Raw genomic sequence first — 72,089 nt, forward strand, 5'->3', positions numbered from 1 at the left:
ACTCCTGGGTCACAAATCTGTATTTGAACCATTGTTCTGCCCAATATCTTTGAATCCATTGGATTCGGGTCTTGCGCTGACTGTAATCCTCTTCAGGATCTGTCTTGTACATTTCTGAGAGTTCATCTGGCAGATCTCTGGAGGTCTCACCACGACACTTTCTACCACCCTTCCTTGCTGCTTTCTATGAAGCCATAAACTTTAACTTGAAAGGCTTCAAGACGTTCAAAGGCTTCAAAGGTTTTCGTTTGCTGGACCAACAGGAACTGGCTTCGGGAGAATTTATGTGATGCTGTAAGAATTCTGCAAATGAATGCAGACTATGAGAACCAAAGGATTCTCCCACGGACATGTACCTGTGACAGCATTAAGGTGCGAGGGAAGGGGAAGAGGTCATATGCATTCTCAGAAGATTTTGAAGATAAATCTATTTAGAAGACATTGACCTCATCGTGCGAAGACATTCACTCATAGATAAGAAGTTGGTTCCAGATTTGTACGAATCCACAGATCAGTACAAGTGAGGAATCTAACTACTTTGTGAAGCACAAGTGAATATACTAGGCATGTTATGAGATGCAGTATGAGAGAGATCTAGCTTGTGTGAACAGAAACTGCTTGTGGTAGAAAGTGACAAATCAATAGGATCAATGGTGCTGTAAAAGGGAGTTTTATTTACCACACTGAGAACTGCTAGACGGAGTGGGAGATGAGGCCGAGCAGTTCACTCTTCTGTGCCCTAACTTGGCGACGGAGGACACCTACGGCGACGGCGGAGAGGACGATGTCCGCGGTCGGCGTGAAGACGGCGTCGGAGAGGTTGCGACAGCGAAGCGCTTCGTCGCCGGTGTCGTCGAGAGCTAGCGATGGCGCTAGGGTTCGTGCGAGGGTGGAAGAAGAGATAATGACCGCTGTGAGTGTGTATTTATAGGCACAGGGGCGGCACTGTGCTATTACACAGGTGCCCCTGGCGATTTGCATCTGAGGAACACGTGGCCATTATGCGGAATTTTGGGGTTTGTTCCACGTCCCACGCATGCCTGGATTGTCGGGTGGTCGTTCCTACTTCTCCGGATTTCATGTGGAGGAATGAGCATTGAAAACAGACTTAATGGTTGTCTCTGTATCTTCTGCTGACAAGGACGCAGAGAAGACATTCGACAGTTTCAATAGAATGCATATGACTTGGGGAGATAGAGTTTGAGATAGAAAGCATAGAGAGGTTAGGGTCTGATCACATTCACTTAGTTCAAAAGATTCAACACGAAGACATAGCTATAAGTGAATGCTGTAGAGGACAGAACACTAGTATATATATATATCTATAATCAACGTAGTGAAGATAATCATGAATATATGTTGAGATCAAAGCCAAACCAAATGTGAAGACATTGCAAAGTAACGCCATGAGTGAAACACTTCAAAATAGAACGTTTGCTGGTGGCGTTACCCACCGTATAGGAAGTATTAGACCCAGACACGGCGCACAATTATCATGGCGCTCCGTAGTCAAATTCCACATTAATGTATTCACACTTAGAATGTATGTCTTCATTGATTGAAGATATACTTTACTTCGTGTGTTGCACATCTAAGTCATCAATATGCATAAGGGTTAGGATGTGTGCCTGATCACAAGACATTTGAGGATTCCAGGATATTTAGCTCACACCATAACTTGCAAAACCTCATCTCATCCAAGGGCTTGGTGAAGATATCTGTCAATTGCTCTTCAGTGTTGACGTGTATGATATCAATGTCTTCCTTCACAACATGATCTCTGAGAAAGTGATGACGAATTTCAATGTGCTTTGTCTTCGAGTGCTGAACTGGGTTGTTGGCAATCTTGATGGCGCTTTCGTTGTCGCAGTAAAGTGGCACTTGCTTCAGATGAATGCCATAGTCCTTGAGTGTTTGCTTCATCCACAGAAGCTGAGCGCAGCAAGATCCAGCAGCAATGTATTCAGATTCAGCAGTGGAGAGAGATACACAGTTCTGCTTCTTTGAAGACCAACATACAAGTGATCGTCCCAGAAAGTGACATGTGCCTAATGTAGACTTGCGATCAACTTTGTCACCAGCATAATCAGCATCCGAGAATCCAACCAGATCAAACTCTGAGCCCTTTGGATACCATAATCCTAGAGTTGGGGTGTGAGCGAAATATCGAAGAATTCGCTTCACATCTAAGTGATGCGACTCCTTTGGTGCCGCTTGAAATCGAGCACACATGCAAACACTAAGCATAATATCTGGCCTAGATGCACATAGATAAAGTAAAGAACCAATCATGGAGCGATATACCTTTTGATCGAACTCTTTACCATTGTCGTCAGGACCCAGATGATGTTTGGCTGGCATTGGTGTTGTGAAGCCTTTGCAGTCTTGCATACCGAACTTCTTCAGACAATCTTTGAGATACTTCTCTTGAGATATGAAGATTCCATTGCGTTGTTGTCGTATTTGAAGACCGAGGAAGAACTTCAGCTCCCCCATCATGGACATATGATATTGCTCTTGCATCATATATCCAAACTCTTCACTGTACTTCTGATTGGTGCAGCCGAAGATAATGTCATCCACATATATTTGGCACACAAACAGTTCACCATCATATGTCTTCATGAAAACAGTGGGATCTAGGGAACCAGGTATGAAGCCTTTGCTCTTCAGGAAGTATTTGAGTGTGTCATACCAGGCCCGAGGGGCTTGTTTGAGGCCATACAGTGCCTTGTTGAGCTTGTATACCATGTCAGGATGTTTTGGATTTTCAAAGCCAGGCGGTTGTGCAACATACACTTCTTCTTCAATCTTGCCATTGAGAAAGGCACTCTTCACATCCATTTGATATAGAAGTATGTTATGATGATTTGCATAGGCCAGCAGTATGCATATGACTTCAAGTCTAGCCACAGGAGCAAATGTTTCATCAAAGTCAATGCCTTCCACTTGAGTATATCCTTGAGCAACGAGACGAGCTTTGTTTTTGACAACTTGACCATGCTCATCTTGCTTGTTGTGGTATATCCATTTGGTGCCTATTATATCGTGCTTCCGTGGATCAGGACGCTTAACCAGTTCCCGTACATTATTCAGCTCAAACTGTTGAAGCTCTTCTTGCATAGCTTGAATCCATTCAGGTTCCATGAAGGCTTCTTCAACTTTCTTGGGTTCTGCTATTGAGACGAATGCGAAGTGCCCATAGAAATTTGCTAGTTGAGTTGCCCTTGAACGAGTGAGTGGACCAGGTGCATTGATGCTATCAATTATTCTTTCAATCTGCACTTCATTGGCAACGCGAGGATGTACAGGGCGAAGACTTTGCTCTTGCTGTTCATTGTCGTTGTTGGAAGGAATGTCTTCAGGCTGAGCATTGTCTTCATGCTGATCAGGTGCTGAAATGATAAGTTCTTCTTCAGGATGAGCTTCAGAAGGTATAATTTCTCCAGTTCCCATTAGCTTGATTGATTCACTGGATGGAACTTCATCTAGCACATTTGGCAGCTGCTCTCTTTGTGAACCGTTGGTCTCATCGAACCGCACATCCACTATTTCAACCACTTTGTAATGAAAGAGATTGAAGACTTTGTAGGAGTGCGAATCCTTTCCATATCCAAGCATAAAACCCTCATGTGCTTTTGGTGCAAATTTTGAGGTGTGATGTGGGTCCTTGATCCAGCACCTTGCGCCAAATATTCTGAAGTAACTGACATTTGGCTTCTTGCCAGTAAGGAGCTCATAAGATGTCTTGTTCAGTAGCTTGTGAAGATAAACACGATTGATTGTATGGCATGCAGTATCAATGGCTTCGGGCCAGAATTTTCTTGGGGTCTTGTATTCATCTAGCATCGTTCTGGCCATCTCAATTAGTGTTCCGTTCTTGTGTTCGACGACGCCATTCTGCTGTGGTGTGTATGGGGTTGAGAATTCATGTGTGATGCCCAAGGTATCAAGATATGTATCAAGGCCAGTGTTCTTGAATTCAGTGCCATTGTCACTTCTGATGTGCTTTATCTTGGCGCCAAAATTGTTCATAGCTCGATTGGCGAAGCGTCTGAAGACATCCTGCACTTCAGTCTTGTAAAGGATTATGTGCACCCAAGTATATCTAGAATAATCATCAACAATAACGAAGCCATAGAGGCAAGCAGTAGTAGTTAGAGTTGAGTAATGAGTGGGACCGAAAAGATCCATGTGAAGCAGTTCGAAGGGTCGAGTAGTGGTCATGATTGTCTTCGAGGGATGTTTGGCCCTCGTCATCTTCCCTGCTTCACAGGCACCGCATAAGTGGTCTTTCTTGAACTTGACGCCCTCGATGCCTATGACATGCTTCTTCTTCGCAAGGGTGTGAAGGTTCCTCATGCCAGCATGTCCAAGCCTCTGATGCCAGAGCCAGCATTCTGAAGCCTTTGCTAGAAGACATACTGCAAGCTATGGCCCTGCTGAGAAATCTACCACGTACAAATCATCTTTTAGATACCCTTCAAACACTAGAGACTTGTCAGATTCCATTAGTACAAGGCAACGATATTTTCCAAACATTACGATCATGTTCAAATCTCAAAGCATTGAGACAGACATTAAGTTGAAGCCAGGGGATTCAACAAGCATGACTTTATCCATGTGTTGACCCCTTGAGATTGCAACTCTACCTAGACCCAATACCTTACTTTTACTAGTGTCAGCAAATGTGATGTGGCTCTTGTCGGATGGACGTAAGGTTGAGTCCATAAGAAGACTTCTTTTGCCAGTCATGTGATTTGTACACCCACTGTCAATAATCCATTCTGAAGACGCTGGTGTCGTACCCTACAATGCAGTTAGGGGGATAGGCTTCACCAAGAGCATTGTGAAGCAAAAACATTTGACGAACCAGTGGGTTATGAAAGCTTAGATCCAGGTTAGAACTAATAGGGAGAGTAGCAAGCGATTCAGATACGAAGTACATAGTAAGACCATTTGGGAATTTGATCTTGCGCCCTACAAGATGTTTAAGGTCCCCAGCAATAGCGTCAGACGATTTTGGTTTTCTGTTGGAGACCTTTCCCTGCAAAAGAGAGTTAAGCTTTCTTAGCCACCCACATCTTCATGGGTGGCTTAGAAGCAATAAGTCTAAGTGCAGCATCTGAGAATTTTGGCTTTGAAGCCCTAGCAAACAGTCTTGCAGGCGGACAATAGTACTCATAAGAATAAGCAGAATAGTTCTTGGTCTTATGAACATGGCGGTTTGATGAACCGCTCTCATATTCATATGCCTGAGTATGGTTTCCCTGCAAAACATTTGCGTTAGTGCGACTCAGGTGAGTCCTCTGTTTGTATGAAGCCTTTGGACCGTATGAAGCCTTTGGTCTGAGGTTTGTCTTCTTCATGTGAGGTGTCATGAAGACATTCACAGGAAGATTTTCCAGACACCTTTTCGGAACCCAGATCTTCTTCATAGGCGGTCCATTCCTGCAGTTAGTACCAATGTACCTGGCAAACACTTCACCATTCTGATTCTTAAACATTATATAGTTTGCATCAAAGGATTCATCAATGATAATGGGGTTAGCACAAGTGAAGCCAGTTAGATTGGATGGATTTGCTGAAGGTTCCTTTGCAGCAACCCACATGGTTTTGGGGTACTGCTCAGGTTTCCAGTAAGAGCCATCTGCATTCATTTTCCTTACGAACCCTACACCCTCTTTCCTAGGGTTTCGGTTCAGAATCTGCTTTTTTAGGACATCACATAGCGTCTGATGCCATTTAAGACTTTTGTACATCCCTGTTTCAAGCAATGTCTTCAACCTAGCATTCTCATCAGCAATAGCGGTGGTATCCTCATCAGAGGGGTTAGTTACCACATCAATAGTTGAAGATATTGCAACAGCAGTAGCTGTAGAACATTCAGCAACAGAAATAGCATTATCACGCTCAATGCATTTAAGACATGGTGGTTCAAATCCTTCCTGGGCGGGACTGATCTGTTTGGCACGAAGTGACTCGTTTTCCGTTTGAAGATCTTCATGAACCGCTCTCAATTTCTCAAGATCTTGCTTCCTTTGAAGATAATCATAGGAAAGCTTTTCATGAGTTGTTGAGAGAGTTTCATGACGACTTTCAAGTTCCTGATACTTAACGTGAAGATTTTTTATGTCTTCAATTAAGGATTCAGATCGAGTCATTTCAGCACCTAACAGATCATCGCTTCTGTCTAACAGTTTTTGAATATGTTCCATAGCTTTCTGTTGTTCAGTTGCAATTTTAGCAAGTGTTTTGTAGCTAGGTTTTGAACCACAATCAGAGTCATCGTCACTAGATGTTTGATAGTGAGTAGTGCGTGTGTTTACCTTGGCACCGCGTGCCATGAAACAGTAGGTAGAAGCGGAGTAGTCCTTGTCATTTGCATCGGTGTCGGTGATGAAGTCATTGTCTTCAGTGTTGAAGATGGACTTGGCAACGTATGCTGTAGCCAGACTTGCGACGCCTGAGTCGGATTCCTCCTCAGACTCCACCTCCGCCTCCTCAGAAGCAGACTCCTCCTCTGAATCCATTTCCTTGCCAACAGACGCACGTGCCTTGCCAGATGAGCTCTTCTTGTGTGATGAAGACTTTGAGGAAGACTTGGAAGAAGACTTTTAGTATTTCTTCTTCTTCTTCTTGTCGTCAGAGTCATATTCCTTGCTCTTATTCTTCTTTTTGTTCTCATTGTCCCACTGTGGACACTCAGAGATGAAGTGGCCAAGTTTCTTGCACTTGTGACATGTTTTCTTCTTGTAGTCATGAGCAGGAGCTTCATCATTCCTTGAACTTGATCGGGAAGACTTTCTGAAGCCTTTCTTCTTGGTGAATTTTTGGAACTTCTTGACAAGCATAGCAAGTTCCCTTCCAATGTCTTCAGGATCATCAGAACTGCTGTCAGATTCTTCTTCAGATGAGGAGACAGCTTTTGCCTTCAAGGCACGAGTTCACCCATAGTTTGGACCGTAGATATCTCTTTTCTCCGAAAGCTGAAACTCATGTGTGTTGAGCCTCTCAAGTATGTCAGACGGATCGAGTGTCTTGAAATCAGGACGTTTTTGAATCATCAGGGCCAGGATGTCAAACGAACTATCAAGTGATCTCAGCAGCGTCTTGACGACTTCGTGTTTGGTAATCTCAGTGGCGCCGAGGGCTTGAAGCTCATTTGTGATGTCAGTGAGTCGGTCAAATGTGTGCTGGACATTCTCATTGTCATTTCGCTTGAAGCGGTTGAAGAGGTTGCGAAGGACACTGATTCTCTAATCTCTCTGGGTTGATATGCCTTCATTGACCTTGGAGAGCCAGTCCCAGACCAGCTTGGATGTCTTCAAAGCACTCACACGGTCATACTGTCCTTTGGTCAGATGACCACAGATGATATTCTTGGCAGTAGAGTCCAGTTGAACGAATTTCTTGACATCAGCAGCAGTGACACCTTCTCCAGCCTTGGGAACGCCGTTCTCGATGACATACCATAGGTCGACGTCAATGGCTTCAAGATGCATGCGCATCTTATTCTTCCAGTAGGGATATTCAGTTCCATCGAAGACGGGGCACGCAACGGAGACTTTAATTATCCCTGCAGTCGACATAGCTAAAACTCCAGGTGGTTAAACCGAATCACACAGAACAGGGAGCACCTTGCTCTGATACCAATTGAAAGTGCGTTATATCGACTAGAGGGGGGTGAATAGGCGATTTTTATGAAAGTCTTCAGAACATGGGAGTTTTGAAGACAAACGATAAAATTAAACCTATTACCATGCAGCGGAAGGTAGACTACACTAGGCAAACCATAGTCAAGTATTCAATAAAGTGAAAGCACAAAGACTAATAGCAGTTAAGTAGTAAGGATCAGGTAGGAAGATATTGTGAAGCCAAACAGAACACGCAGTCACTCAGTGAAGACAAATGATAGTGCAAACATACAATGACTTCACTAGGAGTAACAGTAAGTAAAGGGAAGTGAAGATGAAACCAGTGACTCGTTGAAGACAATGATTTGTTGGACCAGTTCCAGTTGCTGTGACAAATGTACGTCTGGTTGGAGCGGCTAGGTATTTAAACCTTAGGACACACAGTCCCAGACACCCAATCCTGAACACGCAGCTCAGGACACCCAGTCCTCACCATATTCTCCTTGAGCTAAGGTCACATAGACCTCGCCCAATCACTCTGGTAAGTCTTCAAGGTAGACTCCCAAACCTTCACAGACTTCGTTCACCGGCAATCCACAATGTCTCTTGGATGCTCAGAACGCGACGCCTAACCGGCTGGAGGATGCACAGTCCTCAAGTGTAATAAGTCTTCAGATCACACAGACAAGAAGACTTAAGTGATGCCCAATTCTCTCTGGCTCTGGTGGTTAGGGCTTTATCCTCGCAAGGAATTCTCTCTCAAAGGCTTCGAGGTGGGTTGCTCCCAAACGACAAAAGCCGTGCTTTCAATCTGAGCAGCCAACCGTTTATGGTTGTAGGGGTGGGCTATTTATAGCCACTTGGCAACCCGACCTGATTTGTCCGAAATGACCCTGGGTCACTAAGGAACTGACACGTGTTCCAACGGTCAGATTTCAAACTCACACGGCAACTTTACTTGGGCTACAAGCAAAGCTGACTTGTCCGACTCTGGATAAGATTCGCTCTCATAGTCTTCACTCGAAGACATAGGTTTTTGGTTTAGGCATCACTTCAGTCATTCTGGCTGGTTCTCTTGGACCCCACTTAACAGTACGGTGGTTCCTATGACTCAACACAAAAGAAAAAAGAACTACGAAAGATCTAAGTCTTCGAGCTCCATAGGCTTCATATAGTGTCTTCTCTTGTCATAGTCTTCAATGTGAATATCTTCATATACCACCTTTGACTTCAATGTCTTCATACAGTTTTAGGGGTCATCTCTGGTAGTAAAACTGAATCAATGAGGGACTTCTACCTGTGTTATCCTGCAATTCTCACAAACACATTAGTCCCTCAACTAGGTTTGTCGTCAATACTCCAAAACCAACTAGGGGTGGCACTAGATGCACTTACAAAAATCGCCTATTCACCCCCCCCTCTAGTCGATCACTAGCACTTTCAGAGGGAGTGTCATCTAACTTACTTTCCCTGGTTCTTCTGTATCATGGACGAAGTCAATTACTTGGTATTGTTAAATTGTACAACTTAAGTCAATTTAATTTTGTTAAACAGTACAACTTCAGTCAATTTCCTTTCGTTGTCAACAGGAAATTAGAAATACAAAATGAAGCAGACTTGGTCAATTACATCCTGTGTTACTACACACTTCGAGATAATGGTATATTATGTTATTATTTTCAAAAGTTATGAACAATTGACTTAGCCTATGTCCACTGTCTTGTGTAACTGAAATTTACCTTGACAGCTCCAGGTCCTTCTAGTTTTGATGAAGAAACAATGGGATCAACTTAATCAAGCCTTCATTAATTTAGTACCAGCTTGTGCAACAATGCACTTTGTTAAACTATTTACATATTTCTATGAAATTTTTCTTGTTTTAATAATGGAGTTCATATTTCCTACAAAATGTGAATATGTAGTGTATCTCTACCATGCATTGATATATGTGGTATACTAGTCTTAACTGTTTTTAGCCGCTTACTTATAGCCCTAGGCTTTGAAAAATCCTGGATCCACCTCTGCATGGTGGGTTGTCTCATTGGGACCGTCCTTAAGAACTGAGTTCTGTGTAAGTTGTCCAATGACTAGCTACTACCACACATTGGGCTCCGGGCGCTCCAAGCTCTCTCGACTTATTAGCCAACTTGATCTCTGTCCAGGAGTTGCAAATAGTTTCTGGTGTTTGTAGGTAGTGTTAGTAGTCTACCAAGTGGCACCCGGCCAGGTGGGCTTGGGACACACTAGGCACAGGGGCACGGTGTACCAAGTGGCACCCGGATGGTGGGTTTGGGAACCCTGCTCACATCGTTTGGGGCCAGCGACACCCCGGCCGGATCTCCTTGCGGATGGAACCCGAATAGGCGATAAACCTGGATGAGAGACTTGTGTGGTTAGTCAGGTCATGGCGACACCCTTGCTGGGCTTCCACTTGAAGGTTGCCGAGTACACGTCGTTTAAACGGCGATAAGTGGTGAGAGCATGTGTGAAGAAGTACACCCCTGCAGGGTTATCATGATCTATTCGAATAGCCGTGTCCTCGGTTATGGACTTCTTGGATGCTTACGTGGTACATAGACAACTTAAAGTGGATACTCTAAAATTCTCAAGACAAGTGTGAGTGCTATGGATGGCCTCCCGTAGGGAGACGGGGATGAATCCATAGTAGTGTATTGATGTGGTGATTAGTGGACTCGTGTGCGCTGCCTCACCTCAAAGAAGTTTCTCGTTGTCGTAGAACAGGATAGCCACTGAGTCAAAGCTGGCTTGCTGCAACTAAACCCCACATTACCTTCTTGATACAAATGCATGTATGATAGGATCTGATGTAAGTCTTGCTGAGTACCTTTGTACTCACGTTTGCTTTATCTATGTTTTGCAGGTGAGATATCTGTCTCACTAGTAGTACCGCTTGGACTTCGACGAGTAGCTTGTTACCTCAGCTACAATCTTGTACCCTTGGGAGGGACCTGTAGATAGTCAGGCCTCTTAGCCTTTTTCTTTTGTAGTTGTCTATACTCAGACATGTAATGATTCCGTTGCTTGTATGCTCTAAATGATGGGTCATGTGACCCCTGTTTGTATTTAATGCTATGTGGCTCTTCTGGGCCTTTATCTATTTGAATTGCGTTATGTTGTGATGCCATGTTGTACAGCACATACTTGCATGTTATGCGTACGTGTGACGTGTATTGCTATGTGTGGGATCTGACAATCTAGTTGTTTATCCTTGGCAGCCCTCTCTTATGGGGAAATGTAGTCTAGTGCTTCCTTGAGCCATAGTAGTCCGCTACAGCCCGGTTCACCGGAGTCCTGCTAGCCCAGCACTACTGCTCAGGACACTTGACTAGTCGGCATGTGTTTCACTTTGTTCCTGTGTCTGTCCCTTCGGGGAAATGTCACGCGGTGACATCCGGAGTCCTGCCTAGCCTGCTACAGCCCGGGTTCCCCGGAGTCCTGTTAGCCCAGTGCTACAGCCCGGATTCACACGCTGCTGACCGACATGCTTGATGTGAAACACGTATGCCTGTCCCCATTGGTTAGTGTCGCTTTGGGTTCACGACTAGCCATGTCGGCCCGGGTTCTCTGTCATATGGATGCTAGCGGCACTATCATATATGTGAGCCAAAAGGCGCAAACGGTCCCGGGCCATGGTAAGGTGACACCCGTGGGAATACCGTGCGTGAGGCCGCAAAGTGATATGAGGTGTTACCGGCTAGATCGATGTGACTTGGAATCGGGGTCCCGACAGCCTTGGTATCAGAGCCTGACTGCCTGTAGGATTTCCAAGCCAACCTGGTCGAAGTTGATTCTAGAAATTCTTTAGCTATATAGGGGAATTGATTGTGGAAGGGAACGTAAGGCTCTTTTTACTCCTTATACCTCATGCCTTCTGATCTGAGTCATCCTATCTTTCCTACGGGGTTAAGGAACTAGGCTTCCTCTTCCGTGTATCAGGATCACGTGTTACTACTTTGTAGTCTCTTAGGATTGGTTGATCTGAGTCATATTCCAGTTCGAGTACCTCCGGTGTAGTCTGTTTAGTAATATCTCAGAACCTTGAGTGATGGTGTTGAGTTTGGTACTACCCCATCGTTTGCAGGATGTCTCATTTTGAGCATTTTACTGCCGTTATGCTGCCGAAATTGTCCTAGGAGTTGGAGAGATACTAATTTCTTGTGCTATTCTACATCCTTATGATGATGCTGAATCCATCCTTTGTTTCCTTGGTTGGTTCTTCAGGATGTTGTCAGCTAACCGAAGTTCTGTTGCTCGTAGCCGGAACCACAGAGATGGTAGGGATGAGGATCCTCCCGATCAGTCTTCTTTGGCAAAGTTCATGTTAGAGATGGAGAGGAACAAGCGTGAGTCTAACTGCTTGTTAGCACATATCAAGGAGAACACCGCACCCCAGTGCAAAGAGTCAGCGACCATCTATGATTTCATTGGTCTGAAACCACCTACCTTCCATCATTCCATTGAACCACTCGATGCAGATGACTGGCTCCGTAGTATCACTATCAAGTTGCGTTCTGCGAACGTAGCTGAAGGTGACAAGGTCACCTATGCTGCATATCACCTGGAAGGTCCTGCTAGTCTTTGGTGGCAGAACTATGAGGCTATGCTTCCAGCTGGCCAGATAACCACTTGGAGAGATTTCACTGAGGCTTTTCGCAAGCATCACATTCCTCAGGCTCTCATTGACCGCAAGAGAGAAGAGTTCTGTAGTTTCAACCAGGATAAGATGGCTGTTGATGCTTACAGTAGAGAGTTTGAGAACCTCGCCCGCTATGCTACAGAAGAGGTGTCCACGGACGCCAAGAAGCGGGCTAGGTTCCGGAAGGGTCTCAACCCCAAGTTGCGTCGTGATCTCCACTTGCATCATTGCAATACATTCCAGGCTCTTGTGAACAAGGCCATTAATGCAGAGACAGCTCAACTCACTTACGAGGAGTCTCGTAAGCACACCCGTGATTTGGGTTCTTCCTCCGGTTCTACTTCGCAGAAGCGTCGGATTTGGGTTCCGAACTCTGCTCTTCCACCCGGTTATACACCGAGGCCTTCTTATGTGGCGCCTCACCCAGCTCAACCGTATTCTCCACCCAGGCCTACTGGTAGACCGCTTGTCAATGCGGGTCCACGTCCTACCTCAGGGACTTGCTTCACATGCGGAGAGCCAGGACACTATGCACGTGACTGCTCTCAAACCAGTTATGCTCCACCCCAGCCCGAGAAGCCTATTGGCCGAGGTAAGACACCATGCAAGATGATCAGTATCAAGTCGGCTCCCACTGAACGTGGACGTGTGCATCACGTCTCAGCTAAAGACGCTCATGATGATCCGGATGTCGTTCTTGGTACACTCCTTGTCAATTGTCACCCAGCATCGGTTCTGTTCGATACTGGAGCATCTCATTCCTTCATTTCCGAAAGCTACGCTAACTTGCACAACATGTCATTTTGTGATATGCCCTCTCCACTAGTCATGCAAACTCCTGGATCCAAATGGCAAATTTCTAGTGTAAGCCATGGTAATGAAATCCTTGTTGACAGACTTGTATTCCTTGCCTCACTTGTAGCCCTCAAGTCTACAGATATTAACATCATCTTGGGTATGGACTGGATGAAAGCTCATTATGCCAAGATTGATTGTTACACCAGGTCCGTTCAGCTTACCCACCCATCTGGCAAGATAGTCACTGTCTCCACCAGAGTTGCAAAGCGCCAACTCTATTCTTTTAATGCCAGCCCTCTTCCAGACCTTGAAGTTATCCCGATAGTCCGTGACTCTCCGGATGTCTTTCCTGAGGAACTGTCAGGTATTCCACCTGACAGAGATGTAGAGTTTGTCATAGATCTTATCCCAGGAACCGCTCCAATTTCTAGGAGACCTTACAAGATGGCACCCTTAGAACTAGCTGAGCTTAAGAAACAACTCGATGAATCCTTGCAAAAGGCTTTCATCCGTCCCAGTTCTTCTCCTTGGGCTTGCCCCGTTCTCTTCGTCAAGAAGAAGGATGGTACGGACCGGATGGTTGTAGATTATCGTCCCGTTAATTTGGTCACGATAAAGAACAAGTTTCCGCTCCCCAGGATCAATGACCTATATGATCAGCTCACTGGATCCTCAGTCTTTTCTAAGATGGATTTGAGGTTAGGCTACCACCAAATCAAGATCAGAAATGGGGACATTCCTAAAACGGCTTTTGTCACTCGTTATGGTCAGTACGAGTACACCGTCATGTCCTTTGGTCTAACCAACGCTCCAGCTACATTCTCCCGCTTGATGAACTCGATCTTCATGGAGTACTTAGATAAATTCGTCATGGTTTACCTCGATGATATCCTTATTTACTCGAAGAACGAGGAAGAGCATGCCGAACATCTTAGACTTGTGTTAGAAAAACTCAGAGAACACCGCCTTTATGCCAAGTTCTCCAAGTGCGAATTTTGGTTACCATAAGTGACCTATCTCGGCCACGTGATCTCTAGTAAGGGCATTGCTGTCAATCCCGAGAGAGTTCAAGCCGTTCTTGATTGGACTCCGCCTGAAATGGTTAAGCAAGTTAGGATTTTCCTTGGCCTAGCCAGTTATTGTCGCCGCTTCATTGAGAACTTCTCCAAAGTGGCCAAACCTCTCACGGAACTTCTCAAGAAAGATAAAAAGTTTGAGTGGTCCCCACAGTGTGAGTACAGTTTTCAGGAACTGAAAAGACGCCTGACTTCTGCTCCCATACTTGTGCCACCGGATTTCACTAAGGACGTTGTTATCTATTGTGACGCCTCACGACAGGGACTAGGTTGCATTCTTATGCAAGATCGCCATGTGATTGCCTATGCATCTCGACAGTTGCATCCACATGAGGAGAATTATCCTACACATGATCTAGAGCTTCTAGCCGTAGTCTATGCACTTAAAACCTGGCGACATTACCTTCTTGGTAAGCGTTGCGAGGTTTACACCGATCACCAGAGTCTCAAGTATATCTTCACCCAACCAGATTTGAACCTTAGGCAAAGACGTTGGTTGGAGTTGATCTCAGATTAAGACTTAGGGATTACCTACACCCCAGGCAAGGAAATGTTATGGCTGATGCGCTAAGTCGTAAGTCCTATTGCAACAATCTCATGTTGCAGCAGGGCCAACCACTTCTCCATGAGGAATTCTGTAAGCTTAATCTTCACATTGCTCCTCATGGATTCCTTTCTACCCTGGTGGTGAAACCTACTCTTGTGGATCAAATCATCTCTCCTCAGAAGCAGGATACGGGAATTTCCCGGATCAAGAGAAACATTAACAAGGGAGTTGGTGGTAGTTTCTCTATAGATGATCGAGGTGTTGTTTTCTTTGAGAGTCGCTTGGTGGTTCCCAAGAATCAACATCTTTGACAATTAATCCTTAAGGAGGCGCATGAATCTCCTCTCACGATTCATCCTGGTAGTACTAAGATGTATCAGGACCTACGCCAGAGGTTCTGGTGGACTAGGATGAAGAGAGAAATTGCTCAGTTTATTGCTAACTGGGACGTTTGTCGTCGTGTTAAGGCAGAGCATCAAAGGCCTGCTGGCACCCTTCAACCTTTAACTATTCCTGAGTAGAAATGGGATAAAGTTGGTATGGACTTCATCACCGGCTTTCCCAGGACCATGAAAGGGAATAATGCTATCTTCGTAGTCATTGATCGTCTTTCCAAAGTGGCTCACTTCCTACCTGTTCGAGAGAGTATCACTACTAGTCAGCTCGCTAACTTATATATTTCTCGAATAGTTTCACTTCATGGTGTCCCACTAGAGATCAATTCAGACTGTGGTAGTCTTTTCACTTCTCATTTCTGGGAGAGTTTCCAAACTGCCATGGGCACCCATCTTTCCTTCAGTACTGCTTTCCACCCTCAATCAAGTGGTCAGGTGGAAAGGGTAAACCAAATTCTCGAAGAAATTCTTAGAGCTTGTGTTATCTCATTCAGTATGGATTGGGAGAAGTGTCTTCCCTTCGCCGAGTTTGCTTATAACAACAGCTACCAATCCAGCCTCAAGAAAGCTCCTTTTGAGGTTCTGTATGGACGAAGATGTCGAAATCCTTTGAACTCGTCAGAAACTGGTGAAAGACAATTCTTTGGACCGGATATGATCCAGGAGGCAGAAGAGCAAGTTCGTATCATTAGTGAGAATTTGAAAACAGCTCAATCTTGTCAAAAGAGCTAGTATGACCGTCGTCATAAGGAAGTGGCTTATGAAGTTGGCGACAAGGCTTACCTTCGGGTTACCCCTTTGAAGGGTACCCATCATTTCGGTATCAAGGGAAAGTTGGCTCCTCGTTAGATTGGTCCTTTTTACATTCTCGCTAAATGAGGAGAGGTTGCCTACCAGTTGGAACTACCCCCACATCTTTCTTGAGTACATGATGTCTTCCACGTCTCTCAACTCAGGCGTTGCTTCTCGGATCCCATCCGCGGAGTGGACCACGAAACGCTTGATCTCCAAGATAACCTCACATATCGAGAGTACCCTGTCCACATTCTGGATCAAGCAGAGCGTGTCACCCGACGTCATAACATCAAGTTTCTCAAGGTTCAGTGATCTCATCATTCCGAGAGAGAAGCTACTTGGGAGCGAGAAGATCGTCTTCGACTTGAGTACCCCACTTTCTTCCCGCCAACTCCTGAATCTCGGGACGAGATTTTTTCGAGTGGGGGCGAGTTGTCACATCCCTAGTTCTGGTATGACCTAGACCAGCTAGTCTTTGTGCATCATGTTTAAATTCCATTTAAAATTGAAATGGGGATTTGTGAAACCCTCAGAATCATTTTGGAAATGACCCAAATAAAAAAATTGCTCTAAAAGGGTCCAAGAAAATGCTCATGTTGCTCTCTGAAAATCTTAGACAGAGATAAAATTCAAACCAACATTTTCAGGAGCTCATAAGTATTTATTTTGGACTTTTGGAATTAATTCAATAATTATTTGCATTGGATTTATATTTTATATTTTTCAAATATGATCCAATAACTCGAAAGTTTGCAAGTGGCCTTGAATACTTTTAAACAGGCTACATAGTAATTTTCAAAAGTTTATGAAATGATTTGGTATAAAAATCAAATCAAAACAAATTAAACAAATAGAAAAGAGAAATAAGAGAGAAGGAGAGAAGTACCTGGGCCTTACCTGGCAGCCCATCTGGCCGGCCCAGCCCACCAGGGGCAGGGAGGTCTTCTTCCTCCCGCCAGTCGGATGCACAGAGCGTGCCCGACGTGCGCACGGCCACCGCACGCCACCTCCTGCCTCCCTGCTTGCTCCCGCGACCCCTGGAGACGCCACGCAGACCCCCTCGACTCTCTCTCACTCTCCCTCGCTCTCACCCCCTTTCCTGGATCCCTCTCCCTCGCATCCGAGCGAGCTCGTCGCCGCCGATCACTGCTGCCACGGCCACCGTCTCCACCTCGCCCCTCTGACGTGTCTACGAGCTCTGCGACGTCGTCCTCGTCTTCTCCACCGAGCCAGGCAAGCCGGGACGCACCGTAGCGTCCTCATCGCGCTCGCCTTCGACCTTGGGCGCCGCCGATCGCCGTCCCCGAGTCGTCGTCCACAGCCCGTCCCCGAGCTCGCCAGCTGCACCAACAGAACCGTTGTGAGCTACTGGTCGTTTCCCCCATCCTTCCCTGCTCGATTTCTTCCTCTAGCCTCATCGCCCATGAAACCGAGGCCGCTGTCTGCCATGGCCGGCGAGCCCGCGCTCCAGAGCCTCTCCTGCTCGCTCCAGGGGCACTGACACGCTCTTGGCGCCTCCACGAGGCCGCCTAGCCACTCCGTTTGCTTGCTCAAGCACTGCAGCCGCAACCCCGCACTCACCCGAACTCCGGCGCCGCCACGAGCTCCGTCCACCCCACGGCCTCCCACCTGCTCCGTTAGATGCGCGCGAGCGCCAGCCACCCTCAGCACCCATCCGCGCGTCGAATGGACGCCGGAGCAGCATTTCCAGCGAGCGTCCGCCGCGGTTTTGGTCGCCGCCGACCAAACTCTGGTGGGCTGACATGGCACTTGCTTAATTAGCACTAATCACATATTAGTTTAACCCCAAGGGTCAATGACAGACGGGCCCCACCGGTTTAGTTAACCAGCTAATGTAATTAGTTAGAATTAATCTAATTCGACTGGACCCACACGTCAGCCTCTGTAGTTGACACCGTGTCACTGACCAGTGGGTCCCACTGGTCAGGTTTGACCTGGACCATACCCATTGACCTACTGACATCATGCTGCTGTCATGCTGACGCAATATATCATTTTCTGGTTTAAAAATAAATCAGGAAATTCCAGAAAATGCTATAAACTTCAAAAATTTATAGAAATTCAACCGTAGCTCAGATTGAAATAATTTATATATGAAAAATTATCAGAAAAAATCAATCTATCCATCTGTACCATTTTCATGCATGACAAACCAACTTATACATGCTGTATATGAGGAAACACATGAATGGCATTTATAAAGGCATATTTTGGAGTTGCATTTGGAACTTTGGTTCCAATGGACTTCTTGCAAATGAATGTTGGATGCATTAACTCAAACAAACATCACATACTCATGCCATGATCATGCATCATATTGTTGCATATGCTTGTGTTTGATTGCCGACACCGTTCCTTCTCGATAGGTCCTGCTCCGGAGACCGATCCAGAGTACTTGTCAGAGGAGCAGTGCCCCCATGTTGATCTACCAGGCAAGCAAACCCCCTTGTTCATTTCGATACAATCCTACCCTCTCGCTCCTGCTATCATTTATTGCATTAGGACAACAACAATTCAACTGCTACTTTGTGATGCGGTAGTTGAACCCATTCCTCTGCATGACCTGTCATTGCCATAGTAAATAGTTAAAACCCACTAGCATGTGTAGCAGTTGATTGAGCCATGTTGTGTTCCTACCATGTCATGCCTGCTATTGCTTAGAGTTGTGTCAGGTCTGATTCATCGGGAATGAATTGGAGTGGTACGATATGTTCTGGTGCTGAGAGTTAAGCGTGTGAACACGATTTGGTAAAGGTAGCGGTGAGAGGCCATGTAGGAGTACATGGTGGCAAGGGCGAAATCAGGCCTGGGGCAACTGGGGCTATAGCCCCAGGCATGGCCCAGCTAGTACACATGCATTTGTTTGTATTTTTTTCAAAATTTGGTGTAATAGAGGCCCAGCCCCAGGCCTGCTAATCCAACCCCAAGCAAGAGCGCATGGACGTGCATTTTCTTAGCCCATTCTATCCATCTACCAATTGCTAAACGAAATAGAATAGCCCAACGATACGTCCAGCTCGCCTAATCGAGGAAAATCTCATCTGATTGGAAACGAATACTGAATCACAGATGTGTCGCATCCCCTCGTCAAGGCGGCTCGGCGCTCATCGCAGAGCAGCCCCTGCTGCGCGCCTGAGCCCTAACAATCTGATTGGCTACCTCATGTTCTGTAATTCTCAGCTGCCCACTACCAAACCCAGGTAATCATCCAACAATTTATCTATTCTAGTATATATATATATATATTTTTAGTAAATCTGTTCCTAGTATATATCATCCAATAAACGCTCCCTCGCCTAATTTCCTAGTAGGTCTGATTCATCGGGAATGAATTGGAGTGGTACGATATGTTCTGGTGCTGAGAGTTAAGCGTGTGAACATGATTTGGTAAAGGTAGCGGTGAGAGGCCATGTAGGAGTACATGGTGGGTTGTCTCATTGGGACCGTCCTTAAGAACTGACTTCTGTGTAAGTTGTCCAATGACTAGCTACTACCACACATTGGGCTCCGGGCGCTCCAAGCTCTCTCGACTTATTAGCCAACTTGATCTCTGTCCAGGAGTTGCAAATAGTTTCTGGTGTTTGTAGGTAGTGTTAGTAGTCTACCAAGTGGCACCCGGCCAGGTGGGCTTGGGACAGACTAGGCACAATGGCACGGTGTACCAAGTGGCACCCGGATGGTGGGCTTGGGAACCCTGCTCACATCGTTTGGGGCCAGCGACACCCCGGCCGGATCTCCTTGCGGATGGAACCAGAATAGGCTATAAACCTGGATGAGAGACTTGCGTGGTTAGTCAGGTCATGGCGACACCCTCGCTGGGCTTCCGCTTGAAGGTTGCCGAGTACACGTCGTGTAAACGGCGATAAGTGGTGAGAGCATGTGTGAAGAAGTACACCCCTACAGGGTTATCATGATCTATTCGAATAGCCGTGTCCTCGGTTATGGACTTCTTGGATGCTTACGTGGTACATAGACAACTTAAAGTGGATACTCTAAAATGCTCAAGACAAGTGTGAGTGCTATGGATGGCCTCCCGTAGGGAGACGGGGATGAATCCATAGTAGTGTATTGATGTGGTGATTAGTGGACTCGTCTGCGCTGCCTCACCTCAAAGAAGTTTCTCGTTGTCGTAGAACAGGATAGCCACTGAGTCAAAGTTGACTTGCTGCAACTAAACCCCACATTACCTTCTTGATACAAATGCATGTATGATAGGATCTGATGTAAGTCTTGTTGAGTACCTTTGTACTCGCGTTTGCTTTATCTATGTTTTGCAGGTGAGACATCTGTCTCACTAGTAGTACCGCTTGGACTTCGACGAGTAGCTTGTTACCTCAGCTACGATCTTGTACCCTTGGGAGGGACCTGTAGATAGTCAGGCCTCTTAGCCTTTTTCTTTTGTAGTTGTCTATACTCAGACATGTAATGCTTCTGTTGCTTGTATGCTCTGAATGATGGGTCATGTGACCCCTGTTTGTATTTAATGCTATGTGGCTCTTCTGGGCCTTTATCTATTTGAATTGTGTTATGTTGTGATGCCATGTTGTACAGCACATACTTGCATGTTATGCGTACGTGTGACGTGTATTGCTATGTGTGGGATCCGACAATCTAGTTGTTTATCCTTGGCAGCCTCTCTTATGGGGAAATGTAGTCTAGTGCTTCCTTGAGCCATAGTAGTCCGCTACAGCCCGGTTCACCGGAGTCCTGCTAGCCCAGCACTACTGCTCAGGACACTTGACTGGCCGGCATGTGTTTCACTTCGTTCCTGTGTCTGTCCCTTCGGGGAAATGTCACGCGGTGACATCCGGAGTCCTGCCTAGCCTGCTACAGCCTGGGTTCCCCGGAGTCCTGTTAGCCCAATGCTACAGCCCGGATTCACGCGCTGTTGACCGACATGCTCGATGTGAAACATGTATGCCTGTCCCCATAGGTTAGTGCCGCTTTGGGTTCACGACTAGCCATGTCGGCCCGGGTTCTCTATCATATGGATGCTAGAGACACTATCATATATGTGAGCCAAAAGGCGCAAATGGTCCCGGGCCATGGTAAGGCGACACCCGTGGGAATACAGTGCGTGAGGCCGCAAAGTGATATGAGGTGTTACCGGCTAGATCGATGTGACTTGGAATCGGGGTCCCGACAGATTTGGGTGACTGTTCATGTATCGCGTGTAATAATCTGGTATGGAAAAACCTATTGGGGGAGGGGGGAGGATCCAGCCGACCACACCTTCAAAGCTATATCCTTCTTCGATAATGTTATTTAGATTGAGTTTGCTGCAAGGGGATGGAAAATCGAACGTTTGTATGCCAATTGGGAATGGAAAACTTAGTTTGCAAGCATGGAAAATCTTGGCAAAAAAACTGAACCGAGGCGAAATTTTCATGCATGCCAGTTAAACTTGTCATCCTCGGCCAACATAAATTGTCATGCAAATCATCCACAATTGCCATGATTCCCAGCTGATGTCAGCTTGTTAAGACAGTCCATCTTTCTTTCAGTTGGGTTGCCTCTGAGCAAGGAGAAGGCTGGGCTTTGCTGGTGGAGGTGCTTTCGAACTTTAGAGACATCCACTCACACAGCGGGCAGACAAGGAAGAATAATACTACTGAAGACCATAATCCTTCGATGATGTATTTTGGGAGTCCACGCGCACCAATCGAACCCTACGTTTACATTTATGTTTGAACTCATGGTATTATATTGCTGGTTTTGATCTGACGGCTTAAACAGGCCAGTTAGATCTATTAGTCTAACAAAAAAATGAAGGGATAACGATAAGTGAAGGGGTCCACGTACCAACATACGTGAGCCTCGATCAGAACTAACGCGCCCAGATTGGGGGCGCCCAGAAACCAACTCAGGTTTTGGGTCCCCTATAGCCAGCGCCATATTAAAGGGATACGGGAGAGAGTTGGCCACCTACGAGAACACAATTCACGTAAGGTTTACTCTCCTCCCGATATTCTCACCCCATCCGATCAGGGGGAGCGTTGCAGCGACGGGAAGACCTAAGCCAGCCGCCGCCGTTGTCCCCGGCCAGTGTCGGTGGCGTCCTGAAGGAATCAGGACGTCAAGGAGAACCTCTACTTCGACTACATCACCCCTGCATCAAGCCTGCACCAAGCAGGCGATCATTTCCACTACCGTGACATGTAATGATCCCCTAAACCCTTCTCTATTCATGCTTTTAAGGTGATCTAGATGCAATCATTTCCTGCTAATGGCATCCTAGAGATGCATAATTAATCCAACAATGGTATCAGTCGCCAATTTTGATTGCTTTTAGATCCCTATATCATGATCAGTAGATCGATATCATGTTTAGATCAATGTCAGGTTTAGGGTTCATGATCAAGATTGAAAGTTTTAGCCCCTGGTTAGCCCAAATATGCATGCTACTGTCTTGATGCCCTCTATAAATCATCATGTTTTAATTCTAATTTGTTATGGATCAGTACTGCCACCTATGTTCATCAATTTTAGTTAATCTAAGTTCTGATCTAATGCTCACCTTCATGTTAAGTTGATTAAAATTGATCATGTTTAAGTCATGTTTCCGTATGCATTAGCAAAATATAAGGCAGAGGGATACACGCACGTCAACAGTAGCAACCACTCATGTTTAAGAACCCTAGAATTTATCCCCAATTCGTAAGAACCCTAATTCTGCAATTAGGACTGTTTTCCCCGAATCATGCACTGATGTACACGAATTGGAGAAGATATGAGGAGAATCCTCACCTAATGCGCCGCGTAGCCGCCTCTTCCCTTCGGGGCCGGCACTGTGTCCACCGCGGTGCGAGGGCGGAGACGTCGTGACGCTGACGTCCTCGGGACAACGCGCGGAAAGAACTTGAGCCGCTGCCGCCGTGCTTATGGACGAACGCCAGCTCGGCCTTGTGGTCGTGCTTCCCGCCGTCACCCTGAAATGGAATCCCACGATGTGCAAACCCCGCCCCTCGCGCATGGCGTCAGCAGCCATGCTCGACGTAGGAGCACGCCGGACTAAGTCCGCGGCACGCTGCTCCGGCGAGCACAGCCACAGCGCCGCCTTGGCCGGCGCGCCTCGGGCCACCGTTGAACGCCGCTGCTGCTCTCTGTACCGCTAAACGCGGGGGGTCAGGGGAGAAAGTGACCTAGGGTTAGGCCGGTCGGCAGTTTTTGTTCCGGCCGCAAGCCGCGCCGGTCGTCCGATTCGATCGGACGGCTCACAGCGACGCGGAGTGCCGACTCAGGCCGGCGGGCATTGATGGGCCATTTTCGGCCACGGGCCTCAGCCCAGGTTGCCTTAGCCCAGCGCGTTTTTTATGGTTTTTCGCTGGTGGGTTGGGCCATTGAATAACCGTGGGTATTTTGGGCCATCGCGTTTTTCTGTGTTTTCCAGTGCACTGTAAGTTAATATCTTTTATGTTTTGCACTGTTGAAAACAGAAAATGCCTAAAAATATAATGAACACATTATTATTCTGGGTAAAATTGAACCAACGAGATATTTTGTTCAGGATTTATTATGTGTTTCTGCATGATGAACGTTTTTTAGACATCAAATAATGATAATGTCTTTTTTATGTTGATGTTTAAATTGAGAATGAAATGACTCTAATTTTAATTCAGACCAACGTTGTTTTATTACTATGAGTCATCCCCTATGATATTTTAATTCCATGTTTTTTCTGCCCAATGGTGTTTTGACATGGAGTTGAAATTAAATACTTGGCATGTTTGTTTATTTACCAACGTAAATTTATAACCATGCAAGTTTACTTATGAAATTTTATGATGATTTCAGCTTCCGCTCCATTCCGGTCCGACATGATTGAACCACTTACGGGGAGTAACTTCCCTCGTTGGAAGTCCCAAGTCAAATTATGTTTGGGTTGTAATGAGTTTGACTATGCCTTGAGGGAAGAAAAACCTGTGGCACCTGTGGCAGGTGCTACAGGGTATGTAGAACTCAAGAAGGACTATGATGTTAAGATGGAAAAGTGGAACAAGTCCAACCATATTGCACTTCTCATCATGAAAGCGACAATATCGCCGGACATTTCTGAAGCACTCACTAAGAAAGACACTGCTAAAGAATTCCTCACTGAAATGGAGGAGCAATTTAAAGGCTCCGACAAAGTGTATGCTCATGAGATTTTTGCTAAGCTTCTTCAGAAATACACTATTGACGAAAACGTTAGGCAACACATATTGAGGGTGGTAAATGCTTACACCAAACTTAAGGCCTTGGAGTTTTCTTTAAGTTACGCCATTCTTGTCATAATTATTCTTGAGTCTCTTCCAGAAGAGTTTGAACAATTTAAGGTCAACTATAACTCTCTAAAGGAAAAATGGCAACTCTCTGAGATGACCGCCAGGATCGTCCAGGAGGAAGAGAGGATCATGAGGCAGAAGAAAGACCATTTTTTCATGTTGGCTCTAACAAGAGAAAGCATGACGGGCAAGGTTTCCCTAAGCCTCAGAAAAAGCAAGTCAAGAAAGAAAGCACTAAGCCATTCAACCCTAAGGCATTCAAAGGTAAAGAAGCCGGCAGTTCTTCTTCTGCTCCTAGCAGCTCCATTGCTGGAGAAAATGCTTGTAACTTCTGCAAAGAGGAGGGACACTATCAAAGGGACTGCCCAGGCTTTCTAAAATGGATGAACAAAAGAGGTATTGATGAAATTACTTTTGTAGATGAATCTCTTTATGTCGATTTTTCTATAAAGTCATGGTGGATTGATTCAGGTGCAACCACTCACGTTGCTAAATCTATGCAGGGATTCGATACGATCCAAACTATAAGAGGAGGAACAAGAAAGCTTAAGGTTGCGAGCGGAGTTGAGGCCGATGTTGAAGCTGTGGGATCTCTCACGTTGGAGCTACACACTGGCCACACTCTTACATTGAATAATGTTATTTATGTGCCTACCTTAAGTAGGAATTTGATTTCAGTTTCTCGTTTAGATAATGATATGTATGAGTGCCATTTTGGCAAGAAACAATTTGCTTTGATCAAATGTAATAAGAATGTAGGCATCGGTGTTAGGCGAGGCCAACTATACATGTTATCTCTTAATAATGATTCAGTTATGCATGTGAGTGATGAAATTAATGTTGAGAAGAAATGGAAAGGAGTTAGTAATTCTTCGAAATTGTGGCATTGTCGTTTGGGCCACATTTCGAGGGGGAGAATGGAATGCTTAGTTAAAAATAAAATACTCCTCCCATTAGACTTCTTAGATGCAGACAAATGTGTCGACTGCATTAAAGGAAAATTCACACAAACAATTAAGAAAGGAGCAGTAAGAGCCACATGGGTTTTAGAATTAATTCACACCGACATATGTGGACCCCTTAATGTTAAGTCTGTAGATGGTTTTGATTCATTGATTACATTTACAGACGACTTTTCCCGCTATGGGTATATTTATCCCATACGTGACCGATCAGAAGCTTTGGAGAAATTCAAAGTCTATGAAGCGGAGGTTGAAAATCAACTGAACGTAAAAATCAAAGTTGTACGGTCTGATCGCGGGGGAGAGTATTATGGTAGGCATGCTCCTTATGGGCAGATTCCTAGACCTTTTGCCAAGTTCTTATCTGAAAATGGAATCATTGCTCAGTACTCAATGCCTGGTGAACCACAACAAAATGGTGTGGTCGAGCGCCGCAACCACACCCTTATGGATATGGTGCTAAGCATGCTTAGTCACTCGAGTTTACCAGTAAGCCTTTGGATAGAGGCATTAAAGACAGCTGCACACATACTAAATATTCCTCCAACTAAGTCAGCATCGAACACACCTTACGAGATGTGGGCGGGAAAGAAACCGAGCTTGAATTACTTACGAGTGTGGGGTTGCCCTGCTGAAGCTAAAGTTTTCAATCCACAACTAAAGAAATTGCATCCAAAAACAGTTAGTTGTTTCTTCGTTGGATACCCTCATAGGGGAAAGGGATATCGTTTTTATTGTCCAAGTCACACCACCAAGTTTGTGGAGACTAGACAAGCGGTATTTTTTTAGGATAATGAGGTCACAAATTTAAGGGAGATCGATCTTGAGGAGAAGCGGGTTTGTGTGCCATCCCCGACTATCCAAGAGATTGTTTTTCCAATACGAAGAAATGTGACATCTGATGATCCTGAATCTCACGGTTCAGTCTCTCAGTCGAATGGTGATCCAGAAACTAATAATGAGACAAATTGGGATCTCCAAGAAAATAATGAAAATGATGATGTTCCACCTGAAGGAAATATGCCCTAGAGGTAATAATAAAGTTATTATTTATTTCCTTATATCATGATAAATGTTTATTATTCATGCTAGAATTGTATTAACCGAAAACATAATACATGTGTGAATACATAGACAAACAGAGTGTCACTAGTATGCCTCTACTTGACTAGCTCGTTAATCAAAGATGGTTATGTTTCCTAACCATGAACAAAGAGTTGTTATTTGATTAACGAGGTCACATCATTAGTTGAATGATCTGATTGACATGACCCATTCCATTAGCTTAGCACCCGATCGTTTAGTATGTTGCTATTGCTTTCTTCATGACTTATACATGTTCCTATGACTATGAGATTATGCAACTCCCGTTTGCCGGAGGAACACTTTGTGTGCTACCAAACGTCACAACGTAACTGGGTGATTATAAAGGAGCTCTACAGGTGTCTCCAAAGGTACATGTTGGGTTGGCGTATTTCGAGATTAGGATTTGTCACTCTGATTGTCGGAGAGGTATCTTTGGGCCCTCTCGGTAATGCACATCACATAAGCCTTGCAAGCATTGCAACTAATGAGTTAGTTGCGGGATGATGTATTACAGAACGAGTAAAGAGACTTGCCGGTAACGAGATTGAACTAGGTATTGGATACTGACGATCGAATCTCGGGCAAGTAACATACCGATGACAAAGGGAACAACGTATGTTGTTATGCGGTCTGACCAATAAAGATCTTTATAGAATATGTAGGAGCCAATATGGGCATCCAGGTCCCGCTATTGGTTATTGACCGGAGACGTGTCTCGGTCATGTCTACATTGTTCTTGAACCGTAGGGTCCGCACGCTTAACGTTACGATGACAGTTATTATGAGTTTATGCATTTTGATGTACCGAAGGTTGTTCGGAGTCCCGGATGTGATCACGGACATGACGAGGAGTCTCGAAATGGTCGAGACATAAAGATTGATATATTGGAAGCCTATATTTGGATATCGGAAGTGTTCCGGGTGAAATCGGGATTTTACCGGAGTACCGGGAGGTTACCGGAACCCCCCGGGAGCCATATGGGCCTTCATGGGCCTTAGTGGAAAGGAGAAAGGGGCATCCCAAAGTGGCCGCGCGCCTCCCCCCCTCCCCTAGTCCTATTAGGACTAGGAGAGGTGGCCGGCCCCCCTCTCTCTCTTTCCCCCCTTGAGGATTCCTATTCCAACTAGGATTGGGGGGGAATCCTACTCCCAGAGGGAGTAGGACTCCTCCTGGCGCGCCCCAAGGCTGGCCGCACCTCTCCCCCCTTGCTCCTTTATATACATGGGCAGGGGGCACCTCTAGACACACAATTGATCCCCGTGATCGTTCCATAGCCGTGTGCGGTGCCCCCTGCCACCATATTCCACCTCGATCATATTGTAGTGGTGCTTAGGCGAAGCCCTGCGACGGTAGAACATCAAGATCGTCACCACGCTGTCGTGCTGACGGAACTCTTCCCCGACGCTTTGCTGGATCGGAGCCCGGGGATCGTCATCGAGCTGTACGTGTGCTAAGAACTCGGAGGTGCCGGAGTAACGGTGCTTGGATCGGTTGGATCGGGAAAACGTATGACTACTTCCTCTACGTTGTGTGATCGCTTCCGCAGTCGGTCTGCGTTGGTACGTAGACAACACTCTCCCCTCTCGTTGTTGTGCATCAACATGATCTTGTGTGTGCGTAGGAAATTTTTTGAAATTACTACGTTACCCAACACCACCACCACCTCTGCCCATGGGTAGACCACGGCGTGAGAGGAAGAAAGCCATATCAGATGATTATATCACTTTTCTAATGGAGAACATGAATGATATGGGAAAGGTGGAGGATCCAACCTCCTATAAGGAAGCCATTAGAAGCGAAAATTCGTCCAAATGGTTGGTTGCCATGGAAGACGAGTTGAAATCCATGGGCTCAAACGACGTATGGGACTTAGTAGAAGTTCCCGATGGAGCTAAGAAAGTAGGCTGCAAGTGGGTTTACAAAACCAAGTATGATTTCAAAGGGAATGTCGAACGGTTCAAGGCAAGGCTAGTGGCAAAAGGGTATACACAGAGAGAAGGCATTGATTATAAGCAAACCTTCTCTCCAGTGTCAACCAAGGATTCTTTCAGAATCATAATGGCATTAGTAGCTCATTACGACCTAGAACTACACCAAATGGATGTTAAAACGGCATTTCTAAATGGTGACTTAAAAGAAAACGTTTACATGGCTCAGCCAGAAGGCTTTGTTGTGGAAGGGAAGGAACATTTAGCATGTCGTCTAAAGAAATCAATTTATGGCTTGAAGCAAGCTTCAAGAGAGTGGTACCTCAAGTTTGATAAAATTATCAAAACTTTTGGTTTCACCGAAAATGTTGTGGACAACTGCATATACGTTAAGTTTAAAGGCAGTAGGTTCACATTTTTAGTCCTATACGTTGATGACATATTATTGGCATGTAGCGATAAGGGTACGCTGCATGAGACCAAGAATTTTCTGTCATCCAGTTTTGATATGAAAGATCTTGGTGAAGCCTCGTATGTCCTCAGCATCGAGATTCATCGAGATAGGTCCAGAGGAACGTTAGGACTATCTCAAAAAGCATACTTTGAGAGAGTACTGAAAAAATTCAATATGCATAAGTGCTCACCCTCACCTGCTCCTATAGTTAAGGGCGATAAGTTTGGGACATTTCAATGTCCGAGGAACCAATATGAAACTGATCAGATGAAGTCGGTTCCTTATGCTTCAGCTGTCGGAAGTATCATGTATGCTCAAATGTGTACACGCCTAGATTTATGTTTTGTAATCGGGATGCTTGGCAGATACCAATCAAATCCAGGACCGGACCACTGGAAGGCCGCAAAGAAAGTCTTGCGTTATATGCAAGGAACTAAGGATTTCATGCTTACATATAAAAGAACTGATAACCTAGAAATTGTTGGTTATTTAGACTATGATTTTGCCGGGTGTGTGGATAGTAAGAGATCCACGTCAGGTTATATATTCACACTCACGGAGGGGCTATATCGTGGAAAAGCTCCAAACAAACATTAACTGCTGGATCTACGATGCAAGCAGAATTTGTAGCATGTTATGAGGCCACCGGGCAGGCTGTATGGCTAAAGAATTCTATTCCCGAACTTAAAGTGGTTGACAGCATATCTAAACCAATTTTATTGTACTACGATAATGAACCGGCAGTTTTCTATACCAGTAACAACAGGTCAAGTAATGCTGCCAGACACGTTGACATAAAGTATCGTGTTGTGAAAGATAGAATCCAGAATCAAACAGTTGATGTTAAACACATAAGAACGAAGCATATGCTTACGGATTCGCTAACAAAAGGCTTACCACCCAGTATTTTTCGTGAGCATGTTGCCGGCATGGGACTACTGGAAGCCTGATGATTCTGGAATAAGAGGACCATTAAAATAAACCACTCCCCAATTAGCAAAATGTTTTCCATTTCGAAATAGGCGGGTGTGCTATAAGTGTTGAGGTTCTATAGCGTTTCGAGCTGTTGTAACACCTCACTTTGGTGCATCATTCCTATGTAGAATGGGCGAATGAAGTTAAGCCTAATGATCAAGAGGGAGAATGTTGGTTTTGATCTGACGACTTAAACAGGCCAGTTAGATCTATTAGTCTAACAGAAAAAAATGAAGGGATAACGATAAGTAAAGGGGTCCACGTACCAACATACGTGAGCCTCGATCAGAACTAACGCGCCCTGATCGGGGGCGCCCAAAAACCAACTCAGGTTTTAGGTCCCCTGTCATCAGCGTCATATTAAAGGGATACGGGAGAGAGCTGGCCACATGTGAGAACACAATTCACGTAAGGTTTACTCTCCTCACCCTGCAAAAAAAAAAGGTTTACTCTCCTTCCGATATTCTCACCCCATCCGATCAAGGGGAGCGTTGCAGCAACGGAAAGACCTAAGCCAGCTGCCGCTCGCTGTGGCGTCCTCATCTCCATCCCGGGGCTTTGCACATAATCGACGGACGTCAATTGGATTTTTCAAAATCGAAGGATACTTCAGTTGCCTACGTAACATTTTGGTATATTTATTCGTTATTGTTTCGAACCGCAAACCCTCGTGATCGCGGACACTAATCCATCTCGGACTCCGATGCTGAGACAAACGTCGCGTCCCCGCCGGGATATATATAGCGAGCGAGGATTCCGTATTTTTGCTATCGACAACGTAGGTGGACGTACAGTATATACCATGCCAATGGACAGCGTTCAGGAGACGGTCACCACTTCCGATGTCTCCAATATGGCAGTAGCAAGCGATGCCGCGCTCGGCTCCACGCCGTGGCACCACGTCAAGGAGATGCTCGCCGGCGGCGTCGCGGGCGTGGCGGCCAAGACGGCCGTCGCGCCGCTAGATCGAGTGAAGCTCCTCCGACAGGTCGGAGGTGGGGCGGCGCCCGCCGGCACCAGCGCCTTCAGGACGCTCCTCGAGATCAGCCGCCGCGAGGGCCTCAGGGGGCTCTACCGCGGGAACGGCACCAACGCGCTGCGCGTGTTCCCTTCCAAGGCGATCCACTTCATGGCGTACGAGCAGTACCGGAGCTGGCTCCTCGGCGCCGTCCCCTCGCTCGGCGGCGGGCCGGTCGTGGACCTGCTCGCCGGCTCGGCCGCCGGCGGCACGTCGCTGATAGCCACGTACCCGCTCGATCTCGCGCGCACCAGGCTCGCCTGCCGTGCCACCGAGGCGGGCGTCTTCGGCGTGCTCCGGAGCGTGTACGCGGAGGGCGGCGTCCGCGGCCTGTACCGTGGTGCGTGGCCGTCGCTGGCGCGCGTGCTCCCGACCGCCGGGCTCCGCTTCTTCGTGTACGAGTCGCTGAAGCGCCGGCTCCCAGAGGACTACGAGGGGCGCGTGGATGCCAAGGTGGTGTGCGGGATGGCGGCGGGTCTGGTGGGCAACACGGCGACGTACCCGCTGAGCGTGGTGCGGCGGCAGATGCAGCTCGGCGGCACCGGCACGGGGACGGCGGTCACCGGGGCGCTGCAGGGCGTTCGGGCCATCGCAAGGGCGCAGGGGGCGCGGCAGCTATACGCAGGGCTAGGGCTCTCGTTCCTGAAGGCGGCGCCGTCAGCGGCCATCGGGCTGGTGGCATACGAGGAGATGAAGGCTCTGCTCAACCTGCCAACCAGCCATCGCTAGTCCTCTATTATTCCACTTTAGCTTTTTTTTTAACGGTTTTATTCCACTTTAGCTATACGCAAGTCGCCTGAAAATTACTTTTGGGTTAGTCAATTTTTGGACTGTTGAATTCTACGTCAGATTCGTGCTCATATTTTTTTCTGGGCTGGTCTATGCACTGCTTTGGGCTGTTTTTTCTTGACTGACCATATATTTTGGGTCAGTCGATTCCTTAGTGGGCTGAACCCATTTCATGTGCGACCCTGCCTTTCCCTTTCTCTCTTTATTTACACTAGTAAATGGCACGTGCCATGCACGTGTGGAGATAGTTATTAATACACATACATGTGGGTAATTTTAAATAGTATCATATTTCACAAAAAAAAATTTAAGTAGGATCATGAGTTGAACTAATTAATTATTAATTATAAAATTTTGCACGATTTAATAAATATATATATATAATACCGAATTTACACAATATAGAATACCATGAGAAAAAGTATACCAGGTTCACTCCTCAAATGTTTGTCTTAATAAAGTTTAAGTTTAACTTCAGTTCAGAACTGCGATACTTATTATGGATCGGAGGAAATATTAGATTGAGCAAGAGAGAGTACTGTTTGCAAGTTATTTATCGTTAGAAATAAAATAATAATTTAAACATTATTGTGTCTGTTTGCAAATCAGAGTTTTCACAGAATTGTTGATAAAAACTAAGAAAACAAGGGTAATAAATATTTGTAAAATAAATTTGTAATAAGAGAAAGTAAAAGCTATTTAGTTGTACATATATTACATTTTCACTTTGTTTGTCACTGTTTAATCTGTTTTAGCTTGTGCGCCTTTACCCATGCTACACCATCACATGCTTTCTCTCTCTCTCATCATGAAGCGTACTTGCTAGTTGCTGCTGCTAGCACTCCTGGTGCCACTCTACTCTACTCCTGCATGCATCACCGGACTCTGCTGGAAATTTCTGGATAGTGGCTAGGCTATAAAGAACACAAGGAGAATCACATGCATGCACATCCTAGAAAGTACTACTACATCTGAGAGTGGCAGACTGGCAGCACGGGGAAATGGTGCAGCAAATCCCCGCAATGTAGGCCATCAGATTAACATATCCAACGGTTTATATGCAGCCACGTGTATCGGTAACACAAGCCATTAAATTTGAGCCGTCCGATTAGGAAGATCCAACGGTCCATATGACTTGCTACTCGTACACTATATAGGAGTATAGATGTGCATTTTTGCTTTTGCTTTTGTTTTCTGTTTTTCTTTATTAGTTGGTTTTCAGTTTTTTGTGTGTTGCTATTTTAGGGTGTTTGATGAGTGTAAATGTATACACATAAAAACTATACAATATGTGTCAAAATTGTATTATTATATGACTATTGTTTCATATTAGAAAAAGTGCAATTTCAATGCAAACTCGTATGCAATTTCTTTTTGTCATTTTGTTTCTTCACAAAGGTTAATACCAACTAATTCATTCTTTATTAGAAAACTTCAATTCCCTTGACAGTAGAACCAGTACCACTAATTCATTCGTAGTAATGAAACTTCTTTTTGTATAAAAATCCACTTTTATATGTTCATTCTTGCATATATTTTAAATCACAACTTTTATGTGTATCATCTGCAAAATTTGTCATTGTTTGATTTAGATTTTTTTTCTCATTTTCATTCTTCTTAAATGGTAATATCAACGCCCACCAATTCATTCTTCCTTAAAAAATTTCATTATTTTGGTTTTGTTTTAGTATTTATTTCATTTTCTTTCTTCTTTAAAGGTAATACGAATGTCATTAATTCAACCGTACATAGGAAACTATATATATTTTTGCAAAAAATTCACTTTCATATGCTTTTTCTTGTGTATTTTTATAACACGCATTTTTTATGTATATCGTGTGTAAATTTTGTAATTGTCTGATTTAGATTTGTTTTTTATTTATTTTTTTCTTCTTAAATCATAATACAATGTCACAAATTCATTCTTTCTCTGGGAATTTCACTACTTTGAGTCCGTTTCGGTATTTATTTCATCTTCTTTCTTATTGAAGGGTAATACAAAAGCCACTAATTCATTCTTTCATAGAAAACTTTATTATTTTGAATTTGTTTCAGTTTTATTTTATTCTTTTTCTTCATTAAGGGTAATACCAATGCTAATAATTTATTGTCCCAAACATTAGTTTTGATGTAACCACCATTTGATTTTAATAAAGTGCACCCAAGGGCATTCCTCTAAAAAAAATTATTTCTTCCTAGGAAACTTTCTTTTTTGTGAAAATTCCTTTATTATACGCATATTCTTGCATATCTTAGAATAGCGCAATTTCTGTGGAGATTGTGTGCAAATTTTGTCATTATTTTTTTTCATTTTTTTTCATTATCTTTGTTCTTTAAGGTTAATACCAATTGCACTATTTCATTTTTTATAAAATTTATTTTTTATTCATATTTACTCTTATTTTTTACCGTTTACTCTTTAAGGTGAACCCAACACAGGTGTTAGATTTTTAATTTAACAGTTCAAATTTTGGGTGAGACTTCATTTATTTTTCAATAGCCGCTTAAAGATGAAGAATGTTTGTGCAATCCTCAATTCGGGTCCAAAGTTGTGTGGCTTCTATAAGAACATTCAGTATGGCCTGTGTAATTTATCAAAAAAAAATCTAATATTAAGTTGTCTAGTGAGATGATTATAGTAGACATAAACGAGTTAGAAATATCAAATATGGGTTTAAGTACCCCCCCCCCCCTTTCTCTCCCTTCAAAATGATATATACATGTGTATATGTGTATGTATTGTATGCATGCATATAAAAATAAATATACATGTGTGAAAGATTGCACATATGTGTGAGAGTGCTATTCTTCGGTCACCTGTAAACGCTTTGAACACTATATTAGAGCAGTCTGTACCAACGTACAAGAGAGTAAAAATTATGGTCAGTCAACTGACCCAAAAATTAAAAACAGTCACCTTGCACGTAGTCACTCCCCTATTATTCAGTTGCCTGTAACCTATTCAAGTTTCAGTTTACTTGCATTTTTTTTTTACAGTCGTGTTCGTTGACACTTGACCATGGATACTTGTAGTACCTTTCTTTTGAGAAAACTTTCAATCTATATTGAGAAAATTCCTTATTTGACATTATTTTAAAATATGCTTCCTTATTTGATACTGAAAAAGTTTTTCTTCCCTATTTGACACAAGTTCTAAATTTTATTCCCTATATGACATTTTTGTCCATTTTAAATCTAAATGACACCTGAAAAGATTCTTTTGCCCCTCATGTGGTATGTGTGTAGCGGGCAATAGCGCACACACGCAGCATCAGTGCGAGGGCAGGAGCACACATGCAGCAACACATACACATGCACCAACACACACACGCGCGCGCACACACGCAACAACATGCACGTGCACGTGCACACACACACACAGCAACACACACGCACGCAGCACACACACATACACACACGCAGCAGCAGCACACACGCAGGCACGCAACAGCACACACTCGCGCGCGCACGTACACACGCAGTAGCAAACACACACGCAGCAGCACACATGCACACACACATGCAGCAGCAGCACACATGTGCGCGTGGACCCACACACGCAACAGCACACACGTGCGCACACACATAGTGCATGAGGGGCAAATTGTCTTTTCAGGTGTCATTTAGGCTCAAAATGGACGGAAGTGTCGTATAGGGAATAAAATTTAGGACTAGTGTCAAATAGGGAAGAAAAACTTTTCCAGTTGAAAGGATCGAGATGGACCTAGAGGGGGGGGTGAATAGGTACAAATACAAATTTTAATTGTTACTTGGCAATTTTAGGCAATAGTGTGGAATATGAAAGTGAGCCTAACAATCGCAAGTGTGATGCTAAGAGCTAAACAAGATAATCAAGTAATACAAGTAAATGAGTAGACTGACACAATATGATTTAGGTAAGTGCAGATGAGACAAGTAACCACAAGCAGAGAGTTAAGGTTAGGGATAACCGCAACTCCGAGAGACGAGGATGTAAGCCGATGTTCACTTCCTTGGAGAGAAGCTACGTCACCGTTTAGAGAGGTGGGTGTTACCACGAAGGCACACCAACGCCACGAAGGCTCACCCTGTTCTCTTTTTGAGACAACACCACGAAGGCGTTTCTCAACCACTAGTGGTAGACCTTGGGGTGGTCTCCAAACCCTCACAAACTTTTCCGGAGGTAATCACAAAGGTTGATTCCTCTCCGAAAGACTCCTACCGCCTAGGAGTCTCCAACCTCCAAGAGTAACAAGAACGATGGGAAAAGCTCAAGACTTGCTCAAGTCACAAATTCCTTTGGTGCAAAGAAGGGGAAGGAGTGGATCTATCACTTGGTCGGACAACTTCTCTCAAATGCTCTCAATCCCTTGGGGATCTAAGATTTGGTGTGGAGGAGTGAGAGAGAGAGTGTAATGTGTTCTAGGGTTTGTTCAACGTGAGTGGTCAACCCCATCCCGAAGGGGAAGAAAGGCTATATATAGTGGTAGTGAAAAGCTAGCCGTTTGGCCACTTAAGGCACAGGAGCTGCCGGACGTCCGGTGGGTACCGGACGACCGGTGACATAGATCGGACCGGACGTCCGACCGGGCAGCCGGTCGTCCGCTCACTGGAGTATAAATCTGACCGTGAAAACAGAGGTAGCGGACATCCGGAAGGCGCCGGTCATCCGGAGCCCGGACGTCCGGTGTCATCGGACATCCGTTAATTGTAGTTCTGTTTGAGTGCACCGGAAATCCGGAAGTGAGCAGACGTCTGGTGACCGGACATCCAGTGTGACCGGTCTTCCGCTAATTTCAGTTCTGTGCAGACTCACCGGACGACTGGAGAGAGTCGGATGTCTGGTTGGTTGAGAGAGGCCGGACGTCCGCAGACTTCGGACGTCCGGTGAAAGTTGGACCTTTTAGTTTGGAAACCTACTACCACTTTTGCACAAGTTAGAGGAAGAATTTATGAGATGGTATGAGAGGGAATTTTGTGGTTTTGAGCAAGTTCTTTCGCGAAATCCATCGATCCCCTCTTAATAGTGCGGGATCCCTACACTCAAGAGCAAAACCGAAAACAAGGAGCCGAAGCTTTTTATCTTTGTCTTGTGTCTCTGCTCTTGGGTGATATATGTTGTTATGTCCTTAGTCATGATCCACACACACACATAGCCCTTGGGACATAATCCTGAGAAATACTCGATAAACATGATTAGTCTCAATATGCATGTTGTTATCAACATCAAAATACGATTAAGGGCATGATTGCACTTTCACCAGTGTCAAATAAGGAACCAAATTTTAAGACAATGTCAAATAAGGAATTTTCTCATCTATATTCATCATGACATGACACTACAAAGAATACAGACATAACAAAAATTACATCCATGTACATAGACCACCTGGCGACGACTACAAGCAGTGGAGCGAGCCGAAGGCACGCCACCATCATCGGCCCCTTCCTCATTTAAGCCGGACCAAACTTATTGTAGTAGATAATCGAGAAGTCGCATGCTAACAGCAACTGTCGTTGATGAAGAAAAATATAGATCGAAATAATCCAACCTGTAGACACACGAACCAAAATTAACAAAAGCTAGATTCAAACAAATCCATCGAAGACCAGCAACGACTGAATCTTGCAAGATCCGCCGTAGACACATCTCCACATACACTCTGTTAAAACTAAACGCATCACCGGAACAGGGACTAGGGTAGGAGAATCTTATTCCATCTTCAGAAAGCCACCACTACCTCGTCTTTCTGATCAGAATGCAAATCCTAAACGAACTTATAAAAACACCTAAAAACGAAGCAAGATCCTTCCCTTCGACAAGTGCTAGGGTACACCGTGCATCCATGACCCTAGGGTCGCCGAAGACAAGGCTGGCCGCCTGTGACGCCGGCGGGAGGTAGAGGAATCCTAGGCTTCTTTGCTCAGAGAAGAGGAGGCGCCGAAGGCTATGCACGTCTCATATCTCGGCACCCTCCCCTAAGAGCAACTCCAATAGCTCATGTATCTCTAAAAGAACTACTATTTTTGGGAAGTTGGGTCAAAACAAGGCCTCCAACAGCTTTCGTAAACACGAAAAAAATACAGGATCCCCTAAAAATACCTCCTCCATCCTCCAAATTTACGAGAAGATGGCCTTCATGTATAATTTTGGCGGGTGGATAACCGCCTGAAACTTCACGGGCGCAACATCGGGACACCGCTGCATCGCCGCTTTAATATTACCTTCGCCTCCAACGGAACGCCACGCCGGGTCGCGCCACCGCCGGAATGTTGCCTTCGCCGCTGCCAGATCGCCACGCTGCGCCGGGCGACGCCACGCGAGGGCTGCCGACACCACGCCGCCGCCAATTGCCATCACGCAGAGCATCGCCGCCGCCGCTACCATGTCGCCGAGCACCGCCACGAGAGGGCTGCCGACACCATGCCGCCGCCGTCTGCCATCACGCAGAGCACCGCCGCCACCGTCACCATGCCGCGCCACCACCACATCGCGGTTGGGCGCCGCCATCTCGGGCTGCCACCATCATGGCACCACCACATCGCGGCCGGGCGCCGCCATCTCGGGCTGCCACCATCGTGGCACCACCACATCACCACGCCGGGTCACCGACTTGTGGAACTGGGCCATTTTCTAGGCTAGTTTACTGAAAAACTAAAAGTTTAGAGGAAGATATGTGTCGGAACCGAGAAAAGTTGTCATCAGAAAACTTCCCTAAAAATTTACGATCATCCCATAGAAGTTGGTTTACGGGGAGTTTTTAGGGGAGCTCTTGGAGTTGCTCTAGCCTCTAAGTCTGTATCTTGGTGCATTTGAACTACTCCTACCACCTTAATTACGGCCTGGCTGGGTGCGTCGATTCAAAAGAAATTGAGCTACTCAATTCTTTTAACCCGTTGGATGTAAAGGAAACGGTCAGATCTCCTATCTTCTGAAAAGCACTGTTCGTTGAAATCTCAGAACCGGTCCCTTTTCTTTCCCCTCTGGCAAGGAAACTAGAGAAAGCCTTTCTCCCATCGATCTCCACCGGCGAGCCCGTGGTTTTGTCTCCCCTCCACCTGCCTCTCCGGTGGCCGGTGGCGGGAGCAGATTCTTGGTGCCTCGGCTCTGGCTAGCATATAGGTAGGACTAGCAAAAAGTCTCGTGCGTTGCAACGAGAGAGAAAAATACCACACGCTCTAAGAGCACAAAAAATGGTCTATAATCTGAGAATTTATAGCTACGGCCCAACTAAAGATGGTTTTAACCTATAAAAGCACGGTTTAAGATTCTACAGGGCTTGCATGTAGATTTAATCCGTACAAAGAAACGGGCAAGTGATCATGCATTTATTCATGTCATGTTCGGAATGGAGTGTTGTTACGGGCGAGTAAATAAAAACGACAAAAACAAACGATGACACGTTAGCACACTACGGAGACAAGATTTTTTTCAGTTTTAAAATCACCAACTTAGGGTAACTCTTGAACACTTTTTTCACATGCATATTTTTTAAGTACATGAAGAGTTGTTAAAAAGGTTGTACAATGATACAGGATATTTTAATCATAAAAAGAGTGTTTTTTTATCTGGAACAGAACATTTTTGCATGGTCTCCTGTGGAGCAGGTACTTGCGCCTCTATTTCATCACTATTTCTTGTCATACATGTCATAGGTATCAGTCCATATTTCATCACTATTTATATCTTATCAAACTTGTCTTTTATTTTTTATTTTTTCATGCATGCCTCCTTTTTACTTGTTTTTATGCATGTCTTCTTTTTCTTCTTCTTATACATAGGAGAATAGCGCAAATCTCATTTTTAAAATTGTTAACAGGTAAAATAACATCATATTCATATTTTATATATTTTTCTAATCAAATTCCATATATAACATGTTAAATTTGAAGTTACGGCTTAGAAGATATGAATATTTAAAAAATATTTGATATGTACTGCGGGAGTAATGTCAGAAACATTAGGGGGTTTTCTGTAAAATAGCAAAACAGATTAAGAATAGCTATTTCTTTTATTAGTAGGTATCAGATTCCTTAAACGTCATAAACTTTTGTGATGGCCAATCTAGATGGTGGGATACTGCAACAGCAATTTTCGGGGAATGTGTGGATGTTTCTTCTTTAATAGGGAAGGTTGTCTTCAAGCATTGTTTTCGTTCTTCCAATCAAGCGGCGGCGCATGTACTACTAACTTTTCTTATTGTAATAAGACCTCTTTAAATTGGACAGACAAACCCCCGGGTTGTCTGATCTCTTCACTTGTGGACGATGTAATGCCTATGTTAAATCAATAAAGCTAGCCATGATAGCTTTCCCTAAAAAAAGGTATAGATATAGATATAGATATAGATTTCGTAGGAACGGTGCTCGGACGTATGGCGATGCTTTTTCTTCGAGTTTGTCTTTCGGGTTTTGATCCTCCTCAAATTTGTCTGTCAAATGAAGCTCCAATGTAGTTTCCTACCAGCTCCTCAGGATGGTGAGCTTAGGGTTTCTTGTCGTTCGTACGCAGCGGCAAGATTTGGTATAAGGTTTTTCAGACCAATTTAAGAATTGAACGGCAAGGACTCCAGAGCGCTGGTCCTTAGAGGCACATGCACGAAGATTTCGTAGTGGATCTGGTATAGGTGCGACGACAGCGGCATGTCGGTGGCAATGGTCGTTCGGTGGTCCATGAACCTAGATGTAATTTTTATTATATTTAAGGTCCTTTGTACTTTCTATGAATCTTTATAATAAATCTGATTCTTTTTGAAAAAGAACATGTTTCATCGTCTTCTCCGTGATCTCGATCTGAACCACCCACGACCGGTCTGCGGCACTCCCGCTACCACCTCGCGGCCGCCCCCGGTTATCCCTCTAGCCTGGTAAACCTTGCACCCCTCGCACCCGAACTGTCAACCTTCGGACTCACCTCCATCGGTTGCCAGCTACGGCTCATTCCTGGCCGAGGCCTTGCTGGCTTCCGCGAGCCTCGCTACAGCCTCGTTGCTGCTTACTGTGGCCTGCTTCCTTCTCCATCAAATCAGACTGACCCATATTCAAAATTGAGACGACTAACGTCCAGCAAAATGTTGTTATGTGATTAAAGTTGTACCCTCAAAATAAATCATCGTAAAGAAATATGAACAACAAATTGAGACTTCTCTACCGTATGGTAAAACAACAAATTGGGTTACATAGTTGCGGGGGATATTAAATATAGAAAACACTTGCATTAGACAACACAGAAAGGAAGACAAAATTAAGTAAAGTGCTGAAAAATATGAACCTGTCAGTCAGGGTTTGGACGCGCACAGACACAACACCATCAAGCGGCCACTGTAATTTGAAAGTGAATTTCTGCAGAGTGCTCACGTCGCACATTTGAATTTTGAATACAGTTCAGAGCCAATAGTAGTACTGCTAATTAATGTTATGTCAAATGGTAATCCTTCTGATCTAGATTAAATGGTGAAACTGAATACAGCAGGAATATCAATCAACAAACATTCAAACTGAGGCTACAGGAATAAGAATAACAAATGACAATTGGCATCCAACAGAATGATGTCTACGTACTGTTTCCAAGTTGCAATCCTACAACCATTCTTGATTAATTTTGAAACTAAACGTGTCAATCAATAAGTCTTCTGCTTCTTCCACTTGTAAGCAGCTGCCAATATCTTGAGGTTCGATGCCGGCGTGACTTCATCAGGGAAGATATAATCAACGTACTCCTCGTACGCAATATTGGAGCCATCATCTGTGGGCAGTGGTCTCTTCCTCTTCACTTTCCTTGGCGCCTTCTTCTGCACTAAGGCAACATCACCAAGATCACCAAAGCCCAACTCTGTTTTGAGCCATTCTTCCAGGAGCATCACTCTTTCTTCCTTTAGCTCTGCAGCATTAGTCCTGAAGTAGTCGAATGCCCTTTCAAAGACCGCTCGACACCTCCGGACCTGCTCGATCTGCTGTGCCTGATAACCAGCATGATTCTTATTCAGTCCATTGTCTTCTGCCAAGCCAGTCGAGGCCTCGAATTCTGCGTAGCTGATCCATACCTTCAGATGCTTTGTTCTATCAAGCAGTCTCTCATAGAGTTCCCTTGCCCTACCAAATTCACCTTCATCAATTTCAAACTGCAAGTACTCCTTCCATAAAACCTCGGGCATGTCGAGGGCTGGCTGAGCGATAGCAAGATCGTATATTGACCGAGCACGATCAGCCTCGCCGAGGTTCTTTTCAAGTTCAGCATACTTCCTCCAGGCATAACAGTTTGCTGGAGACCATTCGATATACTTTTCATACAGAGTTCTACAGCGGTCGAAATTGCCGAGATGAAGCTCGATCTCAATGTACTGCTTGAATAATTTCCCCTTGGGCACCATACCTATCGCATTGCCAAGAATCCGCCGTGCAGCCTTCATGTTCTTCTGTCTTATCTCAAACTGCGCGGCCATCAGCCACAACTTCGCAAATGTAAACTCCTTGTGTGGAATGAGTTTCAGACACGCCCTGTAGACCTCCCGGGTCCTCTCCATGTCCTGTGCATCAAGTTCCTCATAGAAAGCATAGTTTATCCAAAGGTATATATACCTCTGCCAGTACCGCTTCTCTTGTGCAGGGGGGACATTTGCGATAGCCCTCTCGTACACATCCCTGATCCTGTCCTTATTACCGGCGCTCTCCTCCAGCCTGATGTAATCGAACCATGAGTCGTAATTGAGCGGGTTCCTCCTCACCTCATCTTCATATTGGAACCTCTGCTTGCCCACAATGGCATCGTCAATCCCCTCACGGTCACCACATCGTTTCTCAAATGCCAGGAACTTCCTGTAAAGGTCCTCAGCCTTGCCCTTCGGCACTCTGTCAAGCGCATACTTGTATATTGCACGAGCGCGCTCCACCTCCGGGCGATTTTCCTCAAACTCAGCAAAAGCTACAAACAACACCTCTGCGTCTTCATCGTCCACAAGCAGTTCCGATGCATGCTCGTACACGCGACGTGCCCGCTCTGCTCCTCCATGTTTCATCTCAAACTTGGCGTATCGGACGAACGTGTCGGGCCGTGGGTGCTCGGCGACAAACCTCTCATAGATCGCCCTTGCACGCTCAACCTCCCCATACCGCAGCTCGAACTTGATGTACGAGTTCCAGGCAGCAATGTCGGGACGCCATGCCATCCAGCGCTCAAAGAGCTGGCGAGCACTGGCGACGGCGCCAAGCAGCTCCTCCATGTGGATGTACTTGTGCCACAGCTGGTCGACGCGGGGGAGGAGCGAGACGGCGCGGTCCCAGACGTTCCTCGCGTGGTTGACGCAGCGGCTGCGCATCTCGAACTCGGCGTACTTGAGCCACATCGCGTGGTCGCGGCGGGCGGCGTCCAGGTCCAGGGCGCGCTCGTAGACGGAGCGAGCCCGGGCGAGGTCCCCCTGCCCCTCCTCCCACCGGGCATACTTGACCCACGCCGGGACGCCGCCGCGAGTGACGAGGCCTTCGAATCGCTTGCGCTCGCGGAGCTGGTAGTCCGCGAGCTCGTCGGCGTCGGTTATCCTCTGCCTGGGCGGGCGGATCTCGGGCTCCTGCCGCTCCCGGGCCTCGCGGAGGATCTGCTCGGCGGTGATCTGGACCCCCGCCGGCGCCTTGTTCTTCACCCGCGTCGCGCGGGGGAGCCTGACCTCCGTGTCGCGGTTCGTGAGGAAGCCGAGGCTCGCTTGGTCGGCGCCGCCGCCTCTGCGGGTGGTGAGCGCCATGGCCGGTCGCTGGTGTTTGTGCTCTAGGGTTAGGGTGTCCGGAGGAGAGGGATAATAGGGGGCCGCGCGAGGGGCGGGGCAGATCGGTCGAGCGTCTCGTGGAGTCGTGGGGCTCGATCGACTCTCGTAGTACCGCCGTTCAAGTTCTTTTTCGGGAAGAACTTTTGCGCGTAAAATAGGAGAAAAGAGTCCGAAACAAACATGAACACGGTTGGGAGTTGGGACAGCCCGGCGCTGCAAACTCAACCCCTGACAGCCCCGTCAAAAAAAAAAAACTCAACCCTGATAAAATATTGAAGTTTTAGGTTTGTCATAAGTCAAACCTCTTTAAGTTTGACCATGTATTACATCATATATATATAGTCTGAAAAGTTCAAAAATATATAGCGGTATGAAAATATATTTTGTGAATAATCTAATGAAACTAATTCGGTGTTATAAATATTGATATATGTTTTGATAGACTTGATAGAAACTTAATAAGTTTGACTTAGAACATGTCACATCCCAATTTTTAAAAATTTAGGCTATACGCATTGACACATAACATTCCATTATTTCAGTGCATTTTTGGAGTTTTGAAAATCAAAATGACCATTTCTTAAACCTAAAACCATTTGGAATTTAATTGCTGGGCATATGATCTTTTTATGCATATAAAAACCTTTTAAAATTTTGCATAAGGGCAAGAAAATATTTTCCTAAGATATATATTTACCCTAGTTTATGTGATAGTTTTGTGTTCACAGAATTTGAAATGGTTTGAATTTGGGTCAATTCAAACCATACTTAAATCATGGGTCACAAATAAAAACAAAAATACAGAAGAAAAAAACACAGGCGCAACCAGGACGACCCAACTACGGTGCCCAACCGCGAGTGCGTGAGCGTTTAGGAATAAAAAAACAAACCAGCATGCTGCGATCTAATCGCAACTATCTCTGAGAGATCCAACGGTAGCCGCACCCATGCACGCCTCTCTCACTTACAAACGGCCCCCACCTGTCAACTTAGTCAACCTCCCGCGAGAAGCCATGTTCTCCCACCCACTGGTCCATATTCTCCCACCCCATTGAGGTTTGAGGCCATGCCCTTGACTATCCGAGCTCCATCCCACCCACATCACCTACTATTTTTCTCACATTTTCCACCTATCAAATACTTTAGCACTCTTTATTGAAACAACAAAAAGAAAACAAACTTAATTCTTCATCCACCTTATTTGCATGGGTTGCCTCCCATGAAGCGCTTTGTTTTTTGTTAAGCTCGATTGTAGTAACGGTTACTTCTCCTTTGGTGTGATAATCTTGAGCCCATCGCTCCTGACATTTATCATGATACCCTCCAACGTGCATCTTCATCTTTTTTTTCCGGGGTAGTGTCTAACATGTGGATTCTACATCGGAGGGTCAAATCTCGCATTTCTTTCAAAGACATTGATGATAGCTATTATAGGTCTCAAAAATGGCATACCAAATATAATAGGAGCAATGGGATCCTCAAACATATCAATGACAACAAGATCAATCATTAATTTAAATGACTACTCCATGTTTAATCCCTATCATTAATTTCTAAAAGGTTCCCCGGTTTTATTTGGAGTGGTTTTCCCTCTTTTTCAGGGCCAGCTTTGTATGGTTTTTCTTTTTTGTTTTTGTCAAATTCATGACCATTTTCACAAATTTGTTAACTTTTATCAACTTTGAATTTTTCAAAAATATTTGTGTTTTTTCAAATCCTCTCAAATTTGTGAGCCTTTTTTGAAATTGTATGATTTTTTTTGAAAAAAGGCCTTAATTTTTTTTATTATGAACTTGTTTGAAATTCATGAAATTTTATAAAATCGTGTTTTTGTTGAAATGTCTTTGAACTTTTAAGATTTGTTGAACTTTTTATTTCATTCTTGTGAACTATTTTTTCTTTCTCCAAAAAAGTCAACTCTTCGTGCTCAACTGGTCGTTGTTCGACGGTCGCTCGTCCATGAGTCAACTGATATATAGCTCAAATGCAGCTGGGCCGACCTATAAGCTTAGCTCAGCTGGCGCCAAACGCGTTGTATATGAGCTCTCGTAACGCGCTGTGTATTGCTCGAGCCATACACAACAATGAAGGATTTCGAGCGCTTAAGAGGAATTTCCTAAGGGATGCTCCTGGTGACGGACTGTTTTGGTTTTGCACAAGCGATCCAGCGAACAAGGGAGCAGGATCGGCCCATTTAGCAGCGAGCACTGAGCTGTGCGTGCATCCTACAGAATCTGGTTTCGGGAAAAGATTCTTGTCCGATTTTGGGAACCTTCTGGAAGGTTCCTGAACCAGGTTTTATAGCTTTTTAGTTTATTCTTTTTCTCTTTATAATTTTACCTTTTTGTGTGTTTCTTTCCTTCCTCCTTTCCTTTTTTATTTGTAAATTTATTTTTCTTTTCAAATAAGATTCAGGAACTTCGAATGTTTATTCCAATTTTTTCAAAAATCGTTTAGAATTTCAAAAATTATTCGTGTTTTCTATATATGTTCATAATTTTTATAAAAAAATTCATAATTTCAAAAATCATTTGCATTTTAAAAAAATATCCTATTCTGAATTCAGTAAATGTTCAATTCTTTTAAATCTCTTCATAAAATTGGATGTTTTTCCAAAAAATGGTTGAAACTTTCAAAACAGTCATGTGTTGAATTTCAAAAAATGTCTCCATTTTTAAAATAAAATCACAAATTCGTAAATCGTTTTGCAAGGTTTTCACGGTCGCGATAGAGTATCACTTATCTGGCTGCCACAGCCTATTCGAATGGTCAACTATTTGATGCGAAAGTGAACATAAAGGGGACCTTCCCGCTCCTGGATCCTATTTCGCGCCCTCAGCTCCACTTACAGAAGTTTTAGCTAACCGGGGCACACACCCCCTCAGTATTAGGCTTGCCCCATTTACTTTTTTTTGGGCAATAGCTTGCGTGCGATGTTCGCTAAGTCGCCGACACAATCCTTTTTCTGGTTTTTCAATTCGTTCCTCTTTTTTTTTCTTATTCTCTTTCAGTTTTTCTTTTTCAAATTTTTTGAACTTTTTTAGCCACTGATCTTTTTTCAAATCCGTGAACTTTTTTCAAGAGCATTAACTTTTAACTCTAGACCTTTTTTCAAAATTTTGAATTATTTTCCAAACTTCATGAACTTTGTTTCAAATATGTGATATTTTTTCCAAATTCATGAACTTTTTCAAAATTTATGAAATTTAATTCTGTTTTTTTATAAATTCCTAAATTTTTATGGATTGTTTTCTTTCAGATTCATGACATTTGAGCTCTTTTCTATCACAAATTCGTGAAATTTCATGAAGTTTTCAAATCCATGAACTTTTTTCAAACTCATGAACTTTTCTCGAATTAGTGAAATTTTCAATTTCATGAACTTTTTCAAAATCTGCGAACTTTTCAAACCCATGAATATTTTTAAAACTCACATTTTTTCTCAAATTGGTGTACTTTTCTCAATTTCAAGAACTGGTTTGAATTTGGGAACCTCTTAGAATGGATGAACATTTGTTTGCATGGTCATGAACATTCTTTAAATATGTAAAATTTCATTCATACTTCTTTTAAAAAGTGACATTTTCCAAAATGTTTTCAATAAAAGTAAACAGTACAATAAGTTGTGCAATAAATAGCACGGCTACATTTGATCTTAAATTACTCGCGATACAATCTGTCACCAGCACTGAGTACCTCTAGTGGTTTCCAATATATTTTTTGTGTGGTGGTGGTGCGGGGGGGGGGGGGGGGGAGGGGTCTTGCGTTCGTGGGGCGGGCCACCGGGTGCTTTACTGAGTGATAGTTCCCCTTTGCATCTCTAAAGACGCGAAATAAGAGGTGTCCCCGTTTGAGAGCTCCTGCTCAACGCTCGTGAGCGCTAAAATGAGGAGCTTTAGTTGAAAGATTCGTGCAAAGGGTTGGCCCATTCCCGTGTGATGAGCAAACATAATATAAAATGTCATGAGAAAATGTTGGGTTGGACGGAGTCAAACCCCCGACCTAACACTGGGTAGGCGCGCTGCGAGCCATTGCAGCTAGCGACTGAGTATGTCCTAAATTACAATGCTAAACTTAAAGTACTATGGACAGCGGCAGGTCCTTTTTTAATATTCCTTTACATTTATTGAATTATTTGATGTATGATGAATAATTTTAAATATACATTGAACATTTTTGTAATATACGCTGAACAATTTTAAACTACGCAGTGAACACTTTTGTGATATATGCTGAACAATATTTAAAACAGACTGATAATTTTTTATCAAGAACAACTTTTAAATGCATTGACATTTTTTTAATATATGATGAACAACTTTTAACTACACATAGAATAATTTTATGATACATGCTAAACAAAATTTAAATACATATAGAACATTTCATGATATACGCTGATTATTTTTTTGAAAAGTGAACAAAATTTTAAAATTATGAACAGTTTTTAACATCACTAAACAGAATTTGGAATTTCAAACATTTTTTGAATACAAAGGTTAAGATTAAAAAGGAAAATGGAAAAATAAAATAAATGGAAAAAAATAAAAAAATTGATACAAAACAGGAAAATATAGAAAACAAGGAAAACAGGAAAACCAGCTAAAGGAAAAAAGCAGAGAAACAAAACTAGAATGTTCCACTGCTTTAACGCTAGAACTGGACCGGCCTGTTTCGTGGTGCTCGCTAGCGAGCTTCAGCGAAAGTTCCTCAGTTTGACGCTCCCGAGCGTCAAATAGGGATTGCCTCCCCACTTAATGTGTTGTTTAGCAAAATCACTAACTAAGATTACTTCTTTCAAAAATCATTCTCATCTTCTCAGGTTGCGACAAGTGGCGCCCTGCATGCGCGTCACTTGTCACAACCTGGGATTTTTCTTTTTTTTTCGTACACTTGTTTATTCAGAATCTTTTATTTCTCAAATCATGAATCCAAATCTCGAATGTTTTTATCATTGGATTTCTCGCGTCGAGATCTTCAAAACTAAAACTCAGGTTGATAGATTTTGACGAACATTTTTTCACAAAAAAACCGGATGAAAAAACAGACCGAGAGCACATTTTTTTCGTGTCCGAAAGAGGCACTACCGTACCTCTCGCGAAAGGAAAAAAACAAAAAAAACACATATTTTTCCCGTTTCTGAGCATGCCTCTCGCAAAAGAAAAAAACAGAAAACACATTTTTCCTGCTTCTGGGAGGTGCCTCTCGTGGAAGCAAAACAAAACCTTTTCTGGAAGAAAAAAAATAAAAAAAAACATTCTTTTTTGTTTTCAAGAGACACGGCCGTGTCTCTCGCGAAAGCACAACCGTGTCTCTCGCGAAAAAAACATGTCTTTTCGCACAAAAGGTTTATTTTTCCAAAAGCTAAAAAAACCAGTGAAAACCCAAAAAAGTCAAAAAAAATTGTTAAAAACCCAAAAATGCGTGCGAAAAATAAATAAAAAACACAGAGAGCACACAAAGCGCGACACGTGACGGCGACTGTGAGCGCGCCTAATAACACGCTTCCAGCCTACCCAAGTGATTGTTAGAAGGTTCCGAAGAATCCCTTGCCAACTAGTTGAGTCCCGCTGTTTAGGCTCAAGCCGAACACAAATTACGTGTATGGTCTGGAAACAGCCTCGCCGAATGGTCAGCTGGATCGGGCATGTTCTGTCACGACGTCTTTTCCTTTTCGGCCGAACCGACCACATGCCCTAGCAGGCTATCAGGCTATCACTTCTCGCCCGGCCGGGAGTTTCGCGCTGATTAATCCCATTCTGGTGTTCCGCGCTGATCGCCCGGCAGACAGACTCACTCTTGTTACTTATACTATACTAGTAGTCTCATGCATATGACACTAGTCTAAGAGGGTGTTTGAATACTCTCTAGTCATGTGACTAGTAGTAGTCAGACTAGAAGTTTGTAGTCAGGCTCTGTTTGGAAGGTGACTACTACTAGTCAGCATTAAATGTCTCAGTATTAAATGTCCACCAATTAGAGGAGAGAGAGGGGGACTTTAGTCAGTAGAAGTCAGGGGTGTTTGAAGGTTTACTGACTAAAGGTGACTACTACTAGTCTCTAGTCAGTAAAAGTTGGGGGTGGGGTGACTAGGGACTAAACTAGTTTTAGTCACCCACTAGTCAGGGGTGTTTGGAGGTTTACTGACTAAAGGTGACTACTACTAGTCTCTAGTCTCTAGTCTCTAGTCTCTAGTGATCCAAACACCCCCTAAGTTACTACCTTCATAAAGCAAAGTATCTTAATAGTGTCATAGATTGTTTCATTTATTGCCTTATAGACTCATTTTACCTTGAAAAGTGTTATGTTACAGTAACATATTATGTTACTTCAAACACCTCTCTCCTCATTAAATACTTGTCACATAAGCAAAATTGTCTTGAAATGTGTTAAGTTACTACCTACATTACCCCCGCTATGGCTAGCCTAAAAGTGTTGACTTTTGCATTGAGTTGTGGTCTTCTTGCAGTCGCACAAGATGGACCGATCGGAGCCGGCCTCAGCCTGATCCACACACGCTGCCTGGTGGTCGGCGCCGATAAGGACTGGTAATTTTGTGCAGGCGTGCAGTCGTCTCAGTAAAAATGCTAGTAGACCGGAAATCGGTGCTGGCCATCAATGAGACGGCGACAGATCGCTGGATCGCGCGTGCCGTGCTGTATACGTGCACGCAATCCCGGCTCAGATATGTTCAGAGGTTGTTGGTGAACCATGCACAATGAGATAGATATGCACGCACGACACGAACCAGCCTGGAGGTAAGTTTTTCTCTCTCTTTTGAGGCCGCCGACGGACGTTTCTTCCTTGCTTCGCGGGCACACAAGAAATTGTATGCTGGTTGAACTATCTCAATTTAGCTTTGCGCTTGCAGTCCACGGATGGTGGAGCCAGTCAGCCATGCATATAGGCGTATAGTCTTACGTACAATTTCTCGAGTGGAAATCATGACATTGTATCGCTCACGAATGTGATCTTCAGGTGCAAGATATGGTCAAAAGTAAACTCCGACTTTTTTAGGGCCGAAGCATCCTACGTACTACTGTCAGAGAAACTTATGCTATGCTTATTATTAACAACGCCGATAAAGCTACCAAGGGATCGTTCCATCATTCATCTTCCTACAGATTCCACACGTGAAAAACCAACACAAGAAAAGTATCATGGCCTTTAATTTGCTGTGCCTCGGACAGTGAAAGCATCCGAGACCGGCCGGGTGGAATCTACCGTCACTTACACATTTGTACTTGTTTTTTCCAATGCAGTTTGGTCAACCTGTCTGCCCTCCGTCGATCACTTCTGCAAAGTGCCTCGGCCGCAACCGCAAGCACAACACAGGGAGGGAGACAAATGTGCGGCTGCCCTGATGATCTGTTTCCAAAATGATCGTCTAAATATAGATGTATCAAGCCACGGTTTAGTATTAGATATATTTGTATCTGAACAAATCTAAGATAAGAATTTTGGGACGAAGAGAGTATCATATCACGCTTAATCAATCTCGGAGGAAAGGATCCATTGAGGCATATACTGCTCCATTATGGACGCAGCTTGTCTTTCGTTTTCAGGGTCCGTTTGCCTTTTCCGGATGATGCAACCAACGAGAGTGACTCCACACTCCACATATTATCGTCTATGAGAAGATCGATTATGTGTGGAGCTCGTGTTCCATTCTCGACCACGCACCTGCCTTATCTGCACTGTCCACTGCTGGCTGTTGACACTTACTCCTATGTTTTACTAGTTACTCCCTCTATCAATAAATAGTATAAAGCGTGTTTGGTTTTCGTGCTTACTTGGCTATAAGTTGTATGTATGGCATGAGTGTGAGAGAGTTTGTATCTCCCCTAGTTAAGTTTCTTTTTCTTCTAGTTTAGCACCCCTGATGTAGGCTGGATGTATGTCTTGAGCGTGTATGGCTGTTATTGCTTCTAGTAAAAATACTCTATTTTCTTAATTGAAAGTGGGGGCCTGGGGTAACTGCGGGTGCTAGAAAGTTGGGATACTAGATGGCGCGAGAGTAGTTGGTCACATTCATTTGTGTTGTTGTGGCGCTGTTTGTGTTGTAACACAACCATAAACCCTATTCTCTTATTAAATGAATGAGGCAAATCTTTTGCCTCTCTTCAAAAAAAAAGTGGGGGCCTGAAGGCTACTTTGATCTAACAATAACTTATGGCATGAGTAAATAAATAATAATAATAATAATAATAATAATAATAATATAGTGTTAAGAACACTTTACAGAAATGAAGGTAAAAAAACAACCTCGCCTTTGCATAATTAGATGCACGCTTCCATATTTTCATGAAAGAAGTAGCCAGCAATATTAGGACCATGACAAGATGAGGCAAAAGGAAAACATAAGAGTATGTCACAATTCGACGGCATCGCCTTCAAAAAGTATGTACTTGCACAACCATTGCCAGATACCGACTATAAATTTCGGAAGCGGGATTTTTCATCATGGATGACATATCCAACTAGTTAGGGCCATAACATCAGCACAAAAAGAGAAGATCTTCACAAAGGGACAATGCAAGCATGTTGTTGCAGGGTTTAGTTGGTGAAGGCAAGATGTCTGGTTTTCATCATAAACATGTAGCGATGTTCTAGTCGGCATGGTGAGCGACATAACCAGGGTCCTTCTGATCAACCTTCATTTAAAGCCGCCATCAATGTGAATGTATGATAGTAACAAATATCAAAACCACGGGGAAACAACGTTGAATCTCTTTATGCTTGCATTCTCAACTCAACTCCTTTTAAATGCATGCAAGTTATCTTCTTTAAGTTGCTCTACTTGTTTGTATTGTTCTAAAATTGCTAAAATCTTAAAAAAGAACTAGAATTTGTGATATATTTGTCCACCCCGCGATCTCCTCACTGGAGTTACTTAAATCTACGATCTCCTCACTGGAGTTATTGTCCTCTCCTCACTGGAGTTTGTTCCTCTTCTGTACTTGGATCGATGTAGTGGTGGTTTGCTTTATAATATAAAGCGGGGGGAAACCCTTTTTCTTAAGACCATATCCACACTGGAGTTATTTAAATATATCCTAATAGGGTCAACAAAAGTAGAAGGTTGTGTACCAACATATGATTTTCCAAATCGACATGTTAATGCATTAATTTTGATACATTAAATTTATTTTGAACAATTTAAGATGAGGTGTGGAAGTCACTATTATTTTGGGATGAATTCCACATCGTTATGCACATTACAAGTCAAATAAAAAATATGATACAAAAATTACCACAAGTACCTATAAGAAGTGCTAATATTTTACGTACGCATAAAGTAAGCATGTTTACACTTTATTATGCTAAGTGGTGCTAATTCAAGGCCAAGTGCAAAGTATGCATGAGATCTCAACTAATTGGTGACCACAAGAACATGAAAGACATATGTGGTCATGAAAGACGAGTAATCACAAGACAACCCACACATAGATACATTTCATATTCCAGTTTTTCTACTAATTTATTTATTTATTATGTAGATAATTATCCATTTTCATTTACTTCCACATAAAATAGGTAAGTGTACATTCTAGAAACATCAACTTCATAGCTACCTGCCATGGTATTTAGGAAACTATAATAGACACGAAGATCATCATATATTTACAATTAATCTAAGTGGCACAAACTAATCTTTGAAGACTTCCACTTTTCTGCTTTCCCATTGTTTCTAATCTAGAATATTTTAATTAAACAATGTAATAGATAAGTTGCAGTGTTCAAAAGAAAACAACTGAATCAAATTCCTCTGGTATATTTTTTAAGTTTTATAAAATTAAATTTCTCATGGCCAATCTTAAAATTGTATAATAATAAAAAAGTGTATATTAATGTTTAGACGTGTCATTACGTAGTTGTGAAGCATAGTACACAATTATAATCTTAAAGTTCATTTGTCAACAAGATATTGTCAATATGGAAAAAAAGTTTAGTCTAAATAAATAATAATCACGATCTAAACTCACCTATGGCCAGCTTACTTGGATTGCGACCCAATAACATGTCATGGGCATGTCATCAATGAACGATCCAGTACATGTCATGGGCATGTCACCAATGAACAGTAACGATAACATGCACATATCTCTAGACCGCACGATTGGGAATCAAGGGAGAGATCAAAATGAACTGCATATGACGACGGTACACATCTATAGGAACCCATGTATAGTGTTGCGTCTACAGTAGCACCGCAATATTCTATTTGGGTCCTCTATTCTTGATCAAACGAGCATGTTACAGTGTGACATGCCATGAGCATGTCACTGGATCTCTGTCCAGCTTACCTAATGGGCGGGGAACTATCACCAAAATGCCCCTCTAAATATGAGAGGGTAGTGCGTGAAGAAGGTCACGAGATATGAAACTTCTATTTAGTAACAATGTAGTCTTTTATTTTACTATATGTTTACAACTTTTGTGTAGAAAATTGTTTTGGTGAAACTCATGTTGCAAAAACTTTGAAAATGAATATTGAAACAATAAATTTTGCTTTGGGTGAAGAATTAGGCAATATCATAAACATACATTTAAACTCGGGGTATTTGATATCTTTTTGCATTATTCTCTAGAGAGTCAAGTTTAGTTAGTTGTTGTAGTGATCCACACCTCCTACCAGCTATGACAGAGTGCATGTCTTCGGCTTGTTGCAAGATAAGTATGACTTTAGTAACACGCTACCCATCAGAGTAGCAGAACAAAAGCATTGCAGCGGATTTGGTAAATAAACAACTAAAATATATTTTAGAAATCAAACTACAATGTAAATCCTACAAAAAAAACTATAATATAAATGTTGATATCATACAAGTGCACAATGTTTAGTTGTAGCCTTTTCGAAGTAAAAGTATCGAGTAGACAAAGAGCTTAGGAAATCACTTTTTGCCTCTGCTTTCTTTCTACTAGGTAGGTGTTGGGCCCCCAAGTGCAAGGATTTGCAGCAAGCAACAGCTTCCCTCAAGTAACCTCAAGATTTATCGGATCCATGAGAGCTACGAGATTACAATAAGTGATTGGTACCTACACACACAAAACAAAACATCCTTGTGTCGCCAAATGAACTGGTGAGGTTGTCAATCTCACTAGTTTTGCTAGTTACAAAGGAACTAAAAGCACAAATTTATGGAAGATTTGATTGAAGCAAGAAAGTAAAAGAAAACGTAAATTGTGATTGGAAGATTATTAGAAGAAGATGGACCTGAATCTGTAGTGATGAATGTATTTTTTACGCTTATCACGTCATTGTTCAAATGGTTTATCTTATAAAATCTAAGATATCCCCTTTGATAATGCCACTAATGACTAACGAATGCAATAGATTGTGAAATCCTCTCTTTATTTTGTTTCTGCGGGAAAAGAGGACATACATGGATAAAAACATGACTTACATGGAAAGAGGCAAAATGGAGAAAGAAGAGATCAATTGGGAGGCGCAGCAGAAGAAACAGAGCACACAAGACGACATCTGGTACGAGCGGTCACGCTCATACCAAGTGCTCATGACACCATAACATCCAAGCCTCCAACTTTTATAAAAGGCCATGTACCAGATTCGCGAACGAGCATCGCCAGAAGCCTCCATCTCTGCACCAGAAGGCATTCACAAACCCTGGCCGCTGCCATTTCCCATCTCATCTCCATAGTCATTACCATCTTTGCCACCATAGCAATCCACCTTCAAGATAGTCATACTTGTAATCATGTATCACACCGGTAACCATTGTAAGACATTTTATCAATAAAACTTTCATCTTGATGTCATCTTCAATGATTTCTTCGTGTGATCTGATCGCCATGTGTGAGTAATTCGGTAAGGCAACGGGTTGAGGCATAGACTTGCTACTTAATGTGTTTGTATGAGGGGTCGATGGAATGACTTTGAATGAATGTCGTGTATGTATGAAATAAAATAGCATGGTAGTTGTCTCTTCTCTCTTTCGTGTTATTTCCAAAAGCTTGATGGCCTACAAGCGCACATGGGTTAGTTGTAGCTTTTTTTTTGAAGTAAGAGTATCGATTTCACAGGAAGCATAGGAATTGGTTTTGGTCTCTCATAGTGACTTATGGAATTGTACCTGCAAGTAATTGTAGACTCAAAGCAAAGTGAAGGTGGAGGATAAATATTGGTTTTGTTGAAGTGCAAAAGTAAATAACATAAACAGAAAAAAATAGTAGGAAATGTGACAAGTAAACTCAGAGAAGAGTAAGGCGTTCTCAAGGAGGCTGAGGTGCGGGGCGGGGTTCTCCTGTTTTGTTTCTTTAAAAAAGTTCAGGATTTCGAAAGAAATTAGAACTTCAAAAAATGTTCGTGAATTCAAAAAATATTTTAAAAATTCAAAAAATGATCCTTTCTGAATTTTTGTGAACATTTTAAATTTAAATAAACTTTTCAGTATTTTATGAAAAAATTAAGTCAAAGAATATATTTTTTGAATTTTAAGACATTTTGAATTCAAATTTTTTGAAATCCATGAACATTTTTAGAAATTTAATTTTTTTAAATAATTATGAACATTTTTTGAATTTGGTGAATAATTTGTTAGTTCAAAAAGTATTCACCCTGATTTAAAAATGTTCGAATTTAAAAAATATTCACGGATTTTAGGAAATGTTCATAAAATTTGGAAAGGAAAACTAAAATTTAAAAATATAAAAGAAAAAGAAAACAAAAAAAGAAAAACAGAAAGAAAAAAGTCCTGGTTTAGGAAGATTCTAGAATCTTCTCAAAATCAGACATGAGCTAGTTGGGCCGGCCCACATGTACGCAGTGGGGGAGCCGGGGGTACGCGCGCTTGTAGTTCTGAAAAAAACTTTTAAAAAAGGCACGGTGTAGGATACCTGTTGGCCGAACCGACCGACCACATGAGGCCAAATTTGATGTTTTGACCCTTTTAACAAATTTTAGCCGGATCTGACCCTGATTGCAGAAAAATTCAGGATTTGATAATTTTTTCTACCGCCACTCCATGTGACGATAGGGTATCACAACCTACCGCTAAAAACCCCGACGGTAGGGTGACGGCAGGCCCTTGACGGTCGTTAACATAAGATCACCACATGCGCCACCTCTGCCCCGGCCGACAGTGCGCCGCGTCTCTGACCGACTGAGAGTTTCGCGCTGCTTAATCATTCTGGTGTTCCGCGCCCATGGCATTTGAGTTTTCCTTTTGATCGCCCGGCGGCAGTACCTTTTTTTCGAAAGTTTTGACTTTTTGCCTTGAGTTCTGATTTTTCTTGCAGCCGCACAAGATCGACCGACCGATGCCGGCATCTGCCTGATCCACACACGCCGCGTGGTCGGCGCCGATCAAGGACTGATAGTTTCGTGCAGGCATGCAGCCGTTTCAATTTCATCATCAATACTAAAAAAAAATATAGACCGAAAACAGGTGCTGACCATCAATGAGATGGCGATAGATCGCTGGATCGCGTCTCGCGTGCTATATACGTGCACGCAATGCCGGCTCCAGTGTACTGTAGTAGCTACTCGGATAAGATATAGCCAGAGGTCATTGGTGAACCATGCACGATGCGAACCAGCCTGAAAAAAGTTGTGTTTTCTTTCTCTTTTCGCGCGTGGCCGCCGACTGACATTTCTTCCTTACTTCGCGAGCACACAAGAAATTGTATGCTTGTTCAAGTAGTATCTCGATTTAGGTTTGCACTTGCAGTCAGCCATGCAGATATAATCTTGCTCACAGCTCAACTTGTTTACCTCGAGTGGAAATCATGGTATTGTATTGTATCGCTCACGAATGCGATCTTCAGGTGCAAGATATGGTCAAAAGGAAACTCGACTTTTGTAGGGGTGAAGCATCCTACGTACTGTCAGAGAAACTTATAGTACTAATTACTTATTTAGGGCATCTCTAACGCCAAATCTCAAACCACCCGCGTACATTCAAACCGCAAAAGTCATCCAACACGAGTTTATATTGATTCGTAGGACGATCCAGACCCGCAAACCGGAGACAAACATACCGGAGCGGGCGTTCAGACACCACCCATGCCCACTTCTGACCATCATGATCCATCCAAACCCCAGACCCGCTCCTACCCCGCTTTCCATCTCACACATCATGCCATTTGTCGCACGGCATTCATACCGGTCTAGAGCATGTTGCGGTCGGCATGATGCTCGTGATTTCCGGACATAACTGCGGCGCAGACGGACACAACCTTTCACTGCCAGCACTGACGTGGCGCGCCGGCCGAGAGAGTGCCATCTACTGCTCACCCTGCTAAACACGCCTCTTCACCGCATTCAAACGGCCGTAGACTTCCCGCCTTCCTCCACTAAATTACGCATGTGTATCGAGAAATCTACTCCGGCCATGCGCTCGTTCACGAGCTGCTTGTCGTTAAACACAATGTCGGTTGGCTCTGGCCGTCCCCCCGTTGTTTAAACGATGCCAGACGCCGGGAAAAAATCGCACTACACTTCGCTTCCATCTCCTCCTTTCACACTATTTTTTCGTCCATGGCATCCGGCGAGCAGGAAGCGAGTTCTCCAACATACAAGCTGGCTGGGTGGCCCGTCGAGCCCGCCGAATACGAGCCAGGCAACTCCTTGCTTTGCCGCCGTCGACGGTCTAGGCGGGTGCAGGCTAGTCCACGGAGGAAGAAGCTCCAAGACGGCTCGCCGAGGGTTGGCGTGTCGCTCCAAGCCGGTGTGTCGTTCAACAACTCGCCGACGAGTGGCATGTTGCTCCAGGCCGGCATGCGGTGGACCATGTTGGCACATGCATTGTGCGTGCCATGGACAACATCGTGTCACATCGCTCCTCTCGTGCTGGTGCTCGCGCCATCCGACGTCAATGTGTCCATGACCGCGCCCTGCCGGTGGAGGTCGGCGACGCAGCATCCAGCACGTCCGCGCCCACCGCCATCATTGAGGAGAAATAGAACATGGGAAGCCACCGCCGCTTGGGTTCCATGAAGGCCATCGCCAAGGCGACGCCAGCATACACGGCCGGTGTCTTGCCCGGTCGCAGACCATCGTCTTCCTCTTCCCCTCCTGCTCAAGCACATCACGGCGGTTCCACTCCGATGAAAGGCGTTGCCGAACATGGGGAAGTGAGCCACCCTTTGCGTTGAAGCATATACCTCCGGGGCTCACGCCGGACATGGGAAGACGAAGGGATCCGTCACGACCGGCCGTAGACTAGTGTAGTGTATCCGTGTCATGGGAGTGGAGTTTCGCGCGACCGTACGTGCACATAGTTTTGAAGAAAATATGCTCTGGAGGCAATAATAAAGCTGTTATTTAAATTTTCTTATATCATGATAAATGTTTATTATTCATGCTAGAATTGTATTACCCGGAAACTTAGTACATGTGTGGATACATAGACAAACAAAGTGTCACTAGTATGCCTCTACTTGACTAGCTCGTTAATCAAAGATGGTTAAGTTTCCTGACCATGGACATGTATTGTCATTTGATGAACGGGATCACATCATTAGAGAATGATGTGATGGACAAGACCCATCCGTTAGCTTAGCATAATGATCATTTAGTTTTCCTGCTATGGCTTTCTTCATGACTTATACATGTTCCTCGGACTATGAGATTATGCAACTCCCGAATACCGGAGGAACACCTTGTGTGCTATCAAATGTCACAACGTAACTGGGTGATTATAAAGATGCTCTGCAGGTGTCTCTGATGGTGTTTGTTGAGTTGGCATAGATCGATATTAGGATTTGTCACTCTGTGTGTCGGAGAGGTATCTCTGGGCCCTCTCGGTAATGCACATCACTATGAGCCTTGCAAGCAATGTGACTAATGAGTTAATCACGGGATGATGCATTACGAAACGAGTAAAGAGACTTGCCGATGACGAGATTGAACTAGGTATGATGATACCCACGATCGAATCTCGGGCAAGTAACATACCGATGACAAAGGGAACAACGTATGTTGTTATGCGGTTTGACCGATAAAGATCTTCGTAGAATTTGTAGGAGCCAATATGAGCATCCCGGTTCCACTATTGGTTATTGACCGGAGATATGTCTCGGTCATGTCTACATAGTTCTCGAACCTATAGGGTCCGCACGCTTAACGTTCGATGACGATTTGTATTATGAGTTTTGTGTTTTGATGAACCGAAGTTTGTTCGAAGTCTTGGATGAGATAACGGACATGACGAGGAGTCTCGAAATGGTCGAGACATAAAGATTCATATATTAGAAGGCTACATTCGGACACCGGAATGGTTCTGGTCATTTCAAAAAAGTTTCGGAGTACCAAGGGTTACCGGAACCCCTCCCCCGGGAGGTTAATGGGCCATCATGGGCCTTAGTGGAGAAGAGAGAGGGCTGGCCAGAGGTGGCGCCCCCTCCCCCCTTGCCCAGTCCGAATTGGACAAGGGGAGGGGACGCCCCCCCTCCTTCCTTCTCTTCTCTTCCTCCTTCCCTTTTTCTCCTACTTGGACTAGGAAAGGGGGGGACTGAATCCTACTTGGATCGAGAGTCCAAGTAGAACTCCCCCCATGGCGCGCCCCTAGGGCCGACCACCTCACCTTCCTCCTTTATATACGTGGGAGGGGGCACCCCAAAGGCACACCAAGTCTTCTCTTAGCCGTGTGCGGTGCCCCCTCCACAGTTATACACCTCGGTTATATCGTCATAGTGCTTAGGCGAAGCCCTGCGCCGGTAACTTCATCATCACCGTCATCACGCCGTCGTGCTGACGGAACTCTCCCTCGTCCTCAACTGGATCAAGAGATCGAGGGACGTCATCGAGCCGAGCGTGTGCTGAACACGGAGGTGCTGTACGTTCGTGCTTGAATCAGTTGGATCGCGAAGACGTTCGACTACATCAACCGCGTTACTAAACGCCTCCGCTTTCGGTCTACGAGGGTACGTGGACACACTCTCCCCTCTCGTTGCTATGCATCTCCTAGATAGATTTTACGTGATCGTAGGAATTTTTTTGAAATACTGCGTTCCCTAACAAGTTTTACCTTTTTAATTAAAATATGTCCAAATTGTAACTGTTTTCGTCTGGTTTGTATGAAACCTGGCATGTATATATGAAATCCGACCGTATTTGCATGAGTTTCATCTGGTTTGTTAAAAAAGTGTTTGAAATGTATGCGAGCAGCGTTGGATGACGGCCTCGCGCATCCATGTCCATGGACTTGTATCCCCTGTCCACGAATGGATGCAGAAGTAAATTTGTGGGTTGCCGTTGGAGATGCCCTTCGAGCATCTACAACCACAATGGGAAAATCCGACCCCTCAAATGCCCGCAGACGCGCTCGGGTGCGCCCGCGGACAGTGACTTGTCACGCCTCAAAAAAATGCATTCCACATCTCGATACCTCAAATTAGAAATCTCGAATTCATATTATTACATGCAACACAACGATCTTTGAGCGGAGCTTCGTCCGGCTCCGTTGTGCCCATGTCCGGTGGCCGGCTGCGCCCCTGAGAGTGTTTGTCTGGTCGCCGGCAAGGTATAGCAGGGCATGGGACACGAGCCGGCTTACGGGACTCAAGGCACCGCCATCTCCCATGCACTACTTTTCCTTGTCGGAGTCCGGAACCCAAACGGTGCTGGTCGACATCAGATCTATGATGGATCCGTCTTGGGATGAGCCGACGACGTCCACTAGGACGAGGTTGCGGCGCCTGGACTACTGCACCATACGGGGCGCCGGAGAATGCGACTCCGCCTTGCCGACGTCCTCCTCCGCCTCCCACGCCCGCTGCCTCGCACGGCGGGCATGCCGTGCCATGTTCTTGTCGGGCGAGGCACATGGTGCGTCCCGATGCTCGGCGCACCAACTGAGGGATTGCGCGTCCGCCACCGTGTCCGGAGGCCAGATAGACCGCACCATCTCCAACGAGGCAGCGACGGCACACCTAGCGTCCAATGCATCCGCCATTTGGGTAGACGCAATGGATTCCTGACAGATGGAGTCCGAGCGCTGCGGGGCACGGGTCTCCTCTCGGGAGTGGTGGAGCGCAAGTCGGATGGCCATCTCCTCCTCGGGGGTCACGTCGGATGAGTTCGAGGTCGATGGATCTAGAAGTGAAAGACTTGGATTAGCTGGTCGCCATGCCGGAGACCGTCGGACAGGAGCTTGGGTGGCAAAGGGAAGTGGAGAGGAATGGAGTGAAGTGGCTAGGGTTTGATCCGGCGAGTGGATGAAAGGGAATGTATGTGGGATCGGGTGGGCCAGCGTGGGCCGAGTCTAACGTGGCGGGCGCGCCCAGACGCGTCGGGACGCCTCGTATCTGCCTCATATTTGAACTGGATATGAGAGATGCCGGTTAGCCGGGGTGTTTGAGACCCGTTTGAGGAGTCCGTCCGAGTCGAAATTTCATGATTGGTCTAACCGGACGCGTTTGAGACAGATTTAAGGTGTCACGGGTGTAGATCCTCTTAGGGCATGTACAATGGTGGCATATGGATACACATACCCCATGACAAAAAGTAATTTGAGACATCTACATTTATTTTTTCTCCCCAATGCAAGCTACCACTAGTGGGCCTTATTAAAAAATAGAAAATAAAGACTTTAGTACACATGCATCATTACTTTTCATTCCAACCTTTTCACCTTTTGTCACCGGACCACACATTTTCTCTGCAAGCACCCTCCTCCTGGAGAGGATCCCGTTTCACTATCCAAACCTACTTTACGTCATATCCGATCCTACATGACATACGAGGCATCACCTCGAGGCTATGCATTATACATGCCCTTACAATACCGATAAAGCTACCAGGGGTCGTTCCATCATCAATCTTCCTACAGATTCCACACGTGAAAAACCAACACAAGGAAATATCATGGCTTTGCTGTGCCTCGGAGGCTCGGACAGTGAAAGGAAACAACCGTCACTTACACATTTGTACTTGTTTTTTTCCATTCTCATATACTACTAGTTTGGTCAACCTGTGTGCTCTCCGTCAATCACTTTTACAAAGTGCCTCGGCCGCAACCGCAAGCACAGGTGGGAGACAAATTTGGTGGTGCCTTGATGATCTGTTTCCAAAATGGCTGTCATAACTCGTACCATATCACGCTTAATCAATCTCGGAGGAAAGGATCCGTCGAGGCATATACTGCTCCATTATGGACTCAGCTTGTCTTTCGTTTTCAGCGTCCGTTTGCCTTTTCCGGATGATGCAACCAACGAGAGTGACTCCACACTCCACATATTATCGTCTATGAGAAGATCGATTATGTGTGGAGCTCGTGTTCCATTCTCGACCACGCACCTGCCTTATCTGCACTGTCCACTGCTGGCTGTTGACACTTACTCCCTCCATAAAAAAATATAAAAACGTTTAAAACACTAAAGTAGTGATCTAAACACTTTTATATTTCTTTACAGACGGAGTACTATGTTTTACTTGTTACTCCCTCTATCAAGAAATAGTATAAAACATGTTTGGTTTTCTGGTAGCTTTTTGTGCTTACTCTGACTATAAATTTACTACCCGCAAAAGAAAATACTTACGGTAGTAATTTTTATTCCCTCCATCCCATAATATAGGAGCGTTTGTGACACGAACGCTCCTATATTATGGGATGGAGGGTAGCATGCATAATTTGTAACAAGAAATAACATTTTTAGAAATGTGAAGGTCAAAATACCTATGGGGATCTACAAACTTAGATTCACGCACTCATATGTTTATTAAAGAAGATGATACGCACCCGCAAAAAAAAAGATGATACGCGACGCGGTCAAAGCATCAACCTACAAGCAGAGTAGTCAACAATGTTAGGACCGTGACAATATGAGAAAAGAAGAAGACAAGAGTAAGTCGCGATTCTTCCACAACATCACCTTCACGCGTACTTGCACGGACATTTCCAAATCTAGCCAGTGATGGTTGGGACAAGGATTTATATCATGGATGACAGATCAAATCAATTAAGGCCAAAACGTTAGCACAAAAGAGAATGCCCTCAAGAAGGGGTCAATGCAGTGGCGGTTTGATCCCTCAGTTAGATTCTTCACCAAGTCCCTATATGATCGCCTTGCGGCGGGACAAGGTCCTGAAGAGTTAACAGAGATTTAGAAAACTAGGCTACCTCCTCAGATTTAGATTTTTTGTGTGGCAGCTAATTCGGGGTAGGCTTCCTTCTGGAGACCAAGTTATTAAAAGAAACGGCCTTAGGGATGGCCAATTCCCTCTATATGGCGTTGAGGAGGACTTAAATCATATCTTCTTCTATTGTGTCTCCGTGCAATTTTTGTGGGGTTGCCTTAAGGAAGTTTGGGGGCAATGGGTGGTGCCCTAACAACTTTCCAGAATTTTATCATCTTATTGTTGCTTGCTCTAGCCAGATCCGATGAATGACAAGGGTGAATTTTGGGAACTTGGTGTGGTCTCTGTCATGTATTAGAAATAAGCTTATTATCGAGTATGCATACCGTGTCAGGGACACTGTGGAAACCTCTTTGCAAGCGGCGGGATAGAAAGCCGGTCAACAAGTTGACCAGGAAGTACAAGGAGTTGACGACGCTCCTGATTATTACTCCCTCCGTTCCTAAATATAAAGCGTTGGGGGAGTTCAATTTACACTCGCCCAACGTCTTATATTTAGGAATGGAGGGAGTATTACTTATCCTCATCGTCTTGAGACTATTTGTTTTTTGTGGGCTTGTTGTGTTGGTGCCCCAGGTAGAACGCTCTTTTTTTTCATCTACCAAACTTTGTGACATGTTTGTTGGCACAGATTCTCCCCGGATTCTAGGGGCATTAATTTTTTGGTCATTGTGAACCTCCGTTTCTTAGTTGTAGTTGTAACGTGGTTATGGCTTTATCTATAAAGCGGAGCATGAAGCCTTTTTCGGCAAAGGAGGGGACAACGCGAGTGTGTTATTCAGGGTTTAACCAGCGAAGATTAGATATACGTCTTTCATCCTGAACATGAAGCAACGTTCTAGTCGACATGTTAGATGATGGATCTTTTAAGACTTGCACCGCCCATTGCTCGAGCTAAATCCATCACGGAATCCTATATAGAAAGTTGCCCATGGTAAGCAAGCATCAGAACTCCTCTCTAGAAATTGCATCATCCCAACCACGATCAAATTCACATCAAACCAAATCAATGGTCTTCCACCTCAAACCATAAGCTTCCACTCTTCACAAAAACAGGGGAGCAATAACCACGAAGCACTATGGGGTTCCACTGATCTAGATTAACTTATGCATGTGGATGAGATGGCGGGCCATGCCAATACATCATGTTGGGTAAATTAGCAATTTCTAATTAATTTAATCCTTAAATACAATAGCAATAGTACTAATAATATCACACTGATGTGTAAACATGTGTAGTGTGTTTTTCTCAAGTCTCCTCCAAATCCAAAGTGGTACTAAGCCTTCCAACATCGACGGGGGTCATTCAAGGGGAAGTGAACAAGTATGTCGCCAACTATGCACAAGTGATTGGCCGCCCACAAAGTGGAATGAGAGTGTCAACTCATGTAAGTTCAATTGCTTCATTATGTCATCATTTTAATTGCTTGTTTTTTGTTGCATTCAAATTGTTATACTTATTGTTTGCTAGAAGCTGGTGGGCCCACTATGTACCAACAGGCGGAGAAGAAGCCATCTGGTTTTGGCCATTGTTTGGTGCTATTGGGTGGCAAACCAAAGTGGACACAACATGTGGATGATCTTTAGGCCGGTAAGAGTAAGAATGATGGCTCAAGCTCTCACCAATCAATTGGGTTGGATGAAGAAGAGGGAGAAGTTGTAGGGGGGATGGAAAAGCTACTATGCCAATGAATAACCGGCAAGTGATGGAACAAAAGTGGTAGAAGGGGAGGGCCGCTCGTGACACTGCGGCGACAAAAATGTCAACCACATGGATGGGCCTTTTTTCTGTAAGGGATAACAAGAAAGAGGAAAGGTACAAGCTCATGTTAGATACGCAAAAAGAAATGATGGATTGAGACCAAGAATGGTGAATAACAAGTTGGTAAATGAGAGAAACAAGTTAGCAATTGAGAAGGAGAAGATAGAGATGGAGAAGAAAGGGGCGTGTCTCAAATGGCAGATCAAGAAGGCCCAGACTTTTGGACCAATAAAGATTGAGAATGAGAGGTTGCAACTTGCTCAAGACATGGATGATTCAAGGATAATGTTGGCCGATGCAAGCCTATTGGATGAGCAAGCAAAGATATAACTCATCAGGAAGAAGGAAATCAAGAGACATAGGGAGTATGAGGTGGCGAGAGCGGCAATGGCAATAGTATAGCAGACGACATAGATGGAGGTAGAGCAGACAACGGGGATGGACGCGGCAAAGCAGGTGACACGACCGGTGTCCGGCGAGTGATCTGTCACGCTCGGACTTGAATTTCATTTTGCCTTGTCTGGATTGTTGAACCATGATTTATTTTGCTTTGTTGCATTTGTCGAACTGTTGAATTGTGATAATTTTTGCTACATGATCCACATGCATGGATTTGAGGGTTTGAATTTGAGGTGTGTGGCTGCCCGGCAGCCCATGTGGGGTCGTCCGGTGCTGTCCGCGGGTGCGTCTGGGCGCGTCCGTGGACGTTTAGGTTGGCGGATTTGGCAAGTCCGGTTGTACATGCTCTTACATCCACTGGTTTACAACCATAGAGATGACCTGTTATCTCCTATGTTTTCTTTGGCCATGATGGAATTCATCTCACTACGGACCTTTTCCTTTCAGTAGTCAACATCTAGAGATTCATAAGCTTCTCAAATGGAAATGTGAGTATCATCCATGAAGTACACAGTGAAATCGTCACTAACAGGAGCTTCAATATCTTCCTTGATAGGATTTTTGTCATATGTTCCCTCTATTTCTTATATTCACCAGTTTGCCACTCCCTAATCTGGGTCCCCAGGCCTCCTCCTTGTTGTCGATGTCCCTCCTTATATCACGCGAGGACGATGGGATAGAGGTTACCGGAATCAGCAAGTTGGGGAGGTGGTGCTAGTGGATGGAGTGGAGTTGTGAAAGACAGTTCGGTGAGGTTGACGAGAGGGAGGAACGTCCATGAGCAAGCTGACGAGAAGGGGATTGGGTGGACAAGAGCGTCGGCGATGGGAGGTGGCGCTCACAAAGAGACGGGGATTGAAAAGAGGAGGATATGTATCACGGAGGAATGTGGGGGATGAGGATTGGAGAACGTTGGACAGAGCGTGCGCACTGTAGTGATGAAGTTTAGGATGACAGATCGTCCGTGCTCTCCAGGGTGTCCTCGAAGGGGAACGGGTAGCTCTACGATGACCACAATAATGTCGGCGCCAACACCGAGGCCGCGGATGAAGGGCGTGTTGTATGGGGTGGTGATGAAGGTGTCGGCGGACAACAACCATCAGCTGAGGAGGAGGCACGTAGGACATTGGGGACGAGGAGTAGAAAGGGGCACCTATCATTTGCTTTCCTAACCGTCTAAGATACGATGGCGAGTCATGCGCTTTCGAGTTTTGCGAGATTGCCACTATGCAGACAAGAGAGATGGGATCTTTTCCCGCAAAAAAAAGAGAGAGAGATGGGATCTTAGTAAGGAGAAGAGTGTTGAACCATCACGATGACCACAAACTCTCCGTTAGTAGTAGAAATGCAATTTTGTTTCGGTGTCACCAAAATTTTGGCCCCGTGGGAAGAACCCAAAAAATAATAGAAATAACTACGGTAAAAATCAGAAAGATTCATGGAGACTCCATATCCTCCTTCAGTCTCTTGCCACAGCACAGCCTATTCAGCTGAGGCACTTGTCAAACGAAAACATCTTATCTCTTGATCCAAAAAGAAACGAAAACAAGCCAGCTAGTACTTGTGGGCGCTGGAGGTGGGCTTTGGTTGGAGAGACAGAGGCAGCAGAGCAGAGAGCAGCGCCAACCCAACCACCGAAGGCATTGAAGCCTCCAAGCAACGCCTAGACCGCAAGGAAGAAACGAAAAGCTTCTCATGAAACCGTACCAGCACGGCATATTTTCCCCCGACGCCCATCCGCCGCAACAGGATAAGATCACATCGCACATGCCCAGTCATCATATCATATCCTATCCCCTTCTCCCACCCCCGCACCTAACTTATCCATTATCTAATCTAATCACGCCTGAGACCATCAGCATTAACGCATCGATTACTACAACTGCCGCAGTACCAGCGTAGGACTCCACATCACACACAGTGACACAAACAATGCGAGACTTGTCGCCGGGAGAGATCAAAATCCCGGAGAAAAGAATGGTTGAGGCGGGCCATCACAAGACAAGCCCAGCTCGTGCGACGCACCGACGCTGCTGTATGAAAACAATGCGAGAGCAAGGTTAAAAACTCGATTTATTACTACTACTGCTACTACGTTTCACCCACTTCTCCCAGGCCAAGAGAGAAGAGACAAGCGGAGCAAGCCCCAGATTAATCAATGGATCCACGTCGTGTTGGGGGTAAAGCAAGCGGTTTGTTTTGTTTATGTACGTGGTAACCCGTCCCTGTTCTTGCCGCCCGTTCGGCGCGAACATGGGGCGTAACTTTCCTTAGAAAAAACGGAAGATCTACGCACCGCGCAGATTGCCGGGGAAAGAAGCGTGCAAATGGATGCCCGGATCTGCCTTTCCAGGCACAAAGTTACCAGTACTACCACCTGCAAAAGCGCCATCTTTCTTTCTCTCTTCTTGGGATTGATTAGGGGTCTGATTCTTCCTCGTTGGTGCCCATTTCAAGCCATTTCATACTCCCACAAGGCGAGGCATAGCTCAACCACCGGTCATGGGCGACCTACCGACCTGCCTGGTGGTAGCGCAATCATGGCGGAGAGCGATCCCCTATCCAGCAAATCAAATTGGATCAACAAATTGTATATATGTTTGTACACAAAGGGATCGGGAGCAATGCCATTAAACTAACTAATCTTATCTTGAGGACGGTTCATCATTAGTTAATGATGGCCGGGGTGTTGGATCAGTTCGGTGAACTCAGTTCGCCGGAGCAGTTCATACATGTCTGCGTACATAGGGTCGGGTGAGCGAGGTCAACGGGATCCAACTGACGGATACAAGAACACGACGAATTTAGCTTAGACACTTACACATGCTCTTGCGATTACTTGCTTATATATAATTAAGGAGTAAGTAGTAGTAACAGATCTACGGGACACAAGACAGATCAATGGCTGCGAATTCGCAGCTACTGGTTATATCTCGCATCGCCGCCATTTCGAAGATCTGAGAGCGAGTAGGACCTCGGCGATCTGAAGCTGCCGCCCTTCCTCGCCGCCGCCGCGCCCATCTGGGTGTTCACGCTCAGCCTCGGGGGCGGCAATGCCGGTGCCTCCCACCCGTTCTTGCCGCGGTGCTGCTCGTCGGAGCCGGAGTCGGAGTCGTCGTCCTCCTCGCCTTCCTCCCCCTCGGGGAGGGCGTGGTCGGGGGCGAGGAGCGGGGGCAGGTAGGTGGCGGTGGCCAGCGAGCTGCAGGAGGCGCGGCGGGACCAGGTGGCCAGGATGCGGCGGCGCTTGTTGAAGGGGTTCTCCGGCTTGGCGAGCTCCTTCACGGCGTCCCGCGCCGCCGCCTCCGCGAGGCTGGTGAATGACTTTGACTTTCCGGCGTAGAAGCTCGACAGCCCGTTCCTGCAAAATCACACGAAAACGAAGGATCAATTTCCATGCTCCTCTTCCTCTCTAGATCAAAATCAATTGCAACTGAGGAACCGATGACAACTCGTGATCTCTAAAAAACCTCATACGAATTTCCTACTACTCGCGCTTTTGCAAATGGATCGAAGAATCCCCAAAAAAGATCTTCTTTTTTTCCTCATTTTGGGCAAGCAAAAGGAAGCATATTCAGAGAAGCGTCTGACTCACTTGATGGGCAAGGAGTCCTCCAGGGCGTCCAGGCACCCGAGCCCGGGCTCCTCCTTGAGCTTGCTCTCCACCTCCTCGTCCTCCCCGTCGCCGCCAACCTCCGACGAGGAGTCCTCGCCGATGGAGGAGCTCGACGGCGACGGCGCGCCGATGGAGGAGCTCTCCGTGAGCACCTCCTCCGCCTCCTCCTCCTCCTCCTCCTCCTCCTCGATGAAGAACCCGTCGCTCATCTTCTTGCCGAGCAGCTCGTCCCCCTTGGCCCTCCCCGATCCGGGGAAGCCGCCGCCGTAGGGCCGCGCCACCGCCGTCGACATGTCGGATGTGTCCGTCCAGGAACAAGGACAGCACCAACTTGTGTAAGAGAGAGAGAGGGAGAGGAAAGAGGAAGAAATGGGATAAGATAAGAGCAACGACAGGAGAGGAGTTGGGTAGGCGGGGTCTTTGTAGGCTCACGGCATGGGCGCCCACCACCGCCAGGATCCTCTGCGGCCTAGCACAACCCAATGCACCACTCTACTGCCGGAAGTGTGTTGTACACAAGCCCCTTCTAGATGCCTCTAGAACTATTCGGACTTTCGTGTCGAACAAACATCCGCTCGAGTGTAAGAACCGGTCGATAACCTAGAATCAGGGATGGTTCTGTGGGTTAACCATGACCTTGTGCTAATTTGCCCTTGCTATATGGTGTGTCAGTGGGGTTTAGGGATACGTGTACGTCGGGGAAACTTTGGTGTCATCAACTTTCATTTGGTAGTATCTCTCTCAAGAAACCTCTCGAACGATTCAAACTTGCACACCAACAAACAACCGTTGGAGTGTTTGAACATGTCGATAACCTAGAGCGAGGGGGTGGTTTTGGGAGTTAATCATGACTTTGTACTAATTTGTCCATGTTATATTGTTTGTCGATAGGGTTTAGGCATATGTGTACGTTGAGGAAACTTTGGCATCATCAACTTTAATTTTGTATTATCTCTCTCAAGAAACCTCTTGAACGATTCGAATCCCCATGCCGACAAACATCCGCTAGAGTGTGAGAACATGTCTATAACCTAGAGCGAGGGATGTTCCGTTAGTTAATTAATAATGACCTTTTACTACTATGTCCATGTTATATCGCATGTCGGTAGGGTTTAGGCACATCCGAAAACCTATGGTATCGTCAACTTTAATTTGGTATTATCTCTCAAGAAACCTCTTGAATGATTCAAACTTTCACGCCAACAAACATTCGCTGGAGTGTGAGAACATGTCAATAACCTAGATCAACGGATGGTTCCGTGAGTTAATAATGACTTCTACTAATCTGCCCATGCTATATTGTGCGTCGATAGAGTTTAGGGTTACGTGTACATCTAGAAAACTATGACATCGTGAACTTTTATATGGCTTCATGCATGCCATAGTGCCAGCGTTGGGTATAGACAAATAACGTTTGATAGTACTTATATGTTCATTTCAAACTTACTGGTTTGTCCATAGTATATCCAATGCACTACATTGTTGCATGAAGTGTGTGCTATACAAATCCGACTTGCTTGAATAATGGATGTTAGCACATGTGGTGTCTCAACCGTCCATTTTATAATTACTATTTTGTCGATCTATATCGCAACATTGTAGGATTTAGGGTTACTTATACATCCACAAACTATGATGCCGCCAACTTTAGTTAGGTTTTAGTGCATGGAGCACTCTAGCCATCGGTAGGAGAGAACATAACATTTGGCATTACCTCTTTCTAGATAGCTCTTGAACTATTTAATCTTTCATGTCGAACAAATTAACATCCTCTTGAGTGTAAGAGTTGGTCGTTAGCATAGAATGTAGGATGGTTCCATGAGTTAAGCCTCACTTATACTTACCCTCCATCCATATTGGAAGGAAAAGGTGTGGAATCCTTGGTGCGTAGATTAAGGAGGATCAATAGAGGATAATTTTATTTTCAGATTTACCTATATAAAGTTGCCGGCCATTTTACTTGATTACATTTCCCATACCTTTATTATGCCAACCATCTCCTCGAACACACGTGCGCCGCTCTTCACGTGAAGCCCCGCGTCAGTTCTTATGTAGTTCATGTCGAAACATTAGGAAACACGTTAAGCAAGGGCACTCCCGATGCACAGACTTTTAATGCACTATCCTACTTGGTGAAATTATTTAGACAATAAAACCAATGTGTGTTGTGTCTTAAGTGTTGTATATAAGTGATGGTGTACCTCATTCCACTGGTTGTAGGGATTTTGCTCACATCTCAAAATTGTGGTCTATTTGTGGAGAGAGGAGAGAAGGAGTGAAAAACAGGGTAGAGAGACCACATTGAATCAGAGAATTTGATGCCAGTGCATAGGGAAACAAGCTAAGATTCTTATTTCCATTGAAATGCAAATCCCACTCCTCTGTATCATTTCTTTAATTATTTGTCCGCATCGGTATTTTACCTATGAGATAGTGTTAGGAGTAAGTATTTGGAGTGCCCCGAGATATTTGAGACGAAAGGAACAAATTTATAGCGGGGAAGCTTGGGCAACACACATCATTGTTTGGCTCCTAGCACCTTATTCTCATGCAAAACGGGAACAAATATGCATCCATTTCAAAACGAGAGGGGATATTTAGTTAACCTTTCAAGACGTTTTCCTTTTTACAGTGGTCAGAGCTGCCAATTGTAATTTAGTCAGACTACGATGTGGCCCTTGGTGCTCTTGCAAGATCCTCTTTTGTTTTTGATTGTTCCATGTTCACTTGGGGGTGGAGATTAAGAAACTTCTGGAAACATGTGATTTTATTCGTGTGAAGGGAGTGTTGTCGAAACAGGATTGCGCATAACATAGCTAATCACGCTAGAGGAGAGAACATAATATTTGGCTTTATCTCCTTTTATATACCTCTCGAACTACTTAACCTTTCGTGCCAAACAAACATGCTAAGAATTAGTTGGTATAATAGATTGCGGGATGGTTCCACGAATTAAGTTGTCACCTTATACTTATACTCCATCCATATTCGACAAAAGGCATGAATTTGCCTCTGGCACGTAGATTAATGAGGGTTGCTTGTGGGCGTTATTTAGATTTACCTCTAAAAAGTGACT

The 72,089-nt window shown here is 44.6% G+C and overlaps 2 protein-coding genes across 2 annotated transcripts; both read right to left on the bottom strand.

The window, feature by feature from the left end:
- Positions 1–40,698: 40,698 nt before the first annotated feature.
- Positions 40,699–43,255, bottom strand: LOC125509893 (crooked neck-like protein 1). Its single transcript, XM_048674920.1, has one exon. It carries the CDS (start codon positions 43,115–43,117, stop codon positions 41,003–41,005), a length of 2,115 nt encoding a protein of 704 aa, XP_048530877.1. The 5' UTR covers positions 43,118–43,255; the 3' UTR covers positions 40,699–41,002.
- Positions 43,256–67,975: 24,720 nt separating this feature from the next.
- Positions 67,976–69,406, bottom strand: LOC125509894 (protein OXIDATIVE STRESS 3 LIKE 2-like). Its single transcript, XM_048674921.1, has 2 exons — positions 68,993–69,406; positions 67,976–68,758 (listed from the first exon to the last, which is right to left on the bottom strand). The coding sequence occupies exons 1-2, from the start codon at positions 69,304–69,306 to the stop codon at positions 68,320–68,322; spliced, it is 753 nt and encodes a 250-aa protein (XP_048530878.1). The 5' UTR covers positions 69,307–69,406; the 3' UTR covers positions 67,976–68,319.
- Positions 69,407–72,089: the final 2,683 nt, after the last annotated feature.

Source organism: Triticum urartu, chromosome 5 (genome assembly GCF_003073215.2).
Source record: "Triticum urartu cultivar G1812 chromosome 5, Tu2.1, whole genome shotgun sequence".
NCBI classification, from domain to species: domain Eukaryota; kingdom Viridiplantae; phylum Streptophyta; class Magnoliopsida; order Poales; family Poaceae; genus Triticum; species Triticum urartu.

What these genes read in the sequence shown, in the direction of transcription:
- LOC125509894 (XM_048674921.1), bottom strand. Translation starts at nt 69,306, where the DNA reads ATGTCGACGGCGGTGGCGCGGCCCTACGGCGGCGGCTTCCCCGGATCG. An exon ending in GAGGACTCCTTGCCCATCAA is followed by an intron (nt 68,759 to 68,992) that starts GTGAGTCAGACG and finishes GTGATTTTGCAG; the next exon opens with GAACGGGCTGTCGAGCTTCT.
- LOC125509893 (XM_048674920.1), bottom strand. Translation starts at nt 43,117, where the DNA reads ATGGCGCTCACCACCCGCAGAGGCGGCGGCGCCGACCAAGCGAGCCTC.